A 72,089-nucleotide genomic window follows, 5' to 3' on the forward strand; every position below is an offset into this window, starting at 1 on the left:
AGCACAGAGCCTCTTGGTCTGAGTTGGGGGTGGGGATGGGGAAACATCAAGACAGGCCTCCCAGAAAAACACAACATTTGGACTGAGCGTTGAAGAACTGGTGGACAGTCAGTCGGTTGGATGAAGGTTGGTGGGGCTGGCAGGGAAAGGGGACCAGCAGGGCATTACAGGAAAACAGCATATGCACACACAGAAAGACTAGTGAGAATAACACATTAGAGGAAGGATAAGTCGTCAAGAAGTAAAAATGAAATGAACATGTTGGTGAGGAGGCTTCTGTCTGCTTCTGCTGTAGGCTAGTCAAGAAAAGTATTTATTAGTGTTTAGGAAAAAAGCAGGGTTGTATGGGTGTGGCGGAGAGGGTGCACTAAAAATGGGTGTGAGAAGGGTTAACTCTCTCCTCTTGACATTGTCTTCCACTGCCACTTTTTTCCTAGTTTAGACTTGTCCACAAGGAACAATCTCAGTGTTTTAAGGATCATGAGACACACAATTTATAAAAACGTTTTCAGTATTTCTTAGGGGAAAAAAGTAGCTTCTCTATAACATAGGGGAAAAGGGTAATACAGGTTTAGTGAGGCTAGACAGAGAAGGAGTTCTTTATTAGGAAGAAAGTTCCAGTTCAGTCTTGAACACAGATTTATTTCAAGGAGACAGTCAGAGGATAGATCAGGCTTTGAGGTTCCATCAACTAGAAATGAGAGGACAAAGACCAACCGATGTAGCAAATACATTCTCTGCTTGAGTCAGCTGAGAGCAACATCCTGGGCATTCCTTGATACTCTGTGAGACACGGATCCAAGTGATAAGATCCGTACTAGTGCCCTCAAAGGCTAATCCCACTCATTAATCTTCCCAGGGGGAGTTTTCTACAGCTGCTCAGCCTAGCATTTATGGAAAGAGTCCTCTATCTCTCTGTTGTTCAACACCTTCAGATATACACGTGTACACTTATTTGAACAAACTACTTGCTCCGGCTATAAGTTTGATTCTTTCTCCAAAACTGACACCCATTTTTAGTGTGTCCTCTTCACCACACCCATACAACTCTGCTTTTTTCTTAAACACTAATAAATACTTTTCTTGACTAGCCTACAGCAGAAGCAGACAGAAGCCTCCTCATCCACTTTGACAGTATGTGACACAGACTCTGGTGTCTACATGTCTGGTTCCAATCTTAATTTAGCGTCTCACCCTGGGACCTTGGGCATGCTAATGAAGTTCTCTAAGCCTTCATTTTCTCATGTGAAAATGGGGACAATCAAAGCACCAACCTCATTGGCTTTCTGTGAATAGTCGGGGTAACAATGCGTGGTGTAGCACATTTCAAATACTACTCCTGAGCAGTGGTTCTCAAACTGTCAGTCCTTGGATTGGAGCATCAGCACTGCCTGTGAAACTGTGAGCAATGCAAATCCTCAGGTCCCGCCTTAGACCTCTTGAATCAGAAACTCTGTAAGGAGCGTCCAGCAATCTGTTTTTTCTTTTTTTTTTTTGTGAGGAAGATCAGCCCTGAGCTGATATCCGTGCTAATCCTCCTCTTTTTGCTGAGGAAGATCGGCTCTGAGCTAACATCTATTGCGAACCCTCCTCCTTTTTCTCCCCCCCCCCAAAGCCCCAGTAGATAGCTGTATGTCATAGTTGCACATCCTTCTAGTTGCTGTATGTGGGATGCGGCTTCAGCATGGCCGGAGAAGCGGTGCGTCAGTGTGCGCCCGGGATCCAAACCCGGGCTGCCAGTAGCAGAGCGTGCACACACAACCGCCAAGCCACGGGGCCAGCCCCCAGCAATCTGGTTTTAAGGAGCCCTTCAAATAATTCTAATACACGCTCAAGTTTGAGAACCACTGCTCTAGTGTAATGCTCTGAGAGTTACCTTATGGCATGGATGTTCTGGGGACATTACCAATTTCAGAATAGTTTGTCGCATGTCCTCTACAAATTGGCAAAATGTCTCAGAAATTTCAATTTTTCAGCATCAAAACTCTATCTCCCAGGTACTCTGAAGTGGCACAAAAGTCCTGTGTCAGATCACATTTTCTGTGGTGATGGACATGCTATAACTGCGTATCTGTCCAACACGGAAGCTACTAGTCGCATGTGGCTACTCAGCATTTGAAATGTGGTCAGTGTGAATGAATAACAATGTTTGTTTTATTTAATTTTAACTAATTTAAATAGCCATATGAGGCTAGTGGCTACCATACTGGATAGCATAGTTTTAGAGAATCAGACAATGGCAGTCCCTGAAATTCTAAGAAAGTATAGTTTTGCTGGATGAAGAAGACAAAAAAGGGTGAAACCACTACTTTTTGCTCGACCCTGTGCTAGGTACAGGGGTGGGATGTGCTAGACAAGGAGGTAGTATGTGGCAGAAGCAGCTTTGGATTTAGACAGACTTGGGCTTGCATCTGCCATAACAGCAGCTCAGAGTTACTCGACCTTTCTAAAACTCAGCATCCTGACCTGTGAAATGGTGAGTACCCTATCTACTTCCAAAGTTGTTCAAGTATAAGAAGAGAACATATGTGAGAATATTTGGCAGAGCTAGACAGATGGTAGGCACTCCTGAAATACTAGCCCTACCACTTACAGTTTACTTATGGAGAAAAACTTAAGTTAAATATCAGGAGAAGAGTTCAAGACAACATAGGAGAGATGTCACCAAGCAGGACACAGATATGGGTCAAAGAAGTGAATGATTACAGCTGTAGCTGGAGTTCTGAGGAATAGGAGTGTGGCGTGTTGCCTACAGGTTGGGGATAACATGCTCAATAGAAAATGTGAGGATGGGCCGGCCTGGTGGCTTAGTGGTTGGGTGCGCGCACTCCGCTGGTGGCGGCCCAGGTTCGGATCTGGGTGCGTACCGACGTACCACTTCTCCGGCCATGCTAAGGCCGCATCCCACATGCAGCGACTAGAAGGATGTGCAACTATGACATACAACTATCTACTAGGGGTTTGGGGGGAAAAAATAAATAAATAAAATTATTAAAAAAAAAAAAAAAAGAAAATGTGGGGATGGAACTAAACCTGGAAGGACGCATGGGATCTGGACAGGCAGAAAGCAAAAGAGAGGGCAAGTCTAGTCAGGTGAAAGGCTCAAACAAAAGCAGGACAACTAAAAATAAGGCAGAATTGAGACACCAAAGAAATCAGTCTGGTTGGAATAAAGATTTAAGAAATGAGGAAAAGGGGATAAGAATAGGATGGCAGGTTCAGGGCAAACTCTGGAGGACCCTGAATGTCCACATGGCAAGGCAGTATATCATTCTGGCTGAGAGCTGAATGCTGGAAGCAGAAACAGGTCTGCACTTAAATCCCTGTTTCACTAGCTGTGTGATCTTGGGAAGATGCCCAGCTTCAGTGTATTCATCTGTAACATGGGGATAACAACAGTACCCACCTCACAGGGCTGTAGCGAGGACTAAACAGATGTATATGTAAAGGCTTAATCCAGTGCATGGCACCTGGTAAATGCTGGATAAATGACAGCTGTTATTACTGAGGAGTTGAGACTTTCTCCTACAGCAATGGTTATCCTTTTTATGTTCCATAGCCCTTTGAGAATCTAATAAAACCTATGGATTTTTTTGCCAGAAAATATATAACGTACACACAAAATTCTGCCTACAATTTCAGGTAATTTATGGACCTTTTCACATCCATTCCACAGATTCCTCCTCGAGGTTCAGGGCCTCCACACTAAGAACTTCTGTTCTACAGTCAAAGGAGGAACTCATTAAGGGAGTGTTGTTCCACGGCAGCAGTGATGACACGAAAGGACCTTTGAGAAGATGACCATGGGGGACGGGGAGAGCCCAGCAGGCTAAGTGTCCTGCAACAGTCAGGTCAAATGTGGGGAAGGCAGGCCCCAGAGAGAATTCCTCTGAGGTGCTAGCACAAGCTCGGCTTTTCCTGAGAATGCAGTCAGCGTTTTCCTTCTGGACAAGGACCACGATGTAGCAAACTGTGCCCTCCTTCTCCCTTTTTCTTGGCTTTACCTAAGCCCAGTACTAAGTCTGAGGCTTAACCAAAGCAACAAAGCAAGGCCTTTAGGCCTGAATGTGTGTTCAGTCTTCTACTCCCCTCAGTCTTAACATTAAACTTCCCTATTTCCTCGATTCTTTTACTTTTATGTCTATTTTTAAATATACATACTTGCTGTGGAATGAGACAGGGAATACATAAGAATGGGGAAGATGAGAATGGATGCTAATAATGATAATAAACTGACAATAGCAGCAGCTAACATGTACTGTGTTCTAAGTGCTTTGCAAGTACGAACTCATTTAATCTCCCATGTGGTAGGCCCTGCTATCATTCCCATTTGACAGGTGAGGAAAATCGGGGGACTGGGATGTTGAGTAACCTGCCCAAGGTCACAAAGCTTCAAAGTGGCAAAGCTGGGATTTGAACATAGGCAGTCAGGCTCCTAGACCCATGCTCTAATAAATCACTGCCTTGATAGGGCTTTGGGACTACTAGAGAAGAGAGGATTGAACATATGACTGACATCAGCGGCTAAGTTTCAACTTCTCCCTCTCTGTATTTCTGACATGCCAACACTCCACAGTAACCTGGGGTGGCTGTGAAAGGCTCACATCCCAGGCAATCAGCTGTCTCTACCAGCGGCTGCAAGAAGAGCCCTTACCCTAACAACCACGTCCCAGGCAGTAACATCCTGATGTGCCATCAGCGACACCTCGCAGATTCGCACCTGTGAATAATTAAAACCTCACTTGCCTACTACCTCTCTTCTCTGGCAAAGGGAGGTAGGGAAAGAAGGTAAGGAAGCAATAGATCTGGGGTTACTGTTCCTTCTTCCTTCTCCAAAGGGAGGAAATGTAATTTAAAGCTCAGATGCCCTTAGAGAGAAACAAAGTTTACCACTTCACTAGCAAAGAAACACTATATCTATATTCTGGGGTTGAATTAAAAACCAAATAAATTTTTCTGGTGAAAACATATACAAGAGAGTAGAAGTAAATCAGGCTAAAGCAGAGAAGGGAGTTGTAGTTCAAACACCTTTTTAGGAAGAGGCCCTGCCTGTCTCCTGGAAGACCAGCACTGTCCCACTCTGCAGATCACAGCAGTGATCTGCCACGGGAACCTGGGAGCCAGGGTGACCGGGACTGGGATGCAAATGGTTAACATAAAGGTTAACACTGTTTCACCTAATAAGGTCTCCAGAATCAATCTGGGAAAGGGTGGGTTACACAGGTATAATTTCTCTAAGACTTCTTAATAGGGTAATGGGCATCCTCAAATTTCAAAAGAGCATTTCTAAAGCCATCTAGCCTAATCCTTTACATCTACAGCACCCCTGAAAGGAAGTCTTTTCGGATCTACTTAAAAACACGAAGAGGAAGAGAGTCCTCTTCCCACATTTCATAAATAAAAGACCCTCAAACATCTTAAAAGTAGGTTCTGTAGCTTCCTTCAGGATTGGACCATTAATCATATTCAAAGGACACAAAGGAAGTCCTTTGGTTTCTACTTAAAAAATTCTAGAGGAGAGGCCACTCCTCACATTTCATAAATAAAAGACCCTCAGACATCTAAAAAGTAGGTTCTGTGGTTTTGCCTCAGGATTGGACCATAAACCACACTCAGGTAAGAGCCTCTACCGGAGTGTGTCATGCCTATCTCTACAGGGAAGGAACGAGTCTTGCAAGGAACTACTACCCGCCAGTCAGTCTAACCTTCTCACTCAAACCCACTGGTCCACATCCCTAGGTCTGAACTCTCTGTCAAGTCAGGAAATAGTGCCTCATCACTGCTGACAGCACAACCATGTAGCAATAATTGAAGTTGGCCCTTACCTGGCAGCTGTGCCTCTGGACACTGAACCGGGGATTGCCTGTGAAATGGTCACAATGTCTTCGTCCCCTCCATCCTCATAAAAGCTCGCTAAGGCGATCTGAAACACAGAGGCAGTAACCTGGGATCCTTAAATGGGCCTTCATCTAACACAAATCTCTTTTGAGCACAAAGGAGTAAAGACACCAAGATATGGCGCACACTTACAAGGCGGTCTGTACCTGGGGGCTATAGAAAATCAGACCCAAAGGTAACAGCCCAACTACTAGTCTTCATATCTCCCAAAACAAATTTCACCTACTAAGGGGAAAAGAAAGCAAGAAGGAAAGTTGAGATGGAGACACTCCTCATTCTCATTAGGAAATGTGATCTAGTAAAAGCAGTGTACATTTATTGAGTATTTATTTGCCACATTGTTCTGAGCGTAACTCTACATGCGTTCATTCATTTAATCCTCAAAGCACCCTAGGTACTCAGCACTATTATTGTCTCATTTTGTAGCTGATACAGAAGCACTGAAAGGTTAAGAAAATTGCCCCAGGTTACACAGTTAGTAAGGAGCAGAGCTAGGCTCCTTCCCAGACAGTCTGCTTAGGCCCTTACTCTCAGCTCTTATGTGATAGCTAGGAGCCAGGAAGTGTGAGGTAAGTCCAGATCGCTACTTTTACTTTCTCTCTGAGGCCCAGTTTCCTAATCTGTGCAATGGGGACACCAGTCCCACTCAACCCTGCACAATGGGATGAGAGGATCCAATAACATTTACACACAGTCATGTCTAGCTCTACATACAGAAGGAATATGGGAGTTTTTTGGCCAATTTGCGATTGTGTTTCTTTCACCAACTCAATGGATAGATATTTACTAAGCACTTAAGAAATAAGAAATAGCACTGAGGTCTAGAGAGATACAAAAGACATGGCTCCTGTCCTCAAGGTCACTAGACTTAGAGGCAGTGAGCTGTTGCGGGACACACAATCAACTGGCACTTGGGGGGGGGGCCCACATTCAGGTACTGGCCCTGCCAGGCAAGTCATGTCACATGCACGAGACTCAGTTTCCCCACCTATAGCATGAGGAGACTGGAACTGAAGACCTGCCAACTGTAACACTGTGAGCTTCCTGGTCTTTCAGGCAGAAGCTGCTTTTTGTATTTCTGCCCAGCACAGGGGCTTCACACTGTGTGTCCGTACAGGTGTGATGCTCTACCTAACTCTTTTACCTTTGGGAAGCAAATTAAATGGTGCAGTCAGCAGATCCAGTTCAAATCCCAACCTCATTACTTACTATGTGACCTTGGGCATATAACTTGCCCTCCGATCTTCCAAGTCCTCATCTGTATACAACAGGGCTAGCCTTCTTTACCTCACAGTGTTGCCAGAATTAAATGAATCATCATATGCAAGGTGCCTGGCACATGGTGGTTAAGAGCTTGGGCTCTGGAATCAGACAGAACTGAGTTCTAATGCTCTCTCTTCCATTTGGTAGCTGGGGAGGCCTTGAGCAAGTTACTTAACCTCCATAAACCTCAGCTGGAAAATGCAAAAGTTAAATGACTTAAGTCATGCAGAGCAGCTAGAACAGCACCAGGTGGCTCACGGCAGGTACTCAGCAAACACTCATCACCATCATCATCTACGTAAGATGTAGGCCGGCCACCAACATTGGTGCACTTTTTTCTACCATTAATTACTGAGTGTCCATGAGGTGCCAGGCATCGTTAGGCACCGGGGAATCAACAGTTTACAAAAACCCCTGCCCCGTGCAGCTCATCCTAATGTATTCCTAAATAATCAAGAAGTGTTTAACGAATACTTAACACGTGCCCGTGAACTGGCCAATAAGCTCGAGACCCCCATTTTACAGACGTTTAACTAGGAGAGAGAACAGCCTCCTACCCGGCGCCACCCGCCGAGGGAGCTTCTCCGCAATTAGGTAGGCGGGGCCGGGCCTCTCCCTCCACCCCCGGCGCGGCTGCGGCAACGGCAACGACGACCGCGTCCCCAGCCGCCCCAGCCCGGCCAGCTCCGGCCGGCGCGGCCGCCACGCCCCCGCCCCCCTCTCCACGCGGGCTGCGGCGGTGCCCGAGCCCCGCTGAGCCGCGAGCGGGCGGGCACAAGGGGAAGCCGGGGCCCGGCGGGGCGGGCCGGGGCCGACCGCGTGTTCCCACGCCCGAGCCCGGGGCGACGCGCGGCCAGCGGCCCCGGGACCGAGGCCTGGCTCGGGCCGCGGCCCGGTGGATGACGGTGCGCTTCGGCCACACGGGCTTGTGGCGCCAGGCGCCCGCGGCCCCCGGCCCGCCCGACGCGGCCCGCCTCGCGGCGCTACCTGCAGGTCCCAGCCGGCCGACTCGAGGAAGAAGCGGGCCCGGTCCTCCTCGGCGCCCGTCACCGCCACGAACTCCCTCAGCGCCTCCTGCCGCTCCGCCGCCATCTTCGCCCCGTGCGCCACCCAAACCGCTCCGGCCGCCACCGCACAGCCTCGGCCCGGCTGTCGCGTTCCGCCCGCGGGTCGACCGGACCCAGCCGAGCGGCGCCCGCCCGCAGGCCCCGCCCCGCGCGGTGCCTCACGCAAAGCCCTCCGTGCGGGAAACGCCGCCGCTCCGCGCCCTCTGGCGGCTGCGGCGCGGACCCGCAGCCTGACGGCGGAGGAGGGAGCCGCGCAGAGGAGGAGGGGCGGGGCCGGTCTTCCACCTGCCTGAGGAATGAGGGATCCCGAAATGGGTCAGAGTCACAATTATTCACTGACCCATCCCCTCATTTCGTCATTTATTCATTCGTTATTCGCTTGTTCAGATACTCACTGAGTGCTCTCAAGGGCCGGGTACTGTTCCAGGGCTGGGGATCGCAGCGAGCAAAACCAAGTCCCTGCCCACTGGTTGCTCACATTCTAGGGGAAAAAACCAGACCTGCACAACTGGTTACTCCTCTCTCCCAGCCCTTCTGTGGCTCCCCATCTCACTCCGCTTGAAAGCCAAAGTCCCTGCAAGACCCGTGTGACGTGGCCAGCCCTCCATCTCCTCTCCTAGGCTGCTGCTCGCTAGCTGCCTCTGCCCCGCGCACTGCCCGCCTTGCTGTGCCTGGAGGGCGCCGGGCGTGCACGTGCATCAGAGCCTTTCACCCGCGGCTCCCTTTCCTGGAGCACCTCTCCCTCGCCGGGGCAAGATGCTCCCTCACTCTCCGGAGACCTCTGCTCGAAGGGCGCCTTCTCAGACACAATCCTGTGGTTTAGGCCCTCGGCTTCTTCGCCCTCTTGCCTCCTGCCCCCCTGCCTGGGATGCACTTCTCTTCCGCTTCCCTTTGTCAGCTTCTGCTCATCTTTCCGGCCTCAGTTTAGGCGTCTGCTCCTCAAGGAGGCCTCTCTTCGTCCCCAGGCTCCATCAGACAGTCTCCGTGCATGCCCTGTGACGCCATGTTAAGTGTCCACTTTCCCCCAGGGCCACCATCCCTGTGACAGCAGGGGCTGCGCTGTCTCCAGCACAGTATGGCTTGAGAGCATGCTCTCTGGACTCAGGCTGGGGTTGAAGCCCAGATATTACTGCTTGTGGGATCTTGGGCAGATTCTCCCTCTAAGCTTCAGTTTCCTGGGGTAACTGGAGCTCCTAACAGGCCCTCCCTCAGAGGAGTGTGTGAGGATTCAGGGTGAACTGAGAGCAATGCTTGAGGCTTAGTGAGCCCTCAGCAAATGCTGGCTGTCATTTTATCTCCTGTGACTGGCAGTCCTCGGCATTAAATAGCCACTTAATGACTCTTTGCTGAGTTAATGAAGGAGTGAATGAATGAAACCTGGAGTATCTGCGGATCCAGGTGAGAAATGCAGGGATCAGAATCTGAGAACAAGGATGCAGGGCAGGTACCTGGACCCCTGAGGGGTGTTGAGCTGACTATGGGGTGACCTAATTTCAATACATAAAAATTTTTATTTTCTGTAAAACAGATGCCTTTGTGGCAAGGAGAAATGGCCTGGGCCCTCAGACCGGCAAATACAGAGTCCTAAAGTGAGGTGGCTGCAAAGCCACTGCCCTTAGTGTTCATCAAGATTGTGGGCTAGGCTTTCCCTTCACAAGCTGGGTCATGTGGGCAGGCCTCTTGCCCTCTCTGGGCCTCAGGGCCTACATCTCAACACAGTGGAGGAGGAGGTGGGCCAGCCAAATGTTCACAACCTTCCAGACCCAGACCTGCTTTTTCGTAACAAACATTTTGTATCACCCTTTACTGCCTTAGATGGAATTCAGAGATAATAAAACTGACCTACACACATTAAAAAAATCAACATTGTGCTCTAACTGGACACATAGGGAAATTAATTTGGAATAAAATGACCTGTATTTCAATCCTCAGGTATAAGTACAATATAGGACAAAATGAAGCAGTTAGATGCTTACCTCTATGTACGTGGTTGTTTTGTGAGCGATTGGAATACTGTAAGTGTGTTGCTGTGGTGACATAATTTTTTAAAATGGTAAAAAAAACCCCTCTTAATAAAGTTATGAACAACACAAATTTCAGTCTTCCCTTGATTGACACAGTAATTGCATTCCTGGGAAATTTGGTGTACATTAAAACCGGGCAAAAAAATACTGTAAGTTTATATGTCAAATGAATCAGGGTCTAGGTTCAGGTTACTATAAGCAGGTTTCCAGCAGGTCCTGGCAAGTCGTGTGGGAGGAGGACCATTCTTTGTGGTTTGAGACTCTCCTTTCTGTTGCAAGTGCCCTCAGCACCAGCCCTGTTTCCAGTCCTGGCCCCCGTCATCTCTGTGTCAACCGGAAATGCCCCCCAACTTCCCAGAGAGTCCAGAGGCCTGGAGGCTCACTCTGGACCATGCTCATGCTCGGTGCCCAGCAAGGTCTTTCCATCCGGGATGCTGACGACAACTTGCCCAGCTTAAAGATCTGTGGGTAACTAGGTTCCCAAGATCCCTCTCCTTGGCTGGTATTTGAGTCCCTGAACCCAGAATCACTCTCTCTTCACTTTTGTGCCACAGGAAAGCCTTTTCTCAGGCCAGAGGACCCCTGACTCCTCTTCCAGAGGCCTTAGGGCATCCCTCCCCTGTAACGTTACCTGGCAGCTCATGTTTATTGAGCATTTACTATGTCTCAGACACGCTTAAAAGAGCTTTAAATACACTAACACATTCATCCTCGTGACAACTTGATGTAGTGAGTTCTATTATTATCATTTCCATTTTACAGAGGGGAAACCTGGACTCCTAAATGATTCTGAACCCAGGCCTCATGGCTCCAAGCCTGCGTTCCTAACCACTACACAACCCTGTCTCTCCTTGGCCTAAAGGACTGTGCTGGACAATTCCCATATCTGGCTCTGGATTATCTGACTAGAGGTGTTTATGGCAGCAGTTTGATTGGAAGGGGATGTGAGGGTGTGAACTTGAAACTACATTTTCATAATACATCTAAATGTCCTGAACAAACCTGGGTCTGGGGGGGCTGCTGAAGGCCAGCTCCAGTCCCCCCTTCCTACCTCCAGCCCCACCCCCAACCCCAGCCCCATCCCCCAGTCTTACCACCACTACCACCTCCAGCCTCACCCCTACCTCGAAGACCCACCACCACCACCTCCTAACCCACCAAGCCCCACTTTCACCCCAATCTCACCTGCAGTATTACATGCACCCCACTTCCCCAGCCTCCCTCCAGTCTCATCCCCAGCTTGGTTCCCACCCTAGCCTCACCCCAGTCCCACGCTTTACTCCCACCCTCCACCACCTCTCCAACTCCACCTTCCTTTGGCACCCCCTCTGCTGTCCCCCCACTAATAGTGATGTCATTTGGGTGGGGGTTGTGCATCCCCAGGGCCAGCGTCTCCTCTGATCTCCCCTTAGGCCCCCAAGCACTAGACCTCCTATAGCTTAGTGGCTCAGGGAGAGCTGCTAGGTGGAGCAGCCTACTGATTTTTCAATTGATATTCAAACCTTCCAGAGCCTTCTATCCATAGAATCACCTCTTACTTCTCCCTACCACCACTGCCTCAGCAAAGTTGGGACTATTTCTCTCTCTTTTTACAGCTTCTCCAAGCCAACTAATGATAATAATGACAATATACCAATACTGCCAATCTGTGTGTGGAAAGATGCTTAGCTGCACTAGTCAGCAGTGAGACCCAATGAAAACTGCAATCAAGTGCCCTTCGGCCCCATCCAACTGGCAAAACATTGTACAAGTCTGATGATATGAAGCATTGGCGTGGATGTAAGGCAACAGGAATTGTCCCGTGTCTGGTGGGAGTGAAGGTGGGCTAAAAGGTACGGGAACACAATTTGGAAACCTAGTTGAAGAAGCACAAAACCTATATAACTTTCCAGCTCTACTTGTGGGCATATACCCTCAGTAAATGCTTGTACGCATGCACAAGAGACACATTGAAATTGTCTGTGTGTGACAGTGATAAACTGGAAGACTTAAGTCTCCAATCATCACTAGAATTCACAGATATGATAGAGTTACACAATGGAATACTATACAGCTGTGAAGACGAATGAATTAGAGCTACAGGTAACCAACCTGGTTAAATTTCAAATGTTGAGCCAAAAAAGCAAGGTTGGGAATGATATGTGTAGTAAAGTACCATTATATAGTGCCATTTAGGTAGAGTTTAGAAATGTATAAGACCATGCTTGACTAGGCCTGGCACCCCCTCGCCCCCAGCCCAAAGACGCACAGCTGCCCTCTGAGCTGTGCGAGTGTGCGTCTTGTGGGTGGTGGTGGAGCATACTTGACCAGGCCTGGCGCCCCTTTTCACTCCCCCCAACAGTGGACCCTCCAGGCTGCCATCCTCCGGGTGTCAGGATACAAGAGTTCCCTGCTGAGTGCTGTCTGTCCCTCCTCTTCCTCCAGCTCTGGGCTTTATCTGCAGGAGGAAGTGGGAGGCCCACGGAGAGATGTGAACAGACCCGTCTCTCTCACAGGAGCTGCCATGCAGGCTGGGCCCTGGGCAGCCTTGCCAGGGTCTCCTTGGGGAAGGAGGAGGAGAGGGGCAAGAACCATGGGAGGGGGAGAAAAGCGATAGAGAAGAGCAGCAGGAGAGGAGAGAACAGAAGAAGAGGAGGGAGACACACAGATGCTCCGATTCGGGGAGGCCTGGAGTACAGCCGCTCACCTCCTGCCTCAGATCCCCAGGCCCAAGCGAGATGAGCCAAGACTGGCCTGTTGGCCCTGGTGGGAGCTTGGGCCGCCCCCTGGCCTGGCCTCTTCTCTGTCTTTGGTCCGTCATCTTGCCTGTGCAGCGCCCCAGGCCCCAGAGCAGGGGAGGGGCTGGATGCAGGACCTTTGATGCCGGTTCATTCCCCACTCTTTTCATCTGTCAATAGCAGGTTTTCCCCGGGGGCCCTGAATTATCCACCTTTTGTTTCATTTGCCAGCACCTTCACTTCTTGTGGGGACTGGTACCTCTCACTCCCGCCACGTCCCTATAAGCTACATTAATGTCTTTCCCTAGGATTTTCCAATAGAATCTGAGGAGAGTCAGGGCCCTCTGGTGGCTGACGTCACAAGATGAGGGGCCCAGGCACTGTGGGCTGCCACGCTCTCTGCCATGTGAAGGACGGTGACTGCAGCTTATTCCATCAACACGTCATAACAATTATTTGGTGCTTCCCAGGTGCCAGGCACAGATAAGGCTTTACATGCACCCATGCATTCCAGCCTTAAAAGTGCCTCAGAAGGGAGGTGCGCATGTTATTACCAACTTACAGATAAGGAAACCAAGACGTGCTGAGATAAGCAAAGTCACCCAAGAGATGAATAGGAGAACTGGAATTTGAACTGGAGCAGTCAGTTTCCCAAGACCATGAACTTCACCTCTCCCCTGTACTCCCCCTCAGATGTTTACAGGGGTCTAACATGTGCCAAGCACTCTGCTTGGTGCTTGCAGTTCCTGTGCCATGTCAAGTACAGTCCTGCCTCAGGGCCTTTGCACCATCTGTTCCTTGTGCCTATTAAGCTCTTCCCCCAGATATCTGCAAGATTTTCTCCCTTACTTCCTTCAGGTCTCTGCTCTAATGTCACTTAATCAGTGAGGCCTCTTCTGACCACCCTAAATAAAATAGCATCACCTCTTCCTATATCTGGCACCTTCCATCCCCCATCACTGTCTTATTATTCCCTCAGCACTCACAACCATGTGACCTATGACTTAGCTATGTTTACTCGCTCATTGTCTCTTCCCACAGTAGGAGGTGAGCTCTGAGAGGGCAGACTTTTCTGTTTTATTCGCAGCACACGGATTAGTGCCTGGCACATTGTCTGCCTTCAACCACTTTTTATGACCCAATGAAAGAGGCTACAATGGTGAAAAGTTAGGATTCTGCTCTCAGTGAGCTCAAATTTTAGTGGGGATAGCTAACAACCATCAAGGAAATAAACACACACACACACACACACACACACACACACACATTTATTTCAGGTAGCCGCAGTAAGTGCTGTGAAGAAAACTTCTTGGAAAAACTTAGAAAACATCCCTCACTTCCCTGTGAGGGAACAGAGAGGGATGAAGATGTCATGGTGGATGCAATGGTCCAGCGAAGCCTCTTGAAAGAAACTGTTAAGCAGAGACTTGGATGAAGTAGGGAACTTGGTGTGCTCAAGGCCCAGGTGGGTGACAGAGGGCAGTCAGTTTAAGGGGTGGTGGTGGGAGAAGAGATCAGGGGGATGACAGGGACCAGATCATGCAGGGCCCTGCAACGTGAGGAGGTTCTCAGGGGCTGAGCAAGGAACAATCTCCAGTTATTTTGGAGGCCCAGTTCCAGGCTTTCCTGCTATTAGTTTCCTGTGGCTGCTGTAACAAATTACCACAAACCCAGCAGATTAAAACAACAGAAATTTATTCCGTCATAGTTCTGGAGGCCAGAAGTCTGAAATCAGCATCGCTGGGCTGAAATCAAGGTGTCGGCGGCCATGCTCCCTCCGGAGGCTCGGGGGAGACTCTGTTCCTTGCCTCCTCCAGCTTCTCATGGCTGCCAGCATTCTTTAACTTGTGGCCGCATCACTCCCATCTCTGCCTTTGTGGTCACACTGCTTTCTCCTCTTCTGTGTCAAATCTACCTCTGTCTCCCCCTCATCAGGACACTTGTGATTGCATTTAGAGCCCACCTGGATAATCCAGGATAACCTCCCCATCTCAAGATCCTTAATCACATCTGCAAAGTCCTGTTTTGCCGTATAAGGTAACATTCACGGGTTCCAGGGATTAGGCCGTGGATATCTTTTGTGGGGGAGGCGTTATTCAGTTTACCATATCCGCCCTTTCTTCTAATGTCTGGTAATTCAATGATTTATTCACATCTCAGACTAAATTAATGTCCCCTTTGGCTTAGTTCAAGCTGTTCAAGCTGTGTTTCTGTTTATTATAACAAAAACATCCAGACGAATCCACTTTTGCACACAGCAGGTGCTAATAAATGCGCACATGGAAAGAGAAAAGGGAGTTCATGTGTTCTGAGGGTACACAGAGCACCCAGCACATAGTAAGCGCTCAGTAAATGAACTGAACTGGTTCTTATACAACGCAGGGAAGTCCATGCTGTTACCACCGATGTTCCGAGAGGTGAAGTGGCTGACTAATCACTAAGGGCGCACGGGGAGGGAGCGGGGTCTTCAGGACTAGAGGTCAGGCGTGTCTCACTGCAGCCAGTGCAGGCTTTCCCTACGCCAGGGCTCCTCAGCTCGGGCACTGCTGATGCTTTGAGCCAGACGACTGTCGTGGGCGGCCTTCTAGTGTTTAGCAGCGTCCTGACCTCTACCCACTAGAGGGCGATAGCACTCCCCAAGTTGTGACAACCAAAAATGTCTCTGGACATTGCCAAATGTCCCCTGGTGGTGGTGGTTGGGGGGAATCTCCTCTTCTTGAGAACTACTACCCTCCGTTACACTGTCCTCGTGGAGGTGGTTGTACAAAGAGGGGCCGTTTCAGCTGGGAATTGAAGTCAGGTGTCGCACAGAGCAGGTAAGAGGCTGCCTCTATGCCACTGCAGTGGAGATCACTGGTTATCTACTGCTATCTACCGTCTGGTTCTCTAGTGACAAACTTCAGCTGGGCACATTGCTGCCAGACTAAAGACTACATTTCCCAGCCTTCTTTGCAGCTAGGTGTGACAACGTGACCACATTCAGCCAATTAGAGGTGATGTGGGCAAATTCCTAGCTGTGCCCTTGAAGGCGAGGGTCACGCTGCCCTTCACTGCCTTCTTTCTTGGTCTTGCTGCCTCGGATGTGGACCTGATAGCAACAAGATCTGGGAATCCTGGGACTCAATACCAGGGAGTCCCCATGTTGCCTGGTCTGCTTATGCTTGGATATTACTAGAGAAATCAATTTTCTTGTGGGTTAAGCCACTGTTATTTAAGAGTTTTGTTGAAGTGGCCAAACCTGCATTCTAACTACTACAGACACCTGAGCCAGCCACCGTGGGGAAGGAGAGAAGGCAGGAAAGGGGGAGAGAAGGATGTAAATGGAGGGACACAGGGTGTCTGGCTGGGTGAGCTTAGAGATGCTCAGGGAAACCTTCTGGGAAGGACTCTGAATTGGATCTTGAAGGATAAGAAAATGTGGAGGGGCCGGCCCGGTGGCGCAAGCGGTTAAGTGCGCGCGCTCCGCTGCGGCGGCCCGGGGTTCGCTGGTTCGGATCCCGGGCGCGCACCGACGCACTGCTTGGTAAGCCATGCTGTGGCGGCGTCCCATATAAAGTGGAGGAAGATAGGCACCGATGTTAGCCCAGGGCCGTCTTCCTCAGCAAAAAAGGAGGAGGATTGGCGGATGTTAGCTCAGGGCTGATCTCCTCACAAAAAAAAAAAAAAAAAAAAAAAAAAAAAAAAGAAAATGTGGAGATGCGGAGAAAGGGGGCAGGCACGCCAGAAGGGGCTGCAGCAGGGGCAAAGGGCTTGAGGAGAGACCGGGAAAGGCCTTGAAGGACAAAGAGAAGAAGACACACCAGAGGGGAGCATGGTGCCAAGTGGGGAACTTCACTAGGCAAACCGAACACAGGCGCAGGGATCCCGGAGGTCGTCGTGAGGCCTGGGGGTATCTGGAGGCTGGGATTGGAGGCAGAGAAATGGCTGGGGAGCCCTGGCCCCTCTCCAACTCAGAGGACCCACTCTGGGGCTGGCCCCTCACCCATGCCCCATGCCCCGTGCTAAGATGAGCACAGCTCTGCTGGGCCTGGGGTCTTGAAGTCTTCTTGCTGAGAGCTCCTCCAGCGGACAGCCAGGGCCAGCAGGAGTGCAGCCAAGGTCACTGCCTTCAGCCCCAGGACCACAAGTTTGAGCACAGACAGGAGGCCTGGGGGACACAGGGGAGAGCTCAGGGAGGACCCCTAGCGAGCCCCCAACAGCCCACACCTCAGTGCCCCCGTGGCGAGGTCGGGCCCAGCTGCTGTATAACCTCTGGGGCCACATCCTTTCTACACAGCGAGAGACCAAAGACCTCCCCTACCTCTGTCGTGGGCTGAAGAGGCTTTGCCCCGTATCCTACTTGTACCTTTAATCATCTTGACAGCATCCCTGACCTTTCATAATAGTAGAAAACTGCTTACACTTCTTGGCTGCTCAACTCTCTGCCCCAAATGCTGAGCTAAGCATTTCCTAATTGCCTAATATAATCCTCAGACTAATCTTGTGAGGTAGGGTATCTATCCAATTTGTATAGACGAGAAGACAGACCCAGAGAGGGGAAGGGATTTGCTCAGGGCCCTGTGTGTCAGAGAAATGATAGGACCGGGTGGTCTGGCTCTCAGGAAGGTGGGAGCAGGGTGAGCATCGGGGGGCTAACCTGGCCACCTCTATCCCTCCCCCCATTACCCAGTGCCCCTGAGTGTAGAAGGTGATGTGGCAGGCACAGTTCTGGGATCTCATTGGATCTGCACACAACCCCGTGAGGCAGGCTCTCAGATTCTTATTCCCTTTCTCCCCCAGTTCTTAAAGGAGGACACCAGAGATTCAAGGAGCAAGGCCACCTGCCCACAATCACACAGCTAGAAAGGGGCTGAGGCCGGGAGGCCTGGCTACAAAGCCTTGTTCTTCAGCACTATTATGCACAGTTTCACAGCATCCTCGCACTAAATCACGGGGAGCTCACTACCTCTCAAGCAAGACCGCCCACTGAACAGTTAGCACTGGCTGTTAGAAAGCCCTTTCTTTGATTGAGCTTTAACATGGTTCTCGGGGCTCCCAGTTCTGCAGTTGACATGGAGTCCTGGGAACTGTCTTGGTGGCAGATGGGCCCTAGAAGTTTGGGACTGCTCCCGTCCCACGGACAAGCCGTCTTTGCCCCCTTTGCCTGTGGGGGACTGGTTAACTCCACTGGAGGTGGGTACACTCACCTGATGGAAATATCCTGGCTGCACGTTCATTGATGAACTCTGTCTCTTGGGGAGAAGTGGGCTTTGCTGCAAAGGAGAGAGGTGGTCTCACATTCCCCTTTTCTTTCTCTCCTGCCACTTTCTGAGCTCCGTGCTAGGAGCTGGGGTCACCAAGATGAGTCTGCCGGTTTCTACCTGGAATGGGGGCTAGAAGTCAAACCCTGTAACTATGAAGGACTTGTTAGACCTGCTTGAGCATCTCTGGGGTAGACCTGTCTGACTCTTTGCCGTATTTGCAGCACCTAGTGCAGTGCAGGGCAGTCAGCAGGCATGCAATAGATGTTTGTTGAATCATTATTGATCTATAAAATGTTCTGGGGAGCCCAGAAGGGGGATCCCAGAAGGGGGAGCCCAGAAGGAGGAGAAATGAACTCTGCCTGGGAGAAGGAGAAGGTTTCACAGGGGAGGGTTATTTGTGTTGGGCCTTGAAGGATGAGTAGGAGTTCTCCAAAGAAAAGGAGAAAGCATTCCGGGGCAGAAGGAACAGCTTATATAAAGACTTGGAGGCTGAGAAGAGTTGGCTTTTTTTTTTGGACATAGTGAAAAGTTCCTTGTGGACCACCTCCCCCTCTCTCCCAACACCTCCTAGACCATACGTCTCACCTTTCACTCTCAGCCTGGTGCCCTGTATGGACAGGTATTGCCTGTTGAGTTTTCTCTGAAACTTTACGCAGTAGTAAGTGCCTGCATACTCAGTGGAGACGCCTCGCAGAAGAATGCTAAAATCGCTGTTGGAGGCCCGGACTGCTGTCACGTTGGGGTGGGAGATGCCTTCAAAGTTGTAAATGGCCTCCCAGCTCAGACCAGCCCCCCAAAACCACCTTATGGGTCTGGGGGGACCATCTCCAAGCACTGTGCAGTTCAGGAAGACAGTGTCTCCGGTGGTCGTCAGCACCAGCTCCTGGGGCTGGATGATCCAGAGGTCTGGCTCTGAGTCCCCAGCTCCTGAAGCCAAAGAGAGTTTCTTGTATTCCAGCTCTCCCTCCATCGTCCATTCATTTCCTCCCTCATATCTTCCCTCCCTTCCCCCCGATTTCTTCACTCACCCACTCCCTTCCACATTCCCTCATTACTCACTAGCTGATTCACTCAGTAAAGAAGTTCTCAGCACATACTGTGTGCTGATGCTAGAATCGGGGAAAATGAAGCTCAGCAAGACACACAAATGTCCTGCCCTGAGCAAGCTTCCAGTCTGGTGGTGGAGATGGTCCAGAAAATCCCCCTGAGGTTGGAAACCCAGAGGACTGCAGGACCGCAGTGAAGGCACCTGTCACAGCTCAGAAGGAGTCAGAGAAGCCATCCGGAAACACTTGCATCAAGTTAAAATGAACCCCTCGCCACACACACGTGACTGTGGATAAAGGCGACTAATGCAGGGAGATAGAGCAGAGCAGGGTGCTGTGAGCTGCGTGGCTGATACTCACCCTTCATAAGCATGAGGTGCCCTCATCCAGCTTGTTTTCTGAGTGCTCACTCAAGCCGTCAAACCTCACAGAGTGGTAGGTTCCAGCATGCTCCCTGGTGACAATGTGGATATAGATGGAATAGTCACAATTAAGTGGCTCCAACGTCCTCTGGATCAGGGGCGTCACCCCGGGGAAGATGCTGTGTTTGAAGTTATAAATTTCCTGCTGGTCCTGATTGCTCGCCTTGACCCATTTTATCATGTCATCAAGGCAGGAGCCGACTAAAGTACACCTCAGTAGGAGCATCTCACCTTCTGCCACCAGCACGGGGCCCTTGGGCTGCTGCACCTGCCACTCATGCCTGTTGCTTTGCTCAGAGGCTCCTACGACAGGGGAAGAAAGGCTTGGGGTTGGGCAGGAAGGACTTGGTGCTCTAAGAGGCAAGCTTAATATAAACCAGTCATTAGCTGGCCGAGAAGAATGGCTCAGGACACTCAAAGGGTGTTGTTGGAGAGGGAAGTGAACGAGCAGATGAGGCAGCTTGCTGGAGAGAGGGAACAGAGCTATCAAAGGGAGAACTTACAATGATAGACGGCACTTGAGTGCTCACACATGCCAGGCACTGCATGTATTATCTCATTTATTCCTCTTAACACTGCGATGAGGTGGGCTGCATCATCTTCATTTTACAGCAGAAGACACTGAGAGCCCAGAAAGGTTAGGCAACCTTCCCGGGATCACTGTTTATTAGGCTGAATTGTTCCCCTCACCCCCAAATTCATACGTTGAAGTCCTAATACCCACTACCTCAGAATGTCATTGCATTTAGAGACAGGGTCTTTAAATAGGTAATTAAGTTAAAGTGAGGTCACATGGGTGGGTCCTAATCCAATATGACTTGTGTCCTTATAGGAAGAGGAGGTTCAGACACAAACACACACAGAGAAAGACCATGTGAAGACATAAGGAGAAGACGGCCATCTACAAGGCAAGGAGAGAGGCCTCAGGAGAAACCAAGCCTGCTGACACCTTCATCTTAGACTTCTAGCCTCCAGAATTATGAGAAAATTAATTTCTCTGCTTAAGCCAGCAGCCTGTGGCAAACTAACTAAAGCCTTGTTGTGGGAGCCTTAGCAAACTAATACATCAACCAAAAGGAACGTGACAGAGCCTCAGTTCAAACCCCGTTTTTCCAGTCCCTGCTCTTAACCCTCCAATGTATCACATAAAGTTTATGTGATGTGGTGTTCAGTGTAAACACCCTCCCTGCCTCCTGTGACTCCTTCAACAAACTGCAACGCTTGTTGATGCGTTGTGAAGTGGGTCTATTTTGGGGATAGGTTGATCTGTTGAGTTTGGCCTCAGACTGGGCACAGAGAAAGAGGGCTGAGGCCACCCAAGGAAGTTCTTCTACACCTGGGTTATGAACATGATCACAAGTACCTCCTCCAAGAACCTCATGAGGTGAATGCTATTACTATCTCCATCTTTGAGATGAGGAAAGTAATGCTCAGAGAGGTGAAGAAACCCGAGGTGAACCATGTGTTCAGTAGGTGCCATAGCCAGGATTTGAACTCAGATCAGTGACTTAGGGTTCTGCTCAACACAAGGTCATCAGCTTTGTGCCCTGAGTTTCCCTCGGTTTGTGCTCCCATCAGGCCTTGTGCATAACTCGGTCTCACTCCAAGACATGAGTTTGCAGTATATTATGGTGTTTCTCAGTTGCGAGTGAGGTAGGGAGGAGGGAGGTGAAGCAAACATTCCCTTCTAGGAGGATCTGGGGAAGGATTGTGGAATTCTAATGTCTTTTCCTGCTCGTCTTCAGCCAGGCATGTGTGATATGGCCACTAAGTGCTGCCTCACAGTTGTGACCAAGTGATGCCCCAGGTTAAACTCCAGGGCTTCCTCTTGCCCATAGTGTCCTTAGTTCCAAGAAGTTCGGCGACTCCCACCTCCAAATACCATTATTTGAGTCGGTCAGGTCTGTTCTCTCCCATCCTTTCTGATGGTTCTTTCCCTGGCCTCAGGTAGTTTCCTCATACACATGCACTGAACAGTGCCCATCACACAGCACAGGGCTGAGAATAGCACCTGTTCCCACCTGCCCCCTGGAAAACCTCATGATTGACAGGGAAATGGGTAGACTACCCAGATAGAAGTGCTCTGGTCCCACCTAGCAAATCTGAAAAGCAAAATCTCAAAACGGTAAAAAATAATAGTATTCTATCATGAGGCTTATAACACGTGTAAAAGTAAAGTTAAGACAACAACAGAATAAAGGCGGGGTGGGGGGGAATGTTAGTATACAATCTTAAGGTTCTTACACTATATGAGAAATGATATGATATCACTTAAAGGTAGAGGGTGATAAATTAAAGATGTATTCAGTCGTCCCTTGGCATCCTCGGGGGATTGGTTCCAGGACCCCTCACAGATACCAAAATCCAGGGACGCATAAGTTCCTTACATAAAATGGTGCAGTATTTGCATATAACTTACACACATTCTCCTGTATGCTTTAAATCATCTTTAGATTGCTTATAATACCTAATACAGTGTAAATACTATGTAAATAGTTGTTATACTATGTCGTTTAGGGAATAATGTCAAGAAAAATAGTCTGTACATGTTCAGTATGGACACAACCATCGTAGGCCTTTCATCTGCAGTTGGTTGAATCCACGGATGCAGAACCCGAGGATAGGGACTGTACTATAAATCCTCAAACAACCACTAAACTACAAAATAAAGAGTTATAGCTAATAAGTCAATAAAGGAGATAAAATAGCATTATAAAAATATTCAATTACCAAAAGAAGAGAGAAAAAGAGAAAAAGGGAACAAAGAACAAATAGGAGGGTAATAGATTTAAACCTAATCATATTAAAAATTACTTTAATGTAAATGGTCTAAATATCCTAAGTAAAATTTTATCCTAAGAGATTGTAAGATTGAATAAAAAAGAAAGACCCAACTATGTGTGGCCTACAAGAAACGCACTTTAAATATAAAGGCGCAAATATATATAAAGGTGAGAGTTAAAAGGAAAATGATGGAAAAAGATATAGCATACCAACATTAATCAAAAGGAAACTGGAGTGGCTATATTAACATCGGATAAAATAGATTTCAGAGCAAAGAATATCTCCAGGAATAAAGAATGTCATTTCATAGTGATAAAGGAGTAAATGAATCAAGAAGACATACAAATCCCAAACATTTATGTACCTAATAACAGAAATTCAAATTACATGAATCAAAAACCAATAGAACTGTAGGGAGAAATAGATAAATCCACAGTTTGAGATTTCAATATCCTTCTTTCAATAGTCAATAGAACAAGTAATCAGGAAATCAGAAAGAATACAGAAGACTCGAAAAATGCTATGAACTAAGCTTAATTGACATTTGTAGAGTACTATACCCTCAAATAACAGGATCTACAGTTCTTTTCAAATGCACAAGAAACATTTACCAAGATAGAGCATATTCTGAGTCATATAAACTCTCGATAAGTTTAAAAGAACTGAAGTAGTGAAAAGCATAATCTTTGACTACAGTGGAATTAAATTGGAATCAATAAGTGACAGATGCCTAGAAAACGCTGGATATTTGAAATCTAAATAATACACTTCTAAATAACACATGAGTCAAAGACAAAATAAAAGGGAAATTAGAAAGTATTTCGACTTGAATGAAAATGAAAACACAACATTAAAATTTGTGGGATGCCATTAAAGCAGGGGAAAATTTATAGCTAAATGCCAATATTAGGACTTAAGTGATCTGATCTTATGTTTTCCACCTTAAGAAACTGGAAAAAAGAGCAAATTAAACCCAAAGTAAGTAAAAGAAAGGAAACTACAAAGATCTGAGTGAAAATCAATAAAATAGAACACAAAAAACAATAGAGCAAATCAATGAGAATAAAATCTTTGAGAAAATCATTAAAATTGATAAACCTCTAGCCATACTGAACAGCGAGAGAGAGAGAGAGTGAGAGATTACTAATATCAGGAAAGAGAGAGGTGACATCAGTGTATTAAAAGGATAATAAGGGAATATTATGAACAAGTTCACGGCTATATAACTTTGACAACATGGACAAATTCCTTGAAAAACACAAACTACCAAAGTTACCTCAAGAAGAAATGGATAACGTGAGTAACCCTATTATCTATTTAAAACATTTAATTTGTATTAAAAACCTTCCCACAAAGAAAACTCCAAGCCCAGATAGCTTCGCTAGTGAATTCTACTGTACATTTAGACATGACACCAAAATCATGATCCATAAAAGAACAAGTTGATAAATTGGACTTCATAAGAATTAAGAACTTGTGCTGTTCAAAAGACACTTGTAAAAGAATGAAAAGACAAGCCACAGAGTAGGAGAAAATCTTTGCACAGCATATATCCAATAAAAGGTTTGTAACCAGAATATGTAAAGAACTCTCAAAACTCAATAAAAGGAACACAATTTAAAAATGGGAGTTGAACAGTCACTTCAAAGAGGATCCATGTGAAAGATGTTCAACATCAATACACATGAGGGAAATGCAAATGAAAACCACAGTGAGATCTTACTACGCACCCAGTAGAAGGACTAAAATAAAAGAGTGACCATACCATGTGTCGGTGAGGATATGGAGGAAATGTCATCCCTGTACACTGCAGATGAAAATGTAAAATGGTACAACCATCTGGAAAAACAGTTTGGCAGTGTCTTAAAAAGTTAAACATACACCTACCATATGTTCCAGTCATTTTCTTCTTAGGTATTTTCCCAAGAGAAATGAAAGCATATGTCCACACACAAGCTTGTACATGAATGTCCATAGAAGCTTTATTTGTAATAGCCTCGAAATGCAAACAACTCGAATGTCTGTCAACAAGTGAATGGAACAACAAACTGGCTTATCCATACAGTGGATAGAAATGAAAAGAAACGAACTATTGATATGTATAAAAACATGAATGAATCTCAAAATAATTGTGCTGAGTAAAAGAAACCAGACAAAAAGGAGTACCTACTGTATGATCTCTGTTGTATAAAGTTCTAGAAAATGCAAACTAATCTTTGGTGACAAAAAGCACATAAGTGGTTGCCTGAGGGGGAGGAGGAGTGGAAACAATGAATCACAAGGATATTGTTGGGAGTGTTGTAAATGTTTATCATCTTGATTTTGGTGTTGAGTCACAAGTGTGAAACATATCCAGTGCCCCCCAAATGTAACAAATTGTACATGTTAAATATGTACAATTTATTATATGTCAATTGTACCTCAATAAAGCTGTTAAAAAAAAGGAAAAAAATTCATGAAGATGAAGCCTGCGAGCGTGTAATGAGAAACGGAGAACTCATGGCGAAGAGGCAGTGGGAGGAGGTGATGACTCAGAAAGTCCCAGCGGGGGGCGAGTTTGGGAACTTGAGACAGCAGGGAGGACACAGGAGCCTGGAATAAGGCCCCGTGCCCCACAGCCCTTGTCCTCCCTCTCCCCTTCTCAGTTCCCCTTCCATGTTGTCACATGGACTTTGGGAAATGTCTTGGGTACCTTGTCTGTGGAGCTGGACCAGCCCCCTCCCCGCAGCTCTGGGATGCCTTCTCATCTATTTTCTATCTGCGTGCCCTGCCTTTCATGATCCCTGCTGAGGGGCTCCCTTTTGGAAGCCTGGTAGAAAATCAATATTTTTCAAACATATTTGATCCTGGGGGGTTTAGATATATGATTTTCTAGCATAGTGCCTAACACATAGTAGACACTCAAAAGTATTTGTGGACTGCATGACTAGGAATTTTGATTCACATTTTACAATTGAGGAAACCAGCTCAGAGAAGCAAAGTGGTGCTCCAAGTCGCAGCCAGTCAGTGACGGAACATCCAGGTCTGACCCCACACCTGGGTCCTACCAGGGCCTCTCCTGGGGTGACCACCCTGGAGGACCCAAGGTGTGATGAACAGAATCTGGATCTCAGGAGGGCCTGGGGCAGGGACCCAGATGGGCAGGAGATGGAATGAGCTGATTGAGAGCCAAGCATCTTGCCTGGTGGATCAGAGAATTCTTGGTTCAGAGGCTGAGCTGTACCCAGGAGCTCCAAGACTCAGGAGTTAAACCAGCCTGACCCTGACTTAGAGGAGACCTGGGTATGATAATAATAATTGCCTGCAGTTACTAAATCTTTACAATGTGCTGGGTGCTTATAGGTATTATCTCGTTGAAACTCTAAACAAAGTCGTGAGGTGGGTCCTATGATTAGCCCCATTTTACAGAGGGGAAAAATAGAGGCTCAAAGAGAAGTTACTTAAAGCAATCAGTGGTCTGTAAAACAGGAATAAAAATATGATTGCTTGTGTAGGGTGGAGTAAGCACTGTACAAGCTACCGTCATTCTTTTTTAGGTTAACTTGGTATTTTCCAGAAAAAAAAGAGGAAGATCAAGTTTCAGTGCTTCCTTCCCTCCTTCCTACTCTGGGTGGTCCTGGGTGCAGAGGAAGCTGAAGATTCTTTCTGGCGCAGGATGGTGGGCTTTGGTGTACTGTCTCGGGGTCTGCGGTCTGCCAGGAGGAAGCGATCTGGCCTGGTCCCTCAGCACTTTGCACTGGGTCTGCTGAGGTGGCTGGTCCTGTCCGGCCATCTGGGACCTTGCATCGGCACCACTGCTAAATACCATTGCTCCTTCTACTTGTTCTCCAGTTGAGGAGACCCAGGTATTGGAGCCTCTTTGAATTGACCACAGGCCTAGAAAGTTCCAACAGACCCTCAGCACCTCCAGGTCATCCTTCCAGGGGAACTTCTGAATCACATGCTTATCTGTGTGGATTCCTTTCTCAGCTATTTCTTTTCTTCTCAAGAAAAATTAATTTTAGTTATTTTAATAGGTAAGGCATTGTAATGGTGAGCTATTGCTGTATAACAAACCAGCCCAAAAGGCTGTGGTTTAAGACAATAACCTTTTCTTTAGTTTGTGATTCTCTGGGTTGATGATTTTGTCTGGGCTCAGCTCTGTGTCTCTTCTCAGCTGGTTTGACTGGGATTGCTCATGCATTTGAGATTAGCAGCAGGTTGGCTAGGTAACTCTGCTACTGGCCTTGGTTGACTGTCACCTGGGCCACCTCAGCTCTCCTCCATGGGTCTCTCACTCTCCAGGAGGCTAGTCTGGGCTTGTTCACATGAGACAGGCAGTTCTGAGAGAGAGCAGAAGTTGCAAGGTGCAATGTCACTTCTACCACATTCTTTTGGCCAAAGCAAGTCAGGAGATCAGAGCAGAGTCAAGGGATGGAATACAGACTTTGCCTCTGATGGGAACAGCTGCAAAATCAGATTGCAAAGGGCGTGGATACAGGGAAGCTGTAAAGAATTGTGGACATTTTGGTAATTCATCTACCATGGGCATCCACGGGGTTCAGAATTCACAGGATTCAAAGTCTCCTTCATAAGGTTCCCAGATATTACCTTCCTCAGGGTTAACCATAGTCACCAGTTTCTGGAGATATTCAATTCTTCCACTATCTCTGATCTATTGCTCAGAAGCCAGGTTGGACCTGGCCCCTCGGTGAGGTGTGTGACCTCCTGGACACCCTAGGAAGCCAGGCTATGATCCCTTCTGCTCTAGGAATCTCTAAACATACCCGGGTTTCTATACTCCGTTGCCGCGCCACCCCAGAGTTTTGACCCCAGGGAGTGGGTGTGCCAGAACCCTGGCATCTCAACTCTTGGCCTTCTCCCCCTTTTTATGGCCACCCTCACCAAATCATAAGGGGAGGCATTCCCTTCTTTCCTTCTGTAGGGACTTTCCTAACCTCAGCCCTCTTCTGAGCAGATGGTCTCCTCTGTTCTAGCTGGAATCTCTCCAGCCATCTCCTCAGGCAACAAGCCTCAGTCTCCAGCTTTGAAGGAAACAGAGCTGCACTGGAGGGAACTAGACTACTGTGAGAGGGAAATGCACATGGAAGTACTTACAAAATATCAGATCTGTCCTGCTCATCTGTAAAATGCATGCCATGTGATAGCATGGGGGGCACTGGCTCCTGGTAATGGTTCAGTGACCAGGAGCAGTGATTCTCCTCCTCATCAGTGGGCTTGGTTGTTGCGGGAACCGCGGTGACTGTCACTAGCTTGAGGAATCAGCCTAAGCTGTTTTCGGCAGGGGCACCTGAGATATAAATAAAACACAAGTCTACACCTACATGGGCTTTTTTCCCCCGCCTACAGAAATGGAACTGTGTTGAAACAACAGCTTCTTCCTTGTTTACCACAAAATGGAAAACACAGTAAGCAAGTCTAGGGAAAACATTCAACTTCACCAGCAATCAAATAAATACTAATTTAAAAAACAGCAATACTGGTGTTTTTGCAGTTGGCATTTATCTCCATTCTTTCTCTGTTCTGCTCTTTATTGGAGGGCCTGAAAGCCTGGGAACCACATTTTCCAGAACTCCTTGCCAGATTTGCTCTGGATTAGGTTCTACAGAGGAGAGGTGCTTGTATTAGATTTGGAAGGTGAATGAGAGGGAGAGGCATGATTGCTCCTCTGGAAAAGGAGAGGAGCAGATGTGTGGGCATCAGTGGATGGCAAATGTGAGGTTTTGCAGTGGACCCCACACCCTTCTGTCAGTCACCTGCAAATCACAGGCAGCTGTGGTCACTGGTGGTGGGTTTCTGTAAGTCTTGAATATTCCTGATTCTCTGAGAGCTGGCAGTGAACTGGGGAGCTGAAGCAGTCAGGATTTCCAGTGGTCTGTAAGCACCAAATCCCACAACTCGCAAGAGAACAGAGCAGGAATGCACGACTTTTTATGACCTAATCTCGGAATTCATCTAGCATCATTTCTGCCATTCCTTCCTTTAGGGGAAGCATTTAGTTTCTCTTTAAAGCCCCTAAGGTCCTTGAACCTGACTTACTGCTCTTTGCAACTTGCCTGCTCCTGTGGTTTGGTTTGCCTTTCTTGTTCACTTTTGATATTTTGTGTCAAATTCCGTGACATGCTTTATGGTGTTGTTTTAAATTTTTTTTGAGATATGACTTACATACTACTGCACAAGTATTATGCGTGGCTCACTGAACTTTTAAGTTTCTTATGTCTGAATACACCGGTGTAATCACCACCCCAGGACATAGAAGGTTCCTTCTCACTCCTTCTCATTCAATCTCTGGCCCCATCAGCAACCACCAATCTGATTTCTATCACCATAGACTGGTTTTGCTGGTTCTTGAATTTCATATAGAGTCATGCAATGACTGTTGTCTGGCTTCACTCATTCGTCTTAAAGTTTTTTTTGTGTTTGTGTGGGTTCTTTTTTCTTTATTGTGGTAAAAAACCCCATAACATTAAGTTTACCATCTTTTATTTTTATTTTTATTTTATGTTTTTATTTTTATTTTTTTATTTTAAATTTTTTGTTAACAGCAACATTGGTTTACAACATTGTATAAATTTCAGGTGTACATCATTATACTTCTATTTCTGCATAGATTACATCATGTTCTCCACCCAAATACTAATTACAACCCATCACCACACACACGAGCCGAATTATCCCTTTCGCCCTCCTCCCTCCCCCCTTCCCTTCTGGTAACCACCAATCCAATCTCTGTCTCTATGTGTTTGTTTATTGTTGTTATTATCTACTACTTAATGAAGGAAATCATACGGTATTTGACCTTCTCCCTCTGACTTATTTCACTTTGCATTATACCCTCAATGTCCATCCATGTTGTCACAAATGGCTGGATTTCATTGTTTCTTATGGCTGAGTAGTATTCCATTGTGTATATATACCCCATCTTCTTTATCCATTCGTCCCTTGATGGGCACTTAGGTTGCTTCCAAGTCTTGGCCATTGTGAATAATGCTGCAATGAACACAGGGGTGTGTGTATCTTTACACATTGGTGTTTTCAAGTTCTTTGGATAAATACCCAGCAGTGGAATAGCTGGATCATATGGTAGTTCTATCCTTAATTTTTTGAGGAATCTGCATACTGTTTTCCATAGAGGCTGCCCCAGTTTGCACTCCCACCAGCAGTGTATGAGAGTTCCCTTCTCTCCACATCCTCTCCAACACATGTTGTTTCCTGTCTTGTTAATTATAGCCATTCTGATGGGAATGAGGTGATATTTCATTGTAGTTTGGATTTGCATTTCCCTGATAGTTAATGATTTTGAACATCTTTTCATGTGTCTGTTGGCCATCTGTGTATCTTCTTTGGAGAAATGTCTGTTCTTTTCCCCATTTTTTAATTGGGTTGTTAGTTTTTTTTGTTGTTGAGATGCATGAGTTCTTTATATATTTTAGAGATTAACCCCTTATCAGATGTATGGTTTGCAAATATCTTCTCCCAGTTGTTAGGTTGTCTTTTTGTTTTGTTGATGGTTTCCTTTGTTGTGCAGAAGCTTTTTAGTTTGATGTAGTCCCATTTGTTTATTTTTTCTATTGTTTCTCTTGCCCGGTCAGACATGGTGCTTGAAAATATGTTGCTAAGACTGATGTCGAAGAGCGTACTGCCTATGTTTTCTTCTAGAAGTTTCATAGTTTCAGGTCTTACATTCAAGTCTTTAATCCATTTGGAGTTAATTTTTGTGTATGGTGTAAGGTAAGGGTCTACTTTCATTTTTTTTGCATATGGCTATCCAGTTTTCCCAACACCATTTGTTGAAGCGACTGTCTTTTCTCCATTGTATGTTCACGGCTCCTTTGTCGAAGATTAGCTGTCCATAGATGTGTGGGTTTATTTCTGGGCTTTTGATTCTATTCCATTGATCTGTGTGTCTGTTTTTGTGCCAGTACCATGCTGTTTTGGTTACTATAGCTTTGTAGTATATTTTGAAATCAGGGAGTATGATACCTCCAGCTTTGTTCTTTTTTCTCAGGATTCCTTTAGCTATTCGGGGTCTTTTGTTGTTCCATATAAATTTTAGGATTCTTTGTTCTATTTCTGTGAAAAATGTTGTTGGAACTTTGATAGGGATTGCATTGAATCTACAGATTGCTTTAGGAAGTATGGACATCTTAACTATGTTAATTCTTCCAATCCAAGAGCATGGAATATCTTTCCATTTCTTTGTGTCTTCTTCAATTTCTTTCAGCAATGTTTTATAGTTTTCCGTGTACAGCTCTTTCACCTCTTTGGTTAAGTTTATTCCTAGGTATTTTATTCTTTTTGTTGCAATTGTAAATGGGATTGTATTCTTAATTTCTCTTTCTGCTATTTCGTTGTTAGTGTATAGAAATGCAACTGATTTTTGTATGTTGACTTTTTATCCTGCAACTTTACCGAATTCGTTTATTACTTCTAAAAGTTTTCTGGTGGATTCTTTAGGGTTTTCTACATATAAAATCATGTCATGTGCAAATAGTGACAGTTTCACTTCTTCCTTTCCAATTTGGATCCCTTTTATTTCTTTCTGTTGCCTGATTGCTCTGGCTAGGACTTCCAGTACTATGTTAAGTGGGAGTGGTGACAGTGGGCATCCTTGTCTGGTTCCTGTTCTTAGAGGGATAGCTTTTAGTTTTTCACCATTGAGGATGATATTAGCTGTGGGTTTGTCATATATGGCCTTTATTATACAGGAGGCCTTTATTATTACAGGAGCACCCAATTGTTTCAAACTTTGGAAGGTGGGACAAACCCCCTATGTGGGTCTTTGAGAGGCACAAGTCTTCTGCAGCTGACAAGCCCTGCCGCCCACAGGTCCACACACACAGTCAACACAGTCCTGCCCCGTGTGTGTGCCCCCACCTCCCGAAGTGGACCCAGTTTCTCCACAGCGGGAGCCCCACACACTCCACCACTGCCCCACACTCTCCACCCGCTGCTTGTGAACGCCCTGCCCCTCTGAAGTGGGCTCAGTTGCCAGGCTGCAGAGAATCCAGTCACCAATCTATGCAGGCCCACAAGTTGCCTGAGGGCTTGTTGTTGGGTGGGGCCAGTCTCTAGGGTGGGCTGCCTGCCCTGGCTGAGCTGGATTAAATCGGTGCTCTAGTGGGTTGGGCAGACCCTGGGCTAGCAGGCCTCTGGGAGAACTCCAATGGCGTCTGTGTCAGCACGCCTACACCAGGCCACAACAATGGCTGCTGCCAATGTCCCAGTCCCTGGAGAGGTCTCACCTCTCACCAAGATGCACACAGGGCCTATCAGGTGAGTCTCTTTTCAGCAAAGCACTATGCACCTTTCTTTCTGGTGATTTTAGAATGCTTTCTGAAACGGGTGAGTTTGCGTGTGGGCCCTTTAAGAGCCAGTTTTAATTTCTTTGTGAACCAGCTTTTCTGGGGGTACTCCCCAGTGTTTTAGTAGCAGGCAAAGTCAGATATTATGCCACTGGTCTCGATTGTGCTGGGTCCACAAAATGCCTACAGCGGGGGAGCTCCCTGGCTCAGTGCCCCATGCCTCCAGGGAGGCTGCGTACCTTTGGGCTGCTCCCCGGTGGCCGTGAAGCTGGCGGCTTGTGAAGGCTGCGTTTTTTCTCTCCAGAAGGGAGTTTCTGCCTCTTCCACCTCAATTGGGATTGTCCGTTGTTGCAGGAGTTCCTCTTATCCAGTTTTCAGTTCTGTCTCAGGGGTAATTTTTCCACAAGTAGTTGTAAATTGGCTTTGTCTGCAGGAGGAGGTGAGCTCAGGGTCTGCCTACGCCGCCATCTTGACTTCTCTCCCTAAATTTACCATCTTAACCATTTTTAAGTGTCCAGTTCCATAGTGTTAAGTATATTTACATTGCTGTGCAACAGATCACTAGAGCTTTTTTCATCTTGCAAAACTGAATCTCTGTACCCACTACACTCTAATTCCCCCTCTCCCTAGTCCTTGGTACCCCCACTTTACCTTTTGTTTCTATGATTTTGACTACTTTAGATAGTAATATGAGTGGAATGGTATAGTATTCGTCCTTTTGCTGGTGGCTTATTTTGCTTAGCATAATGTCCTTGAGGTTCATCCATGTCATGGCATGTGATGAGATTTCCTTCTTTTTTAAGGCTGAATAACATGTTGTTGTGTGGACATACCACATTTTCTTTATCCATTCATCTGTCAGTGGACATTTGGGTTGTTTCCATCTCTTGTCTATTGGGAATAATGCTGCGATGACCATGAGTGTGGAAACATCTCTTCGTGATCCTGCTTTGAGTTCTTTTGGATATATACATTGGGATTGCTGGATCATATAATAGCACTATTTTTAAGTTTTTGAGAAACCGCCATGCTATTTTCCATTTTCCATTCCCACGCACGGTGCACACAGTTCCAGTTTCTCCACATCCTAGTCGGCACTTGTTATTTTCTGCTGTTTTTTTTTTTTTTGTGAATTAGTTCAAATATGTACCTGAAACATTTTATTCTGATCACACAAAGTGCATGTAGAACAGAGAAACCTTATGAATGATTAAAACCTATGATTTTACTATTTTATGTTAATCTATAAATTCCGATTTTAATGATGTTCTCAGACAGTTAAATAGATAATTATATGCCTCTCAATTTCCTAGTGAAATATCTTTCATAGTTTGCATTTTATTTTATTTTATTGTTTTTTTATTTTATTTTGTGTTTTTTAAATTTTTTGTTTATTGCAGTAACATTGGTTTATAACATTGTAAAAATTTCAGGTGTAAAAATTTCAGGTGTACATCATTGTACTTCTATTTCTGCATAGATTACATCATGTTCACCACCAAAATACTAATTACAAGCCATCACCACACACATGTACCGAATTATCCCTTTCACCCTCTTCCCTCCCCCCTTCCCCTCTGGTAACCACCAATCCAATCTCTGTCTCTATGTGTTTGTTTATTGTTGTTATTATCTACTACTTAATGAAGGAAATCATACGGTATTTGACCTTCTCCCTCTGACTTATTTCACTTTGCATTATACCCTCAATGTCCATCCATGTTGTCACAAATGGCTGGATTTCATTGTTTCTTATGGCTGAGTAGTATTCCATTGTGTATATATACCACATTTTTATCCATTCGTCCCTTGATGGGCACTTAGGTTGCTTCCAAGTCTTGGCTATTGTGAATAACGCTGCAATGAACACAGGGGTGCATGTACCTTTACACATTGGTGTTTTCAAGTTCTTTGGATAAATACCCAACAGTGGAATAGCTGGATCATACGGTACTTCTATCCTTGATTTTTTGAGGAATCTCCATACTGTTTTCCATAGTGGCTGCACCAGTTTGCACTCCCACCAGCAGTGTATGAGAGTTCCCTTCTCTCCACATCCTCTCCAACACATGTTGTTTCCTGTCTGGTTAATTATAGCCATTCTGATGGGGGTGAGGTGATATCTCATTGTAGTTTTGATTTGCATTTCCCTGATAGTTAGTGATTTTGAACATCTTTTCATGTGTCTGTTGGCCATCTGTGTATCTTCTTTGGAGAAATGTCTGTTCAGATCTTTTGCCCATTTTTTAATTGGGTTGGTCGTTTTTTTGTTGGTGAGATGCATGAGTTCTTTATATATTTTGGAGATTACGCCCTTATCAGAAGTACGGTTTGCAAATATCTTCTCCCAATTGTTAGGTTGTCTTTTCGTTTTCTTGATGGTTTCCTTTGCTGTGCAGAAGCTTTTTAGTTTGATGTAGTTTTCTGTTGTTTTAATAGTGGCCATCCTAGAGGATGTGAGGTGATATCCCATTGCAGTTTTGATTTGCATTTCTCTCAGGCTTCGTGATGTTGAGCATCTTTTCATATACTTGTTGGCCATTTGTATATCTTCTTTGGAGATTTGTTTATTCAAGTCCTTTGCCCATTTCCAATCAGATTATTTATGTTGTTGCTGTTGAGTTGTAGAAGTTTCTTATATATTCTAGATATTAACCCCTTCTTAGATTTATGATTTGCAAATGTTTTCTCCCATTCCATAGGTTGATTTTTCACTCTGCTGATTGTTTTCTTGACGTGCAGAAGTTTTAAGGTTTGATGTAGTCCCACTCGTCTATTTTTGCTTTTGTTGCCTTGGCTTTTAGTGTCATATCCCGAAAAATCATTGCCAAATTCAATGTCATGAAGATTTTCCCCTATGTTTTCCTCCAGGAGTTTTATAGTTTTAGTTCTTACATTTAGGTCTTTAATCCATGTTTAGTCAATTTTTGTATATGTTGTAAGGTAAGGGTCCAAATTCATTCTTTTGCATGTGCATATCCAGTTTCCCCAACATTTGTTGCAGAGACTGTCCTTTCCCCATTAAGTGGTCTTGGCACCCTTGTCAAAAATCATTTGGCTGTATATGGAAGGGTTTATTTCTGGTCTCTCTATTCTATTCATTTGTCTATATATCTATCTTTATGCCAGTACCACACTGTCTTGATTACTGTTGCTCTGTAGTATGTTTTGAAATCAGGAAGTGTAAAGTCCCCAACTTTGTTCTTTTTCAAGATTGTTTTGGCTATTCCGGGTCCCTTGAGATTCCATATGAATTTTAGAATGTTTTTTTCTATTTCTTCAAAAAAGTGCCATTGGGATTTTGATAGGAATTGCATAGAATCTGTAGATTGCTTTGGGTGATATGGACATTTTAATAATATTAAGTCTTTCAATCCACGAGCATGGAACGTCTTTCCATTTATTTGTGTCTTCTTTGATTTCTTTTTTTTTTATTGCAGTAACATTGGTTTATAATATTGTAAATATTTCAGGTGTACATCATTATACTTCTATTTCTGCATAGATTAGGTCATGTTCTCATGTTCACCACCCAATTACTAATTACAATCCATCACCTCACACATGTGCCTAATCATTTCTTTCGCCCTCCTCCCTCCCCATTCTTTGATTTCTTTTAGCAATGTTTTGTAGTTTTCACTGTAAAAGTCTTTCACCTCCTTGATTAAGTTTATTCCTAAGTATTTTATCCTTTTTGATGCTTTTTTTAAAATCCATTTGAGATTTTAAAAAAATTTCCTTTTTTGATTGGCCATTGTTAGTTTATAGAAATGCAACCAATTATCGTGTGTTGATTTTCTATCTTTCAAATTTGCTGAACTAATTTATTAGTTGTAAAATGTGTGTGTATGTGTGTCATCTTTAGGGCTTTCTACACACAAGGTCAAGTCATTTGAGAATAGAGATAATTTTACTTCTTCTTTTCCAATTTGGATGCCTTTTATTTTTTTATCTTGTCTAATTGATCCTCTGGTAGTATGTTGAAGAGTAGTGTCTGGAATGGGCATCCTTGCTTTGTTCCTGATCTTAGAGGAAAATCTTCCAGTCTTTCACCTTTGAGTATGATGTTAGTTGTTGGCTTTTCATATATAGCTTTTATTATGTTGAAGTAGTTTCCTTCTATTCCTAGTTTGTTGAGTGTTTTTATCATGAAAGGAATTTGAATTTTGTCAAATGCTCTTTCTGCCTCAACTGAGATGATCACGTGGTTTTTGTCCTTCGTTTTGTTAATGTGGTGTATTACTTTGATTTTCATATGTTGAATCATCTTTGCATTCCAGGTATAAATCCCATTTGGTCATTGTGTATGATCCTAACTTGCTGTTGAATTTGATTTGCTAGATTTTGTTGAGGGTTTTTGCATCGACGTTCATCGGGGATATTGGTCTGTAGCTTTCTTGTGTCTTTGTCTGGTTTTGATATGAGAGTAATGCTGGCCTCATAGAATGAGTTTGGAAGTGTTTCCTCCTCTTCAGTTTTTTGGAGGTGGGTGTGGTGGTAATTCCTCTTTAAATGTTTGGTAGCATTCTCCAGTGGTGCCATGTGGTTCTGGGCTTTTTTGAGAGGTTTTTGATTACTGCTTCTGTCTCCTTACTTATTATAGGTCTGTTCAGATTTTTTATTTCTTCATGATCCAGTCTTGGTATGTTTCTAGGAATTTATCCATTTCTTCTAGGTTATCCAATTTGTTGGTGTATAATTGTTCATACTAGTCTTTTATAATCTTTTTTTGTTTCTCTGAAATTAGTTGTAACATTCCCTTTCATTTCTAATTTTAGTTATTTGAGTCTTTTATCTTTTTTTTCTTAGTTCAGCTATGTCTGTTTTGATTTTGTTGATCTTTTACAAAAATTAATTCTTGGTTTTGTTGATTTTTTGTACTGCTTTTCTATTATCTATTGCATTGATCTCTGCTCTAATCTTTACTATTTCCTTCCTTCTGCTAATTTTGGGTTGAGTTTGTTCTTCTTTTCTAGTTCCTTGTGGTACAAAGTTAGGTTGTTGAGTTGAGATTTTTCTTTTTTTTTTTTTTTTTTAATGGGTTTACCGTATAATCTTACCTCTTAGTTTTGCTTTCACTGCATCCCGTAAGTTTGGTATGTTGTGTTTTTGTTTTCATTTGTCTCAAGATATTTCCAAATTCCCTTGTGATTTCTTCTTTGACCCATGGGTTGTTTAAGAATGAGTTGTTTAATTTCCACATATTCGTGGATTTTCCTGTTTTCTTTCTGCAATTAATGTTTGGTTTCATTCCAGTATGGTCAGAGAAGATACATTGTATGATTTTAATCTTCTTAAATTTATTAACACTTGTTTGTGGCCTAATATGTGGTCTAACTTGGAGAATGTTCTATGTGTGCGTGAGAAGATTGTATATTATACTGCTGTCGGGTGGAGTGTTCTGTATATGTCTCTTATGTCCAATAGGTCTACAATGTTGATCAAGTCCTCTGATCTTCTGTCTGGTTGTTCTATCCATAACTGAAAGTGGGGTATTGAAGGCTCCTATTATTACTATGTTTCTGTCTATTTCTCCCTTCAGTTCTTCAATGTTTGCTTCATATATTTGGGAGCTCAAATGTTAGGTGCATATGTATTTATAGTTGTTGTATCTTCCTGGTGAATTGACCCTTTTATCACTACATGATGTCCTTTGTCTCTTGTGACATTTTTTTGGTCTTAAAATCTATTTTGTCTAATATAAGTATGGTCACTCCTACTCTCTTTAGGTTCCCATTTGTGCAGAATATCTTTTTCCAACCTTTCACTTTTAGCCTATGTATGTCCTTAGATCTAAAGTGAGCCTCTTGTAGACAGCATATAGTTGGATCTTATTTTTTAATCCATTTGGCCAATCTATATTTTAATTAGGGTGTTTAATCCATTTATATTTAAACTAATTACTAATATAGAGAGACTCACTACTGCTATTAAAATTTTTTTCTATGTCTTGGAGCTTTTTTGATTTATCCTTTCTTCCCATGCTGCCATCTTTTGTCTTTTGTTGATTTTTTGTAGTTATATATTTTGATTCTCTTCTCATTTCCCTTTGGGTATATTTCATAGATATTTTCTTTGTGATTACCAATGCAACTACACAAAACATCTCAAAGTTAAAATAATCTATTTTAAACAGATAACAACTTAACTTCAATTGCATACAAAAACTCTAGTTCTTTACATCTCTACCTCCCATTTCATGTTATTGATGACACAAATTACCTCTTTTTATATCATGTACCATTAACATAGATTTATATTTATTTTTATGCTTTTCTTTTGAAAACTTCACACCAGATTTAAAATTGACTTACACACCTGCATTGCAATACTACAAGATTCTATATTTGCCTATATGTTTGCCTTTATCAGAGAGTTATGTTGCTGTTTATCATCCTTTTGCTTCACTTTGAAGGATTTCCTTCAGCATTTCTTGTAGAGTAGGTCTAGTGGTGATGAACTACCTCAGCTTTCATTTATTTGCAGAAGTCTTAATTTCCCCTTAATTTTGAAGGACAGTTTTGCTGGGAATAGTATTCTTGGTTGGCAGGTTTTTTCCCCAGCTCTTTGAATATATCATTCTGCTCCCTTCTAGCCTGCAAAGTTCTGCTGAGAAATTGGCTGACAAGCTAATGGAGCTCCCTTGTATGTGACAAGCCACTTTTTCTCTTGCTGCTTTCAAGATTCTCTGTTTGTCTGTGACTTTTGACAGTTTAATTATGACATCTCAATGTAGGTCTCTTTAGATGTGTCCTAGTTGGAGTTTTTTGAGCTTCTTGAATTTGTACGTCCATTTTTCTCCTCAGATTTGGGAAGTTTTATGCCATTTTTTCTTCAAATAAGCTCTCTGCCCCTTTCTTTCTTTCTTATTCTCAGACTCACATAATCCGTATGTTGTTCCTCTTGATGGTGTCCCATAAATCCCTTAGGCTGTTTTAACTTTCCTTAATTCTTTTTTCTTTTTGCTCCCCTTCCTTGATAATTTCAAAAGTATTGTATTCGAGTTCACTGATTCTTTCTTCTGCCTGGTCAAGTCAGCTGTGGGGTCCTTCTAGTGAATTTTTCAATGCAGTTACCATATTCTTCAGCTCTAGAATTTCTGTTCATTTCTTCTTTATAGTTTCTGTATCTTTGTTGCTATTCTCACTTTGTTCATGCATCGTTTTCCTGATTTCATTTAGTTGTCTATTTGTGCTCTTTTAATTCGTTGAATATCTTTATGATGGTTATTTTGAATTCTTTGTGCGATAATCCACGTATCTATGTTTCTTTAGGGTCAATTTCTGGAGATTTAATTTGTTTGAATAGGCCGTGTTTCCTTGTTTTCTTGTATGTCTTGTTATCTTCTGTGGCTCTTTGGAATTTGAACACTCAGCTGCCTCTTCGTCTTTGTAGTCTGGTTTCCTACAGGGAGAACTTTCCCCAACCAAAGCCTCTGGAGCTTCTGGAGCTTCTGGAAACCTCTGAAGCCTTTTCTGGGGATGTGCCTTTCTCCGTTTGTATGTGTGATTTCCTAATTGAAGAGGTTTGTGTGTTTCTACCCAAGAGCTCCCCTGGTGTCTGTCTGCAATACTTCAGCCTCGCACTTGTTGTAGTAAGCCACAGTACTGGAGCTCCACCTAATGTCTATCTGTGGTACTGCAAACTCTGGTGCTAAACCAAGCCATGTTGATTGCTTTTATTCTCAACACCCTTCAACTTTGCACTCCATTCCTGTCTTTATTGTTTAGGCAAGACAGAAACCAGCCCCTCTGGCAGCACCCAGAAAAGGCAGAATGTTGATTCGCTCCATTCCTTTCCCTCTCCAGGGAGAAGTTGGGAGTCCAGGGTTCCTTCCCACTAATGCTGCTCTGTGCCAAGAGGTGGGGTTCTGATGAGTGAATGTCATGAATGTTCCTCCCGGGCTTCAATGTGATTGGCTTCTAGCTTGCCTGAGGTATAGAAACCTCTTACCTGGCTTCTGCATTTCTCACAAAGGCAATTGGTCCCTGTATTGTTGTTAAATCCATATCTGTGAAAGAAGGAGGGTCTGGGGTTTCCCATTCCACCATCTTTCTGATATCCCCCCTTCTTCTCATAAAGTGTTTTTTTGTATGCTAATATTCATATTTATTGAACACATGTGCCAATGCAGATCTATTATCTATATTGTATATAATTATATATAAAATCCAACTAAGCTCCATGTGTGTGGTCTTAAGTGACAATCTGTTTCTCTTCGGAACTGTATTCGGTGTAAAAACATTTTTTTAGGGCCGGCCCCGTGGCTTAGCGGTTAAGTGCACACGCTCTGCTGCTGGCGGCCCGGGTTCGGACCGCGGGCGTGCACCGAGGCACTGCTTCTCCGGCCATGCTGAGGCCGCGTCCCACATACAGAACTAGAAGGATGTGCAGCTATGACATACAACTATCTACTGGGGCTTTGGGGGGAAAAATAAATAAATAAAATCTTTAAAAAAAAAAACAAAAAACATTTTTTTAAATTACTCTCTTGGGGACATACTGGCTTGCGCCATTGTGTAAATTTCAGGTGTACATCACTGTAGTTCAGTTTCTGTATAGACTGCATTGTAGTCACAACTAACAGTCCAGTTTTCATCCATCACCATACATCTGTGCCCCTTTACCCCTTTTGCCCTCCCCACCCTCTTCTCCTCTGGTAACCACTAATCTATTCTCCTTATGTATGTATTTGTTTATCTTCCCCATATGAGTGAAATCATATGGTATTTGTCTTTCTCTGTTTGATTTATTTCTCTTAACATCATACCTTCAAGGTCCAGCCATGCAGTTGCAAATGGGACAATTTTGTCTTTTTTATGATTGAGTAGTATTCCATGGTATATATATACTACATCTTCTTTATCCATTCATCCATTGATGGACATTTGGGTTGCTTCCACATCTTGGCTATTGTGAATAACGCTGCAGTGAACATAAGGATGCACATATCTTTTTACTTTATTGATTTTGCCTTCTTTGGGTAAATACCCAGGAGTGGAACTGGATCATACGGTATTTCTATTTTCAATTTTTTGAGGAATCTCCATACTATTTTCCATAGTGGCTGCACCAGTTTGCCTTCCCACCAGCAGTGTATGAGTGTTCCCTATTCTCTACATCTTCTCCAACACTTGTTATTTCTTGTCTTGTTAGTTATAGCCATTCTGACAGATATGAGGTGATATCTCATTGTAGTTTTGATTTGCATTTCCCTAATAATTAATGATATTGAAAATCTTTTCATGTGCCTGTTGGCCATTTGTAAGTCTTCTTTGGAAAAATGTTCATATCCTCTGTCCATTTTTGTTGTTGTTGTTGTTGAGGAAGATTTGCCCTGAGCTAACATCTGTTGCCAATCTTTCTCTTTTTGCTTGAGGAAGATTCACCTTGAGCTAACATCAGTGCCAATCCTCCTCTATTTTGTATGTGGGTTGCCACCACAGCATGGCTGACAAGTGGTGTAGGTCTGCGCCTAGGATCTGAACCCACAAACCCAGGCCACTGAAGTGGAGCACACTGAAATTAACTACTATGCCACTGGGCTGGGCCCTCTGCCCATTTTTTGACTGGTTATGCATTTTTTTGTTGTTGAGTTGTATGTGTTCTTTATTTATATTGGAGATTAACCTCTTGTCAGATATATGATTTCCAAATATTTTCTCTCAGTTGGTATGTTGTCTTTTTGTTTTGTTCATGGTTTCCTTTGCCTTGCAGAAGCTTTTTAGTTTGATGTAGTCCCATTTGTTTATTTTTTCTTTTGTGTCACTTGCCTGGTAGACATGGTATTCAAAAAGATACTGCTAAGACTGATGTCAAAGAGTGTCTTTTCTTCTAGGAGTTTTATGGGTTCAGGTCTCACATTCAAGTCTTTAATCCATTTTAAGTTAATTTTTTTGTGTGGTATAAGGTAATGGTCTACTTTCATTCTTTTGCATGTGGTTGTCCAGTTTTCCCAACACCATTTATTGAAGAGACTTTCCTTTCTCCATTGTATGTTCTTAGCTCCTTTGTTGATTAGCTGTCCATAGACATGTGGTTTTATTTGTGGGCTTTCAATTCGGTTTCATTGATCTGTGTGTCTGTTTTTGTGCCAGTACCATACTCTTTTGATTACTATAGCTTTGTTGTATATTTTGAAGTCAGGGATTGTGATCCCTCCAGCATTGTTCTTTTTTCTCAGGATTCCTTTGGTTACTTGGGGTATTTTGTTGTTCAATAGAAATTTTGGGATTCTTTGTTCTATTTCTGTGAAGAATATCATTGGGATTCTGATTGGGATTACATTGAATCTGTAGATTGCTTTAGGTAATATGGACTTTTTAACTATGTTTATTCTTCCAATCCATGAGCATGGAATATTTTTCCATTTGTTTATGCTTTCTTTGATTTCTTTCAATTGTGTCTTATAGTTTTCTTTGTATAAGCCTTTCACCTCTTTGGTTAAATTTATTCCTAGGTATTTTATTCTTTTTGTTGCAATTGTAAACGGGGTTGTATTCTTGAAATCTCTTTCTGGTAGTTCTATGTTAGCGTAGAACTAGAAATGCAACTGATTTTTTTTTTTTTGGATGAGGAATATTCATCCTGAACTAACAACTGTGCCAATCTTTCTCTATTTTGTATGTGGGTTGCCACCTCAGCATGGCTGGCGAGTGGTGTATGTCCATGCCGAGGATCCGAACCCACGAACCTGGGCTGCTGAAGTGGAGCCTGCTGAACTCAACCAGTACAACATGGTGCTGGCCCTGCAACTTATTTTTGTATGTTGATTTTGTACCCTGCAACTTTACTGTATTTGTTGATTATTTCTAATAGTTTTTTGGTAGTTTCTTTAGGGTTTTCTATGTATAGAATCATGTCATCTGCAAATAGTGAGAGTTTTACTTTTTCCTTTTCTATTTGGATCCCTTCTATTTCTTTTTCTTGCCTTATTGCTTTTGCTAAAACTTCCAGTACTATACTGAATAAGAGGGTAAGAGTGGGCATCCTTGTCTTGTTCCTGTTCTCAGAGGAGTAGCTTTCAGTTTTTCACCATTGAGTATGATATTAGCTGTGGGTTTTTCATATATGGCCTTTATTATGTTGAGGTACTTTCCTTCCATACCCACTTTATTGAGGGTTTTTATCATAAATGGTTGTTAGATCTTGTGAAATGCTTTCTTTGTGTCTATTGAGATGATCATGTGATTTTTATTCTTTATTTTGTTAATGTGGTGTATCACACTGATTGATTTGCAGATGTTGAACCATCCTTACATCCGTGGAATAAATCCTACTTGATTGTGGTACATGATCCTTTTAAAGTATTGTTGTATTTGAATGCTAATATTTCATTGAGGATTTTTGCCTCTATGTTCTTCAGCAGTATTGGCCTGTAATTTTCCTTTCTGTGTTGTCCTTTTCTGGTTTTGGTATCAGAGTAATGTTGGCTTTGTAGAATGAGTTAGGAAGTGTTCTGTCCTCTTCAATATTTTCGATTGGTTTGAGAAGGATAGGTTTTAAATCTTCTTTGAATGTTTGGTAGAATTCACCAGAGAAGCCATCTGGTCCTGGACTTTTGTTTTCTGGGAGGTTTTTGATCACTGTTTCAATCTCTTTACTTGTGATTGATCTACTCCGATTCTCTATGTCTTCCTGTTTCAGTTTTGGGAGGTTGTATGATTGTAAGAATTTATCCATTTCTTCTAGATTTTCCAATTTGTTGGCATATAGTTTTTCATACTATTCTCTTATAATGCTTTGTATTTCTCTGGTATCCGTTGTAATTTCTCCTCTTCATTTCTGATTTTATTTATTTTAGTCTTCTCTCTTTTTTTCTGGCTAAGGGTCTGTAAATTTTCTTTATCTTCTCAAAGAACCAGCTCATAGTTTCATTGATCCTTTCTATTGAGTTTTTAGTCTCTATTTTATTTATTTCTGCTCCAATTTTTATTATTTCCCTCCTTCTACTGTCTTTGGGCTTTGTTTGTTCTTCTTTTTCTAGGTCTATTGGGGTAGTTTACTATTACTTATTTGAGATTTTTCTTGTTTGTTGAGGTGGGCCTGTATTGCTATGAATTTCCCTCTTAGGGCTGCTTTGCTGCATCCCATAAGAGTTTTTTTTTTTTTAATTATCATTTGTCTCCAGGCATTTTTTGATTTCCCTTTTGATTTCTTCATTGATCCAATGGTTGTTCAGTAGCATGTTGTTTAGTCTCCACGTATTTGGGATTTCCCCAGCTTTTTTCTTGTAGTTGATTTGTAGTTTCATACCAGTGTGATCAGAAAATATGCTTGATATGATTTTAATCTTCTTAAATTTATTAAGGCTTGTTTTGTTTCCCAACATATGATCTATCTTTGAGAATGTTCCATGTGCATTTGAGAAGAATATGTATTCTGCTGTTTTTGGATAGAATGTTCTTTGTATATCTATTAAGTCCATCTGTCTAGTTTCATTTAAGCCCACTGTTTCCTTGTTGACTTTCTGTCAAGATTATCTATCCATTGATTTAAGTGGCGTGTTAAGGTCCCCTACTATTATTGTGTCATTTCTCCCTTTAGGCTTGTTTCTCTCTTTAGACCTGTTAATAGTTACTTTATATACTTTGGTGCTCTGGTGTTAGGTGCATATGTATTAATAAGCATTATGTCTTCTTGTTGGAATGTCTCTTTTATCTTTATATAATGCCCATCTTTGTCTTTTGATCTTTTTTACCTTGAAGTCTATTTGTCTGATATAAGTACAGCTACATCTGCTTTCTTTTTGCTTCCCAGTTGCTTGGAGTATCGTCTTCCATCCCTTCACTCTGAACCTGTGTTTGTCTTTAGAGCTGAGATGTGTTTCCTGGAGACATTATATTGTTGGGTCTTGTTTTTTAATCCATTCAGTTACTCTGTGTCTTTTGATTGATGAATTCAATCCATTTACATTTAGAGTGATTATTGATATATGAGGGCTTAATATTGCCATTTTATTTTTGTTTTCTGATTGTTCTATATTTCCATTGTTTCTTTTTCCTTGTATTTCTGTCTACCAATTCAGTTTGATGGTTTTCTTTGATGTTTTTCTCTATTTTCTCTTTAGTTATGCTTTGTGACTCCGCACTGATTTTTTGTTTTATGGTTACAATGAGATTTGTATAAAAGATCTCGTAGATGAGATAGTCCTTTTTCTGATAGCCTCTTATCTCCATTAGCCTATGAAGTTTCTGTCCCTTTCGTCTTCCTCTTCTATGTTTTTATTGTCACAAATTCTTCATTTTTGTGTTGTGAGTTTGTGAGCTAATTGTATTAGTTACACTTATTTTTGATACTTTTTTCTCTTTTCTCTTTTATGTTATAATTAAGTGTTTACTAACCTGTTCTGATATAGAGCTGCGATTTTCTGGTTCTGTCCGTATGTTTATCTCCTTGCTCAAGGTTTTGTAAAACTTTGTTTTTTAGTTTCAGATAGGAGGGCTCCTTTCAATGTTTCTTGTAAGGCAGGTCTAGTGGTCCTGAAATCTCTCATCTTTTGTTTGTCTAGGAAGGCTTTTATTTCTCCATCATATCTGAAGAATAATTTTGCTGGATAGAGTATTCTTGCCTGAGAGTTCCTGTCTTTCAGTATTTTGAATATATCATTTCATTCTCTCCTAGACTGCAGGGTTTCTGCTGAGAAATCCTCTGAAAGCCTGATGGGGTTCCTTTGTAGGTTATTTTCTTCTGTCTTGCTGCCCTTAATATTTTTTTCTTGTCATTGACTTTTGACAATTTTAGTACTATCTGCCTTGGAGAAGGTCTTTTTGCATTGAGGTAATTAGGAGTTCTATTAGTTTCTTGTACTTGCATGTCCACATCCTTCCCCAGATTTGGGACGTTCTCAGCTATTGTTTCTTTGAATAAGCTCTCTTGTCCTTTCTCCCTCTCTTCTCCTTCTGGGATATCTGTGACCTTTATGTTACTTTTCCTACTTGAGTTGGATATTTCTTGAAGAATTTCTTCATTTTTTAAAAATCTTGGTTCCCTCTCCTCCTCCATCTGACTCATTTCTAGTTTTCTATCTTTGAGCTCGCTAACTCTCTGCTCCATATGGTCTGTTCTATTTGTAATGCTTTCTATATTATTTTTCACCCCATTTATTTTGTTCTTTATCTCCAGAATTTCTGTTTTTTTTTTTTTAAGAGTTTCAATCTCTTTGGTGAGGTACTCCTGTTCATTAATTTTATTTCTGAGCTCATTGAACTGTCTTTATTAATTTTCTTGTAACTCACTGAATTTCTTTATGACAGCTACTTTGAATTCTCTGTCAGATTGTAATCTTCTGCGACTTCAATTTTGGCTTCTGGAGAGCTGTCCTCCTCCTTCTGTCTGCCATGTTGCTATCGTTCTTCATGGTGTTTGATGAACTGATCCTCTGTTGGCATGTTTGTGGTAGTAACCATCTTTCTTATTTGGGTATGGCTTTGGTTTCTTTGGTTCTGTACTGCTTCTGGTTGTATTTGAGAGCCTACACTTTCCTCTCTCCACTGCCTCTGCCAAAGTTGTCGTCAGTGCCCTCCTTGTGCTGCTTGTGCCTCTGGGGTTGCTGATGCCTTCACTTTAATCTCAAGTGTTGGCACCAGGGTCACCAGGCTGCAGAGAACTTCTACTGCTTCTGGGATCACTTTGGTCTTGTGTTCCTCCACTGGCTCTCCACAGGTGCTCTGTGGGCTCGGATGCTGCTGCCCTGTGCACTAGCTGTGCTGCTGTTCCTGGGTTGTCTGGGGGTACTGGTTGCACCCCTGTCAGGGGTGCTGGGTTAATGGGTTAATGAGTGTCACTGATGCTGCTGGGGACCCAGGGACCTGAGGAATTGTGTGCAACCCTCATTGCTGGTGGAGCTGGTGTTAGAGATGTTGCCACCAGGGGCTGAGTCATCAGTTCTGCTGTGGTTCCTGAAGCCTCTGATCGTGGCATCCACCTGCCACCACTGGGGGGAGGCAGGGGCTAAGCAGGGAGAGGTTTCTGTTTTTGCTCACTGTGCAGCCTCTGATCTCTGGTGCTAGCTGGTGTGTTTTGAAAACTCAGGTTAGAGCACTCAGCTGCAGCCAGGAAAATCTGAGTTTTGTATCCTATCCCCACTGTTGGAAGGACCTGACTACTGCTAGGGGGAGGAAGAGGGGATGCCCATGCTGGATCTGCTGGTAGATGGGCAGGGAGCAATCTGATCCACCCTCTCCACCCCCGCCGAGACCACTCACAGATGCACAGACTAAGTCCTCTGGGAGATGGGCAGGTAGCAAGCTGGCCTGCCTTCTCTGCACCTGCCAGGACCACTCAAGCAAGCTGCACCTATTTTCTCACAGGTGTGCAAGCCAGTGTGGGTATCCATGCCCTGGATTGCTGCTGCCAGGGGAGGAGGGACTCCCCTCCTGCTGCCCTAGTTCCACTACCTCCCAGGGGCCCAGTCCACCCATCATCAGGTGTATAGATGCCTGGATCTCTTATGCATTCTGCTGTACTGTGTAGGGAATCCTCTATTAGTCAATGGATGTCCAATTGGTTATGACTTAGAGGTGAGAGACCAAGAGTACAACTCACTCTACCATGATGCTGATGTCACTCTCTCAGCATAAAGTTTTTGAGATTCATCTATGCTGTTGAACATCACGTTTAAGTTATAGTTATTATTTTTTAAGTTGTTATATCATTGTGGTCTTTATTTGCCTTTCCATAATTGTTAGTGAGGTTGAGAATTGTTTCATATATTACTTGGCCATAACTGTTTCCTTTTTTGGGAACTGCATGTTCAAATTTTTGTTAATTTTCTAGTGGACCATTTTAATACATTTTCCTTCATTGTTTTAAATTTTTCTGGCTTTTAAAAAAAACTTTTTAATTTTGAGACAATTATAGACCCATAAGAAGTTGCAAAAATAGTGAAGAGGTCCCACATACCCTTTACCCAGTTTTCTCCAATGGTTACCTCTTACATAACTATAGTACCATATAAAACCAGGCATTTTACATTGGTATAAGGTGTTTCTATAGCTTCTATAGTCATTTTGTCATGTGTAGATTTATGTAACCACCACTGCAGTCAAGATACGGAACTATTCCATCACCACAAAGATCTCCCTGTACTGCCCCTTTATAGTCACACCAACCCCTTCCCCTCCATTTCTATCACCTGGCAACCACTGGTCTGCTTTCCATCACTATAATTTTGTCATTTCAAAAATGTCATATAAATGGAATTATATAGTATGTGAACAGTTGAGATTGATTTATCTCACTTAGCATATTGTCCTTGAGATACATACAAGCTGTTGCGCATATCAACACTTCATTCCTTTTTAGTGTGGATGTTACAGTACGGATGTACCACAGTTTTAAGTTAATTTTTTTTTTATTGCTGAGAAGTATTTCAATGTATGGATATATTATGTTTATTCATTATCCTGTTGGTGGCCATTTGGGTTGTTTTCAGTTTCTGGCAATTACAAATAAAGCTACTATGTAAAGCAATTACAATAAAACTCCTTCTACATGTCTTTTTGTAGACATTTATGCTCCTTTCTCTGAGAGTGGCATGGCTGGATTTCATGTATGATTTTATAAGAAACTGCCAAACTGTTTTCCAAAACGGTTGCACCATATTACAATCCCACCAGCAGTGTATGAGAGTTCCAGTGGCTCCACATGGCAGTGTCAGTCTTCTTAATTTTAGCCCATTTAATAGGTGTGTAGTGATCTCTCATTGTGACTTTAATTTACTTGTGCATTTAATTTGCAACATGATTACTGATATTGAGCACCTTTTAATAATTACTAGTTTTCCAACAAAACACTTCAATCCCTCAGAGTCATTCTGGGCTGTCATTAAATTGATATTTCTTTTTTATCTTATTACTCACACAGATGAGTAGTTACCAGTATACAACTCAGTGACATGGCCTTCCCTTGTACAGGACTTGGAAATTGGAGCTATATCTCTTTGTTTTGCTATTTGGATCTATCTTCCATCCCACGTCCTATGCAGCCTGGTGCTATGTTTCTCCCGAAGTTAGACTTCTCTCAATTACTCTGCTTTTATACCCCTGATCAAGGTTGGGCTCAGTCTTAGGTCTCCAATCGCAAGGAAGCAAGTTCTCGTCAATCTGATTTTCTATGTGATGCTGTTGATTCGGGCTGTGCTGCTTCCTGGGCATTGATCTGGTAGCATTCAACCATCCTAAGAAGCAGCACTTCCCTGAAGCTGAACTTCTGGATTCCAAATATTTCTTTTTGTCTGTTTTGGAATTGGGTGGCCAGACTACATATTTTTAGGCCTGCTTTTGACATGCCCCTGTATATACTGCATTTGTTCTCATTGAATGTTCAGAGGTCATCTTTTTAGTGGCAGAATGTCTAGGAAACACTAACTCTATGAGTGTGTCTGTGTGAGAAAAAGAGAGAAAAATGAGAGAGACAGAGGATATGGCGAGTGTTATGGTGCAGCAGCTGAGGTGGGGCACAAAGAACTCTGCCTCTGGCCCTGGTCTTATGAGGCAACATGAACGTGGGAAAGTCATGACTCTCTCTGAGCCTTAGTTTCCCCCTCTCTAAAGTAGGATAATCATATTGATCCATGTCCCCTTGTGAGGATTAAATAACATAACAAAGTGTTTGGCACATCATCAATACTGAATGTAGTTTTACAACAGGAGCTCATGAGACTCTATCGTTGAGGCTCTAAAGCTGAGAACAAGAGATGTCAGGCATCTCTGCAAATGAAGGAGATGGACCATCTACACAGGAGGAGGAAAAGGGGTGGCCAAAGACTACTTCTGCCAGTGATACCCGGCACATACGCTGATGGTATATAAGGGGGGGCTGGGCGATAAATAATGCGAGATGTTAGAGTGGGATTTCTTTAGAGCATGGATTGTGGACATGCTTAGGGGAGGGAAGAGAGCTTAACCCCACCTCAGGCCCAATGAAGGCTTTAAGAGGACCCTCAGCAAACTTGACATGTGTGCCCCAGAATTTTCACTATCTCACACCCAGACAATGTAGAGTGAAGGGCTGGCCAGCTGCTCAGAGCTGCAACCTGGATTTCCCTGGGAGACGTCTCTGAGAAACTCACAAAAGTGCTGCATGAAAGAAGTATATTTGGACTTCGCCACCCGCCAATTGGCTACCACTGTGTCACTGAATGGGGAAGGAGGCAATGAAAGTGCGTAGGAAAGTCCCTCCTCCCCTTCATCTTTTGCAATCTTGGGGAAGCCAGAGGAAGCAGTGAGAGGGAGAATGAACAGAAAAGCGAGGTGGGAAATGGCCAAGAAGCCCACCCATCCCTCAGCCCCATGCAGGTTTCTCAACCTGAGCCTTGTCCCCCCAGGGGAGAGGAACTAACTGAAGGAGAGATTGCAATTTCCATTACCTGAATAACAGGTACTGTTATTATCTAGTAGGAGGGATGATATGGTACAGCTTATTTGAAAGGAGGTGTGAGGAAGAAAGAAGAAGCTTTCTTCTTGAACCCTACTGAGTTCAGTACATTCAACAAACTTTTTACGGGAACAGGAACACAACGGGAGCCTGTTTAAGAGGACTGCGTGAACTTCACCTGGATAGAAGTTGGGGGAGGTCGTGGTCCTTTGTGTAGACCTTCCCACTCTCCCTCATGTCTTGGTCTGCAATGTGAGGGGCCTCTGGGTTCAGCCCCCCAGGAAATGGCCAAGAAGCACACCGATCGCTCAGCCTGTTGAAGGTTTCTCAGCCTGAGGCTGGTCCCCCCATCCTACTCTCTGTCCCTCATCCTACTCTCAGGAGGGTCCTGTGAGTAGTGCCACCAGTAGAGGTGACCAGGGGCATTGGTGTGGGTGGGCTGGATGTGGCCAGCCATGGTGCCTTGGGCCTCATGCTCTGATAACCAGACCTACCCTAAGAAGCAAGGGGCAGGGGCAAGAGAGTGCCTGGGGCCAGAGAGGAGACATAAAGGTTTCAGCCCTACCCCTCAGAGGAGGTGAAGTAAAGAGCTTCTTCCCTGTCTTCCCTCCCCAGAACCTGTTGATGGCATGTGACAATGTCCCACACCAGAGAAGGTGTCTTTGATTAGCCAGGGGAATGGCAGACCTCGATGAGCCCTGCATCTGAGCCCAGAACTATCTCACAAATCCACCTTATTGATCAGTACTCATTGCTGCTTTTCCAAAAGAAAGGTTTGGCTGAATATTGCGGTTTCCTAGAAACTTCTAGCCACAGATCATGGGATAAGCTGTTAGAGCCGGCAGCATCAGGGAATTTTCCTAGACTATAGGACTTCCCCTTCTTTTCCTCCTCTTCTGCCTCCTGCTCTATGTTTATCCATCTCTTCACTTCTTCTCTCACCCATTCAACATGAGAGATCATGGGGCGGGCCCCATGGCTTAGCAGTTAAGTGCTCGCGCTTCGCTACTGGCGGCCCGGGTTCAGATCCCTGGTGCGCACCGACGCACCGCTTCTCCGGCCATGCTGAGGCCGCGTCCCACTTACAGCAACTATAAGGATGTGCAACTAGGACATAGAAGTATCTACTGGGGCTTTGGGGGGGAAAAAAAAAGGAGGAGGTTTGGCAACAGAAGTTAGCTCAGAGCTGGTCTTCCTCAGCAAAAAGAGGAGGATTAGCATGGATGTTAGCTCAGGGCTGATCTTCATCAAAACAAACAAACAAACAAACAAACAAACAAACATGAGAGATTGTATAATGCAGTCATTCATTTGCTCAACAACTACTGAGCACCCACTATGTACCAGGCACTGTTCTTGGTGCTTAGGAGACATCAGTGAGCAAAACAGACAGCACTCACTGCCCTTTGGAGTTTACATTCCAGGAGGTAGGGGGCAGACAGCAGTACATAATAAATAAGAAATAAAGCAAATAAGTAAATGATGAATATGTTAGAAAGTGATAAGTCCTATCGAGAAAGCATAGAGTGAGGAAAGAGGGGATGAGGTGAGCTGGTGGAGAGGGGCTGTGGGGCAAAGGAAGGACTCTGGCTTTTACTCAGTGATGTGAGCAGCTATTGCAAGCCTTTGAGCAGAAGTTGCACAGGATCTGACTTTTGTTTTTAAAGGATCCCCTGCTGGCTGTATTGAGAATGAATGAGAGAGGAAAGGGCAAAAGCAGGGAGACCAGCGAGGGGCTAATTGCAGCAACCAGGGAAAGAGGATGGTGGGTGAATCTGGGCAGTGGAGATGGAGAGTGGTTGTCGGATTCTGGACACGTTTTAAGGTCGAGTTAACATAATTTCCTGATGGAAAGGATGTGAGATGAGAGAGGAGAGGAGAGGTGTCAAAGATGCCTCCTAGATTTTTGGCTCTAACACCTGGAAGAAAGGCGTTCCCATTGACTGAAATGGGAAAGTCTGTGGGTGGAGCAGGTTTTGGGGGATGAGAAGGTCGGATTTTGAAATGTTAACTTTGAGACATTATTGAGCATCCAAGTGGAGTTACTGAGTAGGCAGTTAGATATAATATTCTGGGGTGAGGACCCAGCTGGAGAAATAAATTTAGGAGTCCTCAGGTTATCAATGTTACTTAAGGTCACTGGACTGGACACAGAGGATCAAAAGAGAGTCTGTGGTGGTTAAGTGCAAGGGATCTTGAAGCCAATTGCCTGGGTTCAAACTCAGCCAGCCACTTACCAGCTGTGTGACCTTGGGCAAGCTACTGAACCTTCTGTGCCTCAGTTTCCTAATTTCTGAAATGTGGGTAATTGTAGGTTATACCTCATCTGGTTGTCGTGTGTTCATACAGGTAAAGTACTCAGAACAGGGTCTGGAACTCAGTAAGCTCTCAGTACATGTTAGCTGGTTATTCTTTTTGCAACAGATATGAATTTCTCCATGACATCGGAATGTCACTAATTTTTTTAAGAATTGGAAATAATTTCATCCTTAAAGGAAATCTGCAAGTGTAGAACAAATAACGTTTTTTCAGAAACATCAGTGAACAAATTGCTGACATGTTGGCTTATCATAGCAAAATATTTGTGTGTATTTCCTCCAAATAAGGACATTCTCCTACATGGTCACAATACCATCCAAATCAGGAAACTCCCATTGACGCATTATTATTATCTCATCTTCAGACCCCATGTAAGTTTTGTCAATTGCTCCAAAAATGTCTTTACTAGAAAAAAGATCTGGTTTCTTTTAATTGTCATGTCTCTTTAGTTTCCTTTAAAATGGAACACTTCCTCTTTTTTTTTTTTTTTTCACTTTATGACCCTGACACTTTTGGAAAGTATGGGCAGTTACTTTGCAGAATTTCTTTCATTTTGGATTTTTCTGACACTTCCTCATGATTAGTGTCAGGTTCTGCATCTTTGGCAGAAATATGCAGAAGTGATGCTGTGTTCTTGTCATCGCATCCAATCAGAAAGCACATGATTTCAATTTGTCTCATTACCGGTGATGTTCAATTTGATTACTTATTTAAGATGGTGTCTGCCAGGCATTTCCACTGTAAAGTTATTCTTTTTTTTTCTTTGTAATTAATAAACGTGTCACTTACTTTTTTTTTAAACTCCGATTAAATCCAGTCTGAGCATTTGCCCCATCAAGTTTGGAGAGAGTGAATAGTAGCTATTTTCCATGGCTCCCCACCCCACACTTGGGCTGTGGTTCTTGGAGTCAAATCTCTGACATTCACCAGGCACCCTACCCCCAGGTCCTGACACCCCTGGAGTATTGCATCTTCCCAGGGTGCAGTTTTACATAGCTCACTGGATTCACCATCCACTCTGTGGAAGATCCCCTTGTTTGGGCCTCTCCATAGCCATATTCCCCTCCCGCTTCGCTAACAGAATCCCCCAATTCTGTCCAGCAATGAGTTTTGGCAGAACCTAGGCCCTTCCCCAGCCCCAGGAGATAGATCTTAATTTGACCACACCAGTTATGCCAGCCCCACACCCTGGCCAAGAATTGGTTGAGTGATTGGTTAAGGCTGGGACAGATGTTGAGATTCTGACCAATCAGATGTGAAGGCAAGTCAGCTGGAGGCTTCTGGGGAAAATAAATTCCACTAGCCTACTGCCTCTGTGCACAGACAGTGGATTTAGTTAGAAACCTTGTATATGGGTGATTCTAATACTTACTTTTACTATAGCATCATAGAAACTATCCCCAGGAGATTCAGGGCTTCAGGTTCTGAGAACCAGGTAATATATCCCACGCTCTGAACTTGCCTTCTACATGACTTTTTTGCTTTTTCCCATGATCCCGAGATCAGTTCCATCAGGGAATCTGGGAAGAAAATGAGGGTTCCAATGATTTTCTTGAAACTCATTACTTTTCTCTTCCTTAATTTTAATAATGGAAGAATGTTAAAAATATGTAGGAATAAAGTACATAGGGAATTGGTATTTTGTATGCTTGGATGCATTAGATTTTTTCTCCAAACTCAAATTGGTGTTTATTAAGAAAAAAGAAACTACACAACTGTATGCAATAGCCCCAAGTTTTTGTAGCTTCACCTTTTGTCTTTTATAGTTTTATTGAGGTGTAATTTATCCAGCATAAAATTCACCTATATAAAGTGCACAATTCAATGATTTTGAGTATATTTGTAGAGTTGGGATGCCCTGGATTTTAGAGTGTATTGGCTTCTGACATGTAGTTATAAAACGTGCCTGTTGGTGTCACTGCAGAGCTCTGCGGTCCAGTTTTCACTGCTGACTTCCCCTCAGCATTGTGTTTTATTGTGACCAAATTAGGCAGCAGATAAATGTAATGGATCTGTCTCAAGGGAGACTGTCATTGCAGAAGAGGATAAATGCACCCTTGAGTTTCAGAAGCTGAGATCCAGATGAAAGATGCAAAAGTTTGGAAAAACACGGGCTCCTGTAGAGGGAACCCCTCCCTCTCTATTACCCTCCCCACACTCCAGTTACCTTGTGAGACTAGACAGCACTGCAGGATGTGTGGGAAAGAGGAGCGGAACTGGAGGGAACCAACACTGGTGGGGCCCTGAGATGTTTTTGCAACCTGGTCCTCAACCCCAGGTCGAATTTAGGTTAGAGAGGGATTGGAAAGTCAGGAGGACTTGTGCCTTCATTCCTGGTGAAATGGCTTATGGAGTTCCTGCCTCCAGCCTGGGCTGGCGGCAGAAAAGCAGAACTGGGTGTGTGCTCTGCCTGGGTATGCTCTGCTCAAGGTGCCTGAGAGCACTTTTCAGAGTTTCTTGGGGTCCCAGAGTAGCCAGATTTTCCAGAATGTTAAGAGGATTGTGGGCAGAGCTGAAAGTGAGTGGATGTAGGGAAGCCCTGAGATCAGGAAGAAGATAATGCTAATGGCACTTGTGTGGATCTGTAGTCAAGGGCGGCACAAGGTCATGGATATCTTACCAGATGCCTACACGGACCAATGTCACAAAGACACCTAGATACCATTGTGGATGGAGAGGGTGAGGAGACCATGATTCGATTGAGGAGATCCTGAATTGACTAAGATTAAGTCCATGGAAATGGTGCTTAAAATAGAAATTATGTTAAATTATGGAAAAAATTAAAAATGTAAAACTTTGTGAGCATCCGAAATGGTGGCTTGAGAGTTGCATCGTTTTATCTTGATCATGTCACCCAATTTCTCCAAGACACAACTTCTCCATTTGTAAACTCGGTTGGGGAGGAGGGGTTGGACTAGGTGGTCTCAAGAGCTTTTCCAGCTCAGATTGATCATGATCCTAAAGTCTCAGAATCCCTCAGATGTTTCACTGCCAGCCTCTGAAAGTTTTCTTTATAGAACACTCTCTTTGCAGTCCTTTGCTCAGTCTCCAGTGTGACTGCCGAGAATCATGAGGATAGCTCAGGGTAACAGGGAACAATAGGGACTTTCCTAACCCCTGCATAAATCATATGAAAATGCAAAAGAAAAATATAGCTACAATCATGCAATCACGAGAAATGGAAACATTTTGTCTTTCTGCTTCTCCTTCCAATCCATGCCTGCATAAGTACCACGTCTGTACCAGAGCCTGGAGACTACATTGTATCCAAGGGCTTTTGGGAGGCAAGAAGGATGGAAAAGGGACTGTGACTATTTTAGCTCTGCTGATTGGCTGCCCTGGTAACCAGCTTTATAGACCCAGTGACTAAAAATCTCTCTCCAGCTCCGACCCCTCTCCTGAACTCCAGATGTGTATGTCCATCTGCCTTCTCAACATCCGCACTTGGAGGATGAACAATCATTCTATTCAACGTGTTGGAAACTGAACCCTTAGTTCCCGCCACCAAACTGTTTTTCCACCTGTCTTCCCCATCTCATCCATTTCTCAGCCTAGCCAGGAAGCCATCCCCAATTCCTCCCCCTTCATTATTTTCACATTCAGTCCCCAAACAAGCCCTCATTTCTACCCATAAACACACCTCCCATTAGTCAATGTCTCTCCCTCTTCCCTGGCACTGCCATAGTTCAAGCCACCCTCATGCCCCCTGGTTTGCTGCAGTAACCTCACATCTGAAATTTCGGATTGCTTGCTTTCCTCTAATCTGCTTACCCCACAGGAGCTGTGGTGATTTCTAAAAATGTAAATCAGATCTTCTCATTTACTCTGCGGATTCAAACTTTCTAATGTCTTTCCATTCTTCCCTGAATAAAATCTCCACTCCCTATGATGGTCAAAAGCACTGTGTGATTTGGCTCCTGCCCATCTCTTTGGCATTGTTCCGTGTCCCGTCACTCTTAAATCCCAGCCCCACTGGCACCCTTCCTCTTTCTTGAACCTTCCAAATTCCTTCATACTTAAGATCTTGGCACAGTTCCCTGTGACAAGAGTGTATTTCCCCAGGCTCTTGTGACTTTCAGATATCAGCTCAAATATTCCCTTTTCAGAAAAGCTTTCTCTACTATTCTTTCTAGGTAGCAGCTGCTTGATTCCTGATCCCTGTGGGATCTCTGTCATTGCAATCCTCATTAGTTTGTGCACCTTTTTATTTTCTTCAGAACACTCATCACATCTTCTTTCTTCCTATCTCTCTCCTTATCTCCCTCTCTCTCTATCCTTTCTTGTCTATCTGTGATCATCAGACTGTAAACTCCACAAGGGTGGGGATCACCCGTACCAATGTTCACCAATGTTTTCTCTGTGTTTAACACAATGCCTGTTACATAGTATAAGCTCACTAATTTTTGTGGAATAGATCACGTCATAACCTCCTGTGCAATGATCAATTATTTGTGTGGAAGCAGCGGACTGGGCTTGCTTGGACGTGAACTATTTCCTTAAAGGTATGAGGAATCTTCCTGGACAAGCTGGCACTCTTCTGGCTGCTCCATTTTTTTTCTGGTTTCAGTGTATGGGACACCTGGGACATTCCCTATCGCCTTCTTGAGGTATGATTTGGGGAATGAGGAACTATCTAAAGTTTTAGGGGCAAATGTTTAAAAAAAATTATGATGTCCATGGAGTGTATGGTTTGGAGACTCCAGAGCAAGACTTGTGAGAAGGATATTGGCGTGATCTGGGTAAGTGCCACTGAGGTTCTGAGCAACCGTAAAGATGAATGGGAGGGAACAGAATTCATGGGACTTGGAGACCTAGGGCATCTAGGACTCAAAATGTGAGGTGGCAAGTTTGTACAAGTGCCGACACTGTCCTTGCTCAACCCTGAGAAGAAGTCTGTTTAAAATTGCTCCCTGGACACTTTGCTGCCTCATCGTATTCCTGGCCCTGCTTCCAGTGGGAGGTGATGGGGAAGGAGGCCAGGACATCCCCAAGACACCCAGTATTGGAGGCTGGGTTTGGGGATGCTGAAGCTAAAGGTGCTCTATTGCAAGTAGAGAATGCTGAAGAGAAGATTCATGTCTGAGGGGCAATGGAGGTGGGCTCAGGTCCTCCATCTCTGTGACTACTAAGGCCAGAGTGAATCAAATAGAGTAGGATGCCTATTTCCCTGGGCATATTTATCCATTTACAGAGAGCCTTTCTCCAGAACTTGGACTACACTGCCTCCCCCAAATCTTCACCAGGGCCATTTGGGGCTCAGGACCAACCCTGAATCTACTCCAGGACCACCTTTCACACCTGGAAAGGTGTATGTGCTCTTCCCTTCTCCTCTCCACTCAGAGGCATGGAGTGGGCTTTAGTGTAGAACAGCAGGCCTGAGAGATCAGGAAGCAATAAAATGAGGATGGGTCAAGATCTCCCCATCTGTCTCTAGAACCATAGACAGTGATGTTCCTTGGAAAGTAGTGAGCAGAGTTGGGTTTGAATCTGGGTTCCTTTTTCTACCCCTTGTTATCTGAGTAACACCTAGTAGATTCCTTCAGATTCCTCACCTGCAAGTTGGGGAAGAGTGCCCACCTTCTGGGATTGATATGGCACTTTCTAGGTAATGTCCTTCCATTTATTTTTTTCCTTTTGATCTTAAGTACGTAGAAGTATACCTATCATAAATCTTGCTTCATGAAACCCTCATCATTGATCTGTACATTACCCTCATTAATTAATCTAGTTACCTGTCCATCCATACATCCATCCATCCATCCATCCATCCCTCCATCTTCTCTCCCTCCATCCCTCTCTTCCTTCTCCTTTCTTCCCTTCCTCCCTTTCAATCTGCCATCCATCTACCTATCTACTTACATACCTAGTTATCAATTTTAATTGTTATTCTGTCTATTTATTTTTTGTTTATAATGATATAAATATTCATGGAGCCACTGCCCGGCATGGAAGTTGGAATCCTGATATTGACTTCTGTCTACCTATATGTACCCACACTTCTCATCCCTCTCCCTCCCCTACCTTCGGCAACTACTATTTTAAATCTTGTGTTCATTGTTCCTTTTTGCAAAAATATGGCTTTATCATATTTACTTGTATCCTAAAAGCCACTTGTTAGCTGTTTTTACCTTTATAAAAAGAAGATCATGCTACGTGAAATCTTTTGGGGCTTACTCACCCCTAATATTTTTTTGCTCAGATTATGCATATTATTGTGGGTAGCTGTAGTTCATTGATTTTTACTGCTGTGTAACATTCCATTCTGTGGTTGTACTAAGTTGTTTTCCCATCATCCTGCAGATGGACATTTGGATTGTTCTCAGGTTTTAGTAATTGTAAAGCATGCTACCATGTATATATTTGTAGATATCTCCTGTGCACATGTGCAAGAGTTTCTTTTGGGTATAACTCCAGTGGAAATGCCAGGTTATGGGATATATGAATGTTCCACTTAAAAATTTGCAGATTGTTTTCAACAGTAGCTGCACCACCTTGCACATCCATCAGCAAGGTAAGAGAGAGCCGGTTGCTTCTTTATTTTTGCTATTTGGATAGCGACAAAATGGCATCTCAGTGAGATATGGCTTTGGCTTTTCCTGATTGCTGATGAGATTGGATGTCTCTTCCCATGTTTATTGGCCATAAGTGTTTCCTTTAATCTTATTTTAACGATGGGGCTGTAAAGGTTTTGTGCCCACAGTGGGTTTTCCATGAGGAGCCAGGAAGGGGCTTTCAGAACTGCAGGTATGTGTCTCCCCCTGAGCAGGAACCTGTCCTGCCTCTGCCGGTTTCTTGCTCAGTGACATGGACATCATGCCCTGAATCTCCAGAGAAACTTCTTTCCTGCAGAGGATGTGAGAGCCCACCTCTCACTACTCATATTCCCGGTCCAGGCTGTCACCCACTCTGGGGGCTGCAGGAGACAGGGAGGGGGCAGCCACACTGGACAGGTCTCAGAATGCTTATGAGGCAGGAGAAGCTGGTGTAGTGGCTACAGGCATCATGGCAAATGTTCCTTCTGGGTCAGTCCTCCTGAAAAAGACAGGAGGGAACTGAGGGTCCTATGTCATTGAGGAGGGCCTTGCACTGACCGTGACCTGCAGAGGAAGCAGGGAACCTGGGTGAAGCCTTGTTCTCAGGCCTCTCCTCAGAGACCACCTCAAGAGTGCTCTCTCTGCACTAGCTTCCTCTTTGTCTCCCCCCTTGAATCCTCCTCCTGCCTGGACCAGGGAGCCTGCATCTTTGTGGATCCTCAGACTGGAGCTGTGAGAGGCCGCAGGGAAGGGTGAAGGTTTTGGGCGGCAACTCTTAGGAACCATTTGGATTCAACATGCCTTCAGGTAGAGATGAAATTGGAGCACCTTGTCGCTTCTCCTAACAGTGCCCCCTGCTGGCCTGGAGTCCCACCCCTGGGAGCCCAACCCCTCTCTGGGGTCCCCCTTGCCTGGAAGGGAGGCTCCTCCTGAGGACGTAGATGATGGAAAGTGCAATCAGGGGAATCAACTTCCAGCCAAGCAGGAGGACGGTCCCAAAGAGGGAGCTGGATGCTATGGCACCTGCGACAGCAGATATCAGAATGAGCCTGGCTTCCTGCTTCCATGACTCAAGCCCCAGGCAGGCTCAGCCCCACCCTAGACTCAGGCACCAAGATACACCTTGGTCTTGGAGGAAGTCTCCTCACCTCTTTGAGCCTCAGTTTCCTAATCTTTAAAATGGGAATAACATGTACTTCAGAATGTTTTTGTATCAAATGAGAGCACCCAAGGAAATTACCACCTAGGTGCTCAGTAATTGTTGAATTTGAATGGCTTTTCGGAGGATGGGTGAGAATTGGGGAAAGATATTTCTTTCTTAGTTATTCACAGCAATACCTGGTAAATGGTGTGTTGTCAGGATGCAGCTGTGTGATGAGAGTTGTGCTTCCTGCTATTGGTCCCTAAGGCATCACACTCTGAAGAGGTTGCTATAATTGCCATCCCATTTTATAGGTGAAGAAACTGAGTTTCAGAAAGGTGAAGTGACTTTCCCAAGGTCACACATGAGGAACATGCAGAGCCAGCACTTGAACCTGGCCTGTGTGTCTCCAGGTCCGAGCCTTGACTTGCTTGGTTTTCCAGCCCTACTCACCCCAACTCACTTGCTCTTCTCTAAACTCGCTCAGCTGCACGCTGGCCTGGACCCGTGTCTGAGCCTCACGCCCCACTTGGCAGGTGAACAGCCTTTTGTCCTCTGAGGCGTTGACCAGGATACGACTGTCTTGGCTGAATGTGTCATCTGGGTTCTTGGTGGGGGCGAAAGACTCACAGGTCTTGAAGGATCTCTTCCTCTCCAGCCAGGTGATTTGTATGCCATCGGGGTAAAACCTTTGCACATGGCAGGTGAGAATGGCCACCTGTTGGCTTGGTACACGGTGTGCTGATATCGTCACTGTGGGCACAACTGAAACAATAGCCCTTCCTTTGTTACTTTCTTCCTTCATGTGACAGATGCTCAAGGAGCATCCTCGCATTTCTAGGCATTGAACTGGGTTCTCAGGATACGGCAGTGAGGAAGAGAGACGTGGGCCCTGCCTCATGGAGTTCCTGCTTTGGTGGGGAGGACGGGAGGAAAAAAGCCATCACAGGACCCCATAGGGATTCTGAGAGCCTACACAGGGGCACCTGACTTGGTCTGGAGGTAAGGCAGGTTAGGGAAGAGTTTCTGGAAGAAGTGAACTTTGAGCAGAAATATGAAACATGAATAGGAGTTAACTACATCTGGCAGGTTTTATTTTCCAAAAATGGCCACAGCAATCTCATAATGTCTTCCAGAACCTTGTGACTCCCTAGCAGAGGGGCAGTCTACTTCTGCTCCCCTGGAACCTGGGTGGGACTTTGTGACTTCCTGAGGAACAGAGTGTAGCAGACACTGTGTGACTTCCCAGTCCGGGTTATAAAAGTTGATGTAGCTTCCATCTTGGACTCTTGAGACAGTCACGTTTGGAACCCAACCACCAGCTATGAGGAAGCCCAAGCTATCCCATGTTGAAAGATGATAAGAAGAACTGAGGTCTCAAGGTGACAGCCAACACAAATGTCCAGACATGTTAGTGAAGGAGGCTTCAGATGATTCCAGCCTGTGAATCATCTAGCTGAGGTCCCAGAGTCATGGAGCTGAAAGAAACCATCCCTGCTGGTCCTGTCCCAGTTCTAGACCTGTAGAATATGTGGATATAATAATTTTGGGGATTTGGAGTAAGTTTAGAATATTGGGATTTATTTGGGATAATTTGTTATGCAGTCTTGGTAACTGGAACATGAGGCAAAGGGGCTGGAGGAGGGTCAGAAGAGGGAGGGCACTGGGAGAGGCGGGGTGTGGGGAAGGGAATCTCAGGCAGAGGGAAGGGCCTGGGCAGAGACCCTGAGGTGGAGCCTAGAATGTTCCAAGGACAGAAAGATGACCAAAGTGAGTGAGGAGGAGCATGGGCGAGATGAAGCCACATTCATAGCCAGTTTGCAGTCTGTCTACACTTACTGGTGCTGCACTTACCCCTGGGGGGACATAAGGACATCCTAGGGAGACATACATTGATAATTTGATACAATTAATTTCCAGATGTCAAACCCTCATATGACTCTTTCCTGAAATTGATCTGCTTGAGAATGAGCACTAAGGTTGGTTCCCTCTCCTGCTTGCTGTTCCTCAGTTCTTCTTCTCCCTTGTTACAAAAGAAAGGCCTTCCTGCACACATCCTGAATCTAGCTATGGTGCGTTGCCCTTGGTGTAAAGACTTTGGGACAAAAGATAAAAGGACAGTTCAACATACTACTGGCCAGAAAGCCGCCTTTAATCAAAGCATCATAAGCCCCCCATCTATCTCATTGCATTTCTGTTAACATTTTAATGGTTATTTTAATAATGATTTATCAAAATTTGTCATATATTTAGATCATTTGGATCTATTGCGTAATTCAATCCGAAAGAATTTTTTTTAACACTTAGTGCCTTATGGTCATAAGAGAAAACATTAAGAAATTCAGTTTATATGTTTTATATGTCACGCATATTTATATGAAATTCACTTTATATTTTTTAGTGTTAGTTCTCTGTGTTCTCATAGTCCTGTATGTTGTGTGTGATGTTGTGGTCAATAAAAGACTTTCAAATAGGAAATATGCTACACTGGGATAAAGTTCTCCCTGGGAAGTAGAATGGAAATACAAATTTAGGTAGAAAATGCAATGATATAAAATTTCTGATTTATAAAGAAGACCTTGTTTATGTGTGTTGAAATGGATGATGGTGGAAATCAAATCAGTATGATGTTATTTTTCAATTGAGTATTTTTAGAATGATGTAACATTTGTAATATCCCAGGAGTTCTGTCCTGTGCAACTGTTTAAGCTTAAGATGAACAATTTTAGATGCTAACTTTAAAATATATGATGAAGTACATAGTTCTTCACAGTTATTTTAGGGGTACATGAGCAAAAATGCTTGAACACCGCTGCTAAACATTCTGGTAAGGATTTTGTTTCTTTTTTGTAAGAGTAGTGGGGAGACACCGCAGAGTTTTAAACAAAGGAGGGACATGACCTGGCTTCCTTAATAAAATGCCCTGACTGCCTTGGAGTTGGGAGGTGGACTGTGGAGGGTCATGGTGGATATGAGAGAGAGGGCTGTTGCCTCCAGGTAAGAGATGATATTGGCTTGACCTTGGGTATTAACCTGGGTAGTGGCAGTAAATAGAAATGTATGGGTTGAGAAGAGATTTGGGAAGGAAATTTGATAGAACTTGGTGATGGATTGGGTGAGAACAGGTATCTGGCAGGCTGACTGGGTTGATGGAGTCTCTTCATTGATATGAGGAAGGAGGAGGAGCAAAGAGTTTGCAGAAAGTGGGGAGAGCAGCACCATGCTCATGTCTAGGCTGACCATGACTGAACCATGTCTCTTGGGGATGGGGGCCCTGCCCTTCTCTGGTATCTCTGCATGGGGAGTTCTTATAGGAGGGAGGTCAGAGATGGTCGTCTAAAGAGGTGTATTATTGGATTCAAATTCCAGCTCATTGATTTAAGAGCCATGTGACCTTAGACAAGTCACTTCACTTTTCTGGGCCTTGATTTCCTCATCTGCATGAAACAGGGACACAGAGCTTTTTTGGGATGCTCAAGGTGGCGGCTAGAATTCCATTTCCAGGCTGGAGATCCCTTGTAATACTTTTAGGTTAAGCAAAGGCAGAGTCCTACTTTGGGATGGAGGAATTTGAACAATGAGGAGCTAAACTCTTCTTTACAATGATACCACAAATAGTCTGCAATGAAGAGGGGTGATTGTGTGGAGATTATGATGCTATTAATGGGTGCTCTTTGGTTTTCTCTGGCTGGAGCTGGAGAGAAGGAGAGTTGGAGCTCTGGACCCCCGGGAGGAATTCACCCATCTGCAGGAGGTAAGTGGGATTCTACCATGCTGAAGTCATTGTGGGGGAGGAGTGCATCTAAAGAGAGAGCAGATCCCTTGGGAAATCCCTTATGAAGGCCTGGGCAGATGCACTTCCCCAGGGGTGTGGTTGATTTCCTTTGCCTGTCCTTCCATATTTCTGCAAAGTTTGACTCAACACCACAGCAAAGGCCTTTGGCTTTATGAGGTCAGAGCAAGAAATGTGGAGGCTTGGCCTTGCCTACATATTTCCCTCCCCTGATGCCAGGCTGGGTTTAAGAAGCTTGTTTCAAAGGTATTGACTGGCAGCAGAGCAGTAGTGGCATGGTGGTTTGGACAATGTTGTTAGGAGTCCATGTGGAGAATCCAAGTGGGAGAAATGTCCTTGCTGTGGCCTGGAAGGCCTGTGTGATCTGGTCCCTGCTCCTTTCTCTCCAGCCTCTTCCCCTCCACACATCATTCTTATCATTAAGCCTCAGACACATGAGCCTCATCCCTGCTTCTCAAACATGGCTTGCTCTCCATCACCCGCATCCTCTGCCTGCAACACTCTACTTTTTGCTTGGCTGACTCCTTTTCATCTTTCATGCCTTGTCTCAACCATCACTTCTTCAAAAAGGCATTTCCTGAATATACTAGATTTCTCCTGTTTTCATTGATTCATTCAGTACTCTGTTCTTTTCCCTCATAGCAAATGTTAGAAGTCATAACTATATCGTTGTTTGCATTTTGGTTGGTGGGGTTCATGTGACTGTGAACTCAGTGAGGCAGAACCACACGTGTTCTGTTTATCATGGAATCCCTAACACCTAGAATAAAGCCACCACACAGCAGGTGCTCAGTAAACACTTGTTGAGTGAATGATTGAACTTCCGCCTCCCAAATACTAGAGAGAAGGGAGCTCTGCAAAAGAAGGATCCAATCACGGCATTATGTGGGAAGAGGATGGTTGTATAAGATGGGGAACTTGTACGCCACTCACGTGGGGTTTGGTGAAGAGTGAATAGGAGGACGCAGGGGAAGTGCTCCAAACAGGAACCTGTGGTGGTCACCTAGGGTTGGCCATCTGGGTGGGTGCCCTTACCTCCGAGGAATTTGGAGATGTTCACATGGCTACTGAGCGGGCTCTGCAATTCACTGTGAGCCACTTGACAGGTGATCTGGGAGTGGAGTGAGGAGAGGGCAAGCGTCACCAGGGTGGTGCTGATGATGGTGTAAGAAGAAGCATCTCCAGGTGGGAAGACAAGGGTCTGAAGTGCTGGAAGCTCCACTCCATTTTCAAACCATTTGAGATGTATGTTTTTGGGAAAGAAGCCAGTTGATGTGCAGGTTAGATTCACTCCCTGGCCTGGGCTGGCCCTGTTGGTGGGGCCATAAACCTCTGGAAGAGAGGGCTTAGCTTTGGCCAAGGCAAGGAGGAGAGAGAAGAGAGAGAAATGAAGATGGTAAGTTACTCTCTAGTACAGTACCCTTCCTTGTCGTTCACCCCACTAGATTTAGCACTCCAATCTCTCATCTGCAGTGTTCTCCTCTTTATAATTTTTATTATGACTTTTCTTAAGATAATAGCTTGCCAACAGGCCTCACTGACTTTGCTTCTCCACCCTACCAACCCACACTCAGAATCCAGACCATTGTGATCATGCTAAAATACAGATCCAACCTTGTCATCCTCCTTCCCTTCCTTCCCAAAGTATATTGTTTAAAAAGTTATATAAGGTATATGTGAAAAACATCAGACCCCTAGCTTCCTCTCCCTGCAAAAATGACAGATCAATCACTTTAAACTATTTTAGCTGATATTTGGACATTTCTATCTGTGTTTCTAAATAACATGCTTATACTATTATTTCTCTATTTTTCAGTTTTATATATTATGGATAGACCTACTACTGTGGAAGATGATTATTTAGCTGTCCTACATCTGCCATTCACACTTCTCCTCACATCTTCCTATCACAGACCCATCAAAATCTTTTATTTTATCAGTATTCAATATTTATATTATTATGACCAAAGGAAGATTGTTCACTATTGGGCCATATAATACATTTCCTTTGTTTTACAGCTTTTTCTTTTCCCAGGAAAATTTTTAATAGTCTCGTGCATTTTTTTTTCTTTTGAGGTAAAATTGGTATATAACATTATTTAAGTCTCAGGTGTACAACATTACAATTTGATATTTGTATACTCTACAAAGTGAGGACCACATAAGTCTAGTTAGCATCTATCACCATACAATTGATCCCTTCGCCCATTTCACCCATTATCCAACTTCCTTCCCCTCTGGTAACCACCAATCTGCTCTTTGTACCTATGAATTTGTTGTAGATTTACATATAAGTGAAATCATATAGTATTTGTCTTTCTCTGTCTGACTTATTTTACTCAGCATAATACCCTGAAGATCCATCCATGTTGTCACAAATGGCAAGATTTCATTCTTTTTTTATGACTGAGTAGTATTCCATTGTGTATATATACAAAATTTTTATCCATTCATCCATCGATGGACACTTAAGCTGTTTCCATATTTTGGCTATTGTAAATAAGGCTGCAGTGAACGTAGGGGTGCGTATATTTTCGAATTAGTGTTTTCCTATTCTTTGTATAAATACCCAGAGGTGGAATAGCTGGATCACATGGTAGTTCTATTTTTAATTTTTTGAGGAATCTCTGTACTATTTTCCTTAGTGTTTGCACCAATTTACATTCCCACCGATAGTTTATCAGGTTCCCTTTTCTCCACATCCTCTCCAGCACTTGTTATTTCTTGTCTTTTTGATTGTAGCCATTCTAACAGATGTGAGGTGATATCTCATTGTGGTTTTGATTTACATTTCCATGATAATTAGTGATATTGCTCATCTTTTCATGTGCCTGTTGGCCATCTGTATGTCTTCTTTGGAAAAAAGTCTATTCAGATCCTCTGCCTACTTTTTAATTGGATTGTTTGTTTTTTTTTTGTTGAGCTGTATGAGTTCTTTATACATTTTGGATAGTCACCCCTTATCAGATATATGATTTGTAAATATCTTCTCCCATTCAGCAGGTTGACTTCTCATTTTGTTGATGGTTTCCTTCACTGTGCAGGAGATTTTTGGTTTGATGTACTCTCATTTGTTTATTTTTGCTTTTGTTTCCCTTGCCTTTGGAGTCAGATCCAATAAACTATTGCTAAGACTGATGTGAAGGAGATTACTGCCTATGTTTTCTTCTAGAGATTTTATGGTTTCAAGTCTTACATTCAGGTCTTTAATCCACTTTAAGTTAATTTTTGTGTGTTGTGTAAGATAATGGTCTACTTTCATTCTTTTGCATGTGGCTGCCCAGTTTTCCCAACACCATTTATTGAAGAGACTCTCCTTTACCCATTGCATATTCTTGGCTCCTTTGTCATAAATTAATTGTGTATGTATATGTGGGTTTATTTATGGGCTCTCTATTCTGTTCAATTGTTCTGTGTGTTTGTTTTGATGACAATAGTATACTGTTTTGATTACTATAGATTTGTAGGATAGTTTGAAATCAGGGAGTGTGATACCTCCAGCATTGATCTTCTTTCTCAAGTTTTGCTTTGGCTATTTGGGATCTTTTGTGGTTTCATACAAATTTTAGAATAATTTGTTCTAGTTCTGTGAAAAATGCCATTGGAATTTTGATAGGAATTGCACTGAATCTGTAGATTGCTTTGGGTAATATGGATATTTTAACAATATTAATTCTTCCAATCCATGAACAGGGAATATCTTTCCATTTATTCGTGTCTTCTTCAATTTCTTTCATCCGTGTCTTATAGTTTTCAGTGTACAGGTCTTTAACCTCCTTTGTTAAACTTATTCCTAGGTATTTTATTCTTTTTGATGCGATTGTAAGTGGAATTGTTTTCTTAATTTCCTTTTCTGATGATTCATTATTAGTGTATAGAAAGGTGACAGATTTCTGTATATTGATTTTGTATCCTGCAACTTTGCTGAATTCATTTATTCTAACAGTTTTTTGGTGGAGTCTTGAGGGTTTTCCCTCTTTCTTTCTATATATAGTATCATGTCATCTGCAAGTAGTGACAGTTTTATTTCTTCCTTTACGATTTGGATGCCTTTTATTTCTTTTTCTTGCCTAATTCTGTGGCTAGGACTTGTAATACTATGTTGAATAAAGGTGGTGAGAATGGGCATCCTTGTCTTGTTCCTGATCTTAGAGGAAAAGCTTTCAGCTTTTCACCGTTGAGTACGATGTTAGCTGTCAGTTTGTTATATATGTCCTTTACTATGTTGAGGTATGTTCCCTGTATCTTCACTTCGTTGAGAGTTTTTATCATAAAGGGATGCTGAATTTTGTCAAGTGCTTTTTCTGCATCTAGTGAGATGATCATATGATTTTTATCCTTAATTTTGTTAATGTGGTGTATCACATTGATTGATTTGTGGATATTGAACTGTGTTTGCATCCCTGGAATAAACCCCTTTGATCATAATGTATGATCCTTTTAATATATTGTTGAATTTGGATTTGGTTTGTTAATGTTTTGTTGAGGATTTTTGCATCTATATTCATCAGGGATATTGGTCTGTAATTTTCTTTTTTTGTCTTATCTTTGTCTGGTTTTTGTATCAGGGTAATGCTAGCCTTGTAAGATGAGTTTGGATGCATTCTCTCCTCTTCAATATTTTGAAAGAGTTGAGAAGGATAGGTATTAAATCTTCTTTGAATGTTTGGTAAAATTGACCAGTGAAGTCGTCCAGATCTGGAATTTCGTATGTTGGAAAATTTGTAAGCTCCATCACCTTACTAGTAATCAGTCTATTCAGATTTTCTGCTTCTTCATTGTTCAGTCTTGGAAGATTGTATGTTTCTAAGAATTTATCCGTTTCTTCTGGGTTTTCCAATTTGTTGGCATATAATTGTTCATAGTAGTCTCTTATGATCATTTGTATTTCTGTGGTAGCAGTTGTAACTTCTCTTTCATTTCTGAGTTTTTTTTATTTGAGCCCTCTCTCTCTTTTTATTGGTAAGTTTAGATAAAGGATTGTCAGTTTTGTTTATCTTTTCAAAGAAACAGCTGTTAGTTTCATTGACATTTTCTATTGTTTTTTTTTTTTTAGTCTCTATTTCATTTATTTCCCCTCAGATCTTTATTATTTCCTTTCTTCTGCTGACTTTGGGTTTTGTGAGTTCTTCTTTTTCTAATTCCTTTAAGTGTATGGTCTCTTTCTTTTCATTTGGTTAGTTTTCTGGAAACCTATGAGAAATTCATCTCTAAACTTTCTGCCAGGTGGGTATAACTCCTCCCATTATATATTGAAACTACTATGTATTGTAGCGGACTTCAGTTTAGGGACATGTACACCTGGGAGTGCACAAAGACTTCTTAGGCTTCGAATTGGAATTGGAATATTAAAGAAAATATTTTTATTATGGTAATTTGCAAACACACATAAAACTAGAAAGTACTCATTGTGGGATTTTAACAATTATCAACAAATGGCCAGTCTTATTTTATCTATACTTCTCCTACCATCTGCTGGTTTATTCTAAAGCAAATACCAGACACTCTATCATTTCATTCACAACTACTTCAACACGTGTATCTAAGAGTTAACAATTTCTTTTAAACAGAATCAAAATGCCATTATCACAGTTAAAAATTTAATAATAATTAACAATAATTCCTAATTCCTTATTCTTAGAGGTATTGCCTATAGTTTGATCTAGAAGATATAGTTGGTTAGAACTAGGTTCATAATTTTGGCAAGGATACTTCATAGGTGGTGCTGAAAACTTTTTATTGCGTTACATTCAGAGGTATGTAATATTGGATTCTCTCTCTTTTTTTTTTTATGGTTTTCAGATTGATTGGTGGCTTTGAGTGTTGTCAGCTCTATCCAGCTATTATAAATTTCCCCACCAGTCTTTAGCCCAATGTCTTCAACGACTGTAGATGATTGTCTAGGTCCATCATTTCATTAGGGTTTGCACACTGGTGGTAGCCTAATGCTACTATTCCTTCTGTCTTCATTAGTTGGAGTTATTCTTTCCCTCATCAACTATTTTTGGTTACTCTGACATATAGTTCATACAAAAAGACAGGGTAAATGCCTTTTCATCTTTTGGATTTCAGATCAATGAGTTGGTGCCTTAGTACCTCCAAAGATGACCAATGAAGTTTCTTCTATTTTCATATTATTACAAAATCATGGATTTTAACATATTTGGTGGATGTCATTCTATTATAATATTTATCCATTTTAATGCGCAAATTGTTGCATCTAGGTGGGATTTTCCTGTAAGTTACTTCCTGAGTCTTTTTGATATAACTTCAGTAGACATTAGTAGCTTTCTTGCTTTCTGGTGCAACACAATATTCCAAGCTCATTTTGCACATTTCCTCCTCAAGATCTGAAATCAGTCATTTTCCTAAGGAGCCTTGGTTCTTTTTAGAGACCTGCTGTTTAGACACCATAATCTGTGTCCTAGCAGTGCTCATTACTACTGGGTTGTCATTGCTTCCAGGTCTTTTTGGTGGACAGGGCTATGAAGTATTTTTTAAGGAGAAAAACAATTAAACAGGTTAATACTGATAGCTCAAATTCAAATTTAATGCAGTTTTTAAATCTAACTTCTTTGATTCTGTTCTGTATCTGCCTCTCATACTGAAAATTTCAGTTCCTAAGAACATCAACACAATTACTTATTGCTTTATACAATACATATATAACACTATAAACACGAACACTAACATTATTACCAAAAAGTATAAATATTGAATAGAGTTTGATATTGGTTGAGATTTTTGTCCTTAGGGTGTGTGTTTCATTGGGGATATAGATACACATTATTATGTGTAGTATACAATCTTCAAGGCCCACCCAAATTCCTTGAGTTTTACAACTCCAGTGCACCCAGGACTACTTCCAAATGCCAGTATACGCATGTTTTTACCTGAAAGCTTTTTCATAAGATTGCTTTTATGGAAGCTTGCCTGTACACATGGAACACTGGGTGTATAGCATATCTAACACCCTCTGGGAGCAGCTGTCAATCAGTGAGCGAGAGGGAGTTGGTATATAGTTATCCCAAACTCCTTTCCTCTTGACAGGGATAAATCTGAGACTATTTTTTAAAATCATTTCCCGTAGTTTCCCAACTGGATTAAGCTCCAGCCCCCCATGGTGGTAGTGGACTTGAGGACACCCTTTGTTGACTGTCTGACTTAACCACTTTCCTACTAGGAGTAATTCACTCAAATCCTTGTCTCAGGGTCTGCTTCTTGGTGAATCCAAGGTAAACTCTATGATCTAAAGTCCCTTGAAATAATTTGTCTTTGTCTGGTAAGCCATCAATTTATAGGTAGCTTAGTTTCATTTTTGATTTAGTAATTTAGATATTTTTTCATTTTGAATTTTTAAAAATTATATAAAATGTTCATGTGTTTACAGAGTCAAAACCTAAATCAAGGTAGTCAGAAAAGTCTAGGTTTCATCTCTGCCCTTTCTACCATGTTCTTTCCCATCCCTGAAGGTAAATTTTTTTTAAATTAACATTTTTTTTTTTTTTGCAGGGAAGGATTCGCCCCGAGGTAACATCTGTTGCCAATCTTCCACTTTTTTTTTTTTTTTGGTTAAGAAGATCAGCCCTGAGCTAACATCTGCCAATCCTGCTCTTTTTGCTGAGGAAGAATGGGCCCTGAGCTAACATCTGTGCCCATCTTCCTCCACTTTATGTGGGACGCCACCACAGCATGGCCTGACAAGCAGTGAATCTGTGCACGCCAGGCATCCAAACCCAGGACGCCAGCAGCGGAGCATACACACTTAACCACTACGCCATGGGCAGGCCCCCTCTTCCTCTTTTTTTTCTTCCCAAAGCCCCAGTTCACAGTTGTATATCCTGGTTGTAAGTCCTTCTAGTTCTTCTACGTGAGCCGCCACTATAGCGTGGCAACTGACAGATGGGTAGTGTGGTTCTGTCAGTGGGAAATGAACTCAGGCCACCGAAGTGGTGAGAGTGCGGAACTTTAACCTCTAGGCCATCATGGCTGGCTCAGTGAATTTTTAAAGTTAGATTTTGGTTTATCCTTCTTTTTAAAAAAACATAAGTAAACATGTATATGCATGTATTTCCCACTCTTCTTACAATACAAGATAATGTGCACTACATACTGTTCTACATGTTGCTTTCTTGTTTAATGATATCTGTGGGTCC

At 43.3% G+C, this 72,089-nt stretch overlaps 2 protein-coding genes and 1 pseudogene across 5 annotated transcripts in view; all 3 read right to left on the reverse strand.

Moving 5' to 3' along the window:
• The window catches only part of NSFL1C (NSFL1 cofactor), a 22,850-nt gene extending 14,578 nt beyond the window's left edge, over window positions 1-8,272 (reverse strand). For 2 of the 4 annotated variants that reach the window (XM_058563043.1, XM_058563044.1), the window contains exons 1-2: window positions 8,149-8,270; window positions 5,826-5,923 (exon numbers count right to left, since the gene is read on the reverse strand). In XM_058563043.1, the coding sequence (XP_058419026.1) occupies window positions 5,826-5,923; window positions 8,149-8,253 (203 nt within the window). In that variant the 5' untranslated portion in view covers window positions 8,254-8,270. Of the gene's footprint in view, window positions 1-5,825; window positions 5,924-8,148 lie in introns of all 4 variants that reach the window. The other 2 variants (XM_058563042.1, XM_058563040.1) reach the window with 2 other exon arrangements.
• An 8,402-nt stretch (window positions 8,273-16,674) lies between these two features.
• SIRPB2 (signal regulatory protein beta 2) lies at window positions 16,675-50,604 on the reverse strand. The gene is given in 5 exon segments (XM_058562193.1): window positions 16,675-17,116; window positions 18,156-18,221; window positions 18,798-19,136; window positions 19,615-19,983; window positions 50,523-50,604. Coding segments are annotated over 5 exon segments (1,002 nt in total). The 3' UTR covers window positions 16,675-16,970.
• Window positions 50,605-58,957: 8,353 nt separating this feature from the next.
• The window catches only part of LOC131418584 (signal-regulatory protein beta-1-like), a 22,686-nt pseudogene continuing 9,554 nt past the window's right edge, over window positions 58,958-72,089 (reverse strand).

Source organism: Diceros bicornis, chromosome 19 (genome assembly GCF_020826845.1).
Source record: "Diceros bicornis minor isolate mBicDic1 chromosome 19, mDicBic1.mat.cur, whole genome shotgun sequence".
NCBI lineage: Eukaryota > Metazoa > Chordata > Mammalia > Perissodactyla > Rhinocerotidae > Diceros > Diceros bicornis.